Source organism: Macaca thibetana, chromosome 7 (genome assembly GCF_024542745.1).
Source record: "Macaca thibetana thibetana isolate TM-01 chromosome 7, ASM2454274v1, whole genome shotgun sequence".
Classification (NCBI taxonomy): Eukaryota; Metazoa; Chordata; class Mammalia; order Primates; family Cercopithecidae; genus Macaca; species Macaca thibetana.
The window spans coordinates 96,754,778-96,826,866 of record NC_065584.1 but is presented as its reverse complement, the minus strand read 5'-3'; the positions used below and the strand labels follow the sequence as shown (position 1 = coordinate 96,826,866).

Genomic DNA, 72,089 nt, shown 5'->3' with positions numbered 1-72,089 from the left:
AGCTTTTAAATGTTTAACAATATCCTGTAATCCTTTATGAGCTTCAGGCCTTAAGGGATATTGCCTTTGATAAGGAAAAGTATTGGGATCTTTTAACCTGATTTGGACTGGGCGGGCATTTTTTGCCCTTCCAAATTGCCCTTCCAATGCCCAGACTTCAGGGTTGATTCCCTCCTCAAGTAGGGGACAACAAGTGGGTAACTTGTTCCCCATATTCATGCAGATAATAGCTCCAACTCTGGCTAATATGTCCCTCACTAATAAGGGTGTGGGACTTTCAGGCATAACAAGAAAGGCATGTGAAAACAGCAAAGTCTCCCAATTACAACTGAGGAGGTGGGAGAAATACTGGTTACAGGCTGTCCCAGGATTCCTCAGATAGTAACGGATGAGGACAGTTGTCCAGGACAGAGATTAACACTGAGAAGGCTGCACCAGTATCCAGGAGGAAGTCAATTTCCTGGCCCTTGATGGTTAAATGTACCCGGGGCTCAGTGAGGGTGATGACATGAGCTGGCGCTTGCCCTGGGCACCCTCTGCCCTGTTGTTGGATCATCTGGTTGGGGGCTTTTGACCCAGAGAAACTTCATCCTCTGGGGCAGTGCACCTTCCAGTGATTGCCTCAGCATAGTGTACATGGACAAGGGGGCAGCTTCTCATTGGACAATCTTTTTTAAAGTGTCCTAGTAAATCATACTGATAACAAGCCCTACTGGGTGATTGGCCTGCTCCATTTTCTGTCCTCGCTGAACCACCAAGGTTGGTTTGTCTGAGGGCCATGTCTGTGGCCTTTCTCTGATCTCTCTTTTCCTTTCGGGCCTGTTCCTCTTGGTCCCTATTATAGAACACCAAGGTTGCCAGGTTTAATAATGCATCTAAATTTTGTTTAGAGCCCAGGGCTTGCTTTTGGAGCTTTCTCCTGGTATCTGTGGCTGATTGGGTAATAAACATATCTTTTAGAATCAATTGACCCTCGAGTGATTCGGGTGACAGGGGAGTATATTTTTTTAAGACCTCCTGTAGCCACTCAAGGAAGGCAGGAGGATTTTCTTCCTTTCTCTGAGTTATGGTGGACATCATCGAATAATTCATGGTTTTTTTCTAATTCTCCTTAGTCCTTCTAGAACACAGGTCAACAGATGTTTATGACTCCAGTCCCCATGATCTGAGTCAAGGTCCCAGTGGGGATCCATACTGGGGACAGCTTGCTGACCGGTAGGGAATTTGTCCCTTTTTTCGGCTGTCATCCTATCATTTACTTGACTAAGATACCAGGTATCTCCAAACTCTCAGGCTGCAGCCAAAGCCGCATTCTTTTCATTAAAGGCCAGAGTTTGATCTAACAATAGCATGACATCTCTCCAAGTGAGGTCGAAGGTTTGCCCTAGACCTTGTAGGACATCTATGTACCTATCAGGATCATCTGAAAACTTCCCCAGGTCTGCCTTGGTCTGCTTTAAATCAGAGAATGAGAAGGGGACATGTACCTGGGTTGGGCCAAATTTCCCTCCCCCTACAGCTTGAAGGGGACATAACCGATAGCCTGGGAGGTTTTGTGGTCCTTTGGAGATTTCTTTGCTTATTTCCTTCTGGGTAGGGGAGATTAGAGGAGGATTATAATTAATAGGAAGGGGAGTTATAGGGAGGCTAGGATATGGGGGTAAGCTGAGTGTCCTCCTGTGGGATGTAAATTGCAAACTTTGCACAGTTGTGTATTCTTCTTCAATGAAAAGAAAGCTTGGACATAAGGTGTTTCACTCCATTTGCCTTCCCTCTTACAAAAACGGTCAAGCTGCAGGATAGTATTGTAATTTGTACTTCCCTCAGGTGGCCATTTTTCCCCATCAGGGAGAGAATATTGTGGCCAAGACATAGTGCAAAAAAAAAAAAAAGAGCCACCTCTTTTTCAGGGTTTGTGGGTCAAATTGGTCCCAATGGCTTAGGATGTGTTTCAAGGGTGAGCCTGTTGATGCCTGTTTCGTATCTGAAAGATAAAACCACCCGTGGTTTTGGTTTGTTTTGTTTCTCCCCGGCCCAAGAACCTGCAACGGTCCCTAGACCCTGCTGATTGGAATAGTTGTGCTTACCAATGCAGTAGCAGAAACACTAGTTTTCTTTCCAGAGTGCATGGAGGACCAAGGAAGGTCAGATTTAGTGGCCCTTACCTACGCATTCTCGAAAACCTGCACCCTTGCCTGTCCTCCTAGACCACAAGGAGGACCAAGAAAAATCGAATTTAGTAGCCCTTACCGATGCATTCTCAAAAACCTGTTAGAGTCCTAAGCATTCTCCTGTTAGTATTGGGACTTTACCCCTGTCCTATAAAGATGTTATGCCCCAAAAATGAAGTGGAGGGCCATACCCTGAGGGAGGGAAGGGATCTCCAGGGTTGGAATAGTGACACCTTTTGTCCTCGCTTATATGAATAGGAAGGATACAATTTCTGAGGCTCCACATGTCCTAGCTTCAGGAATAGCTCTTGTTAGGCCAGCTAGTCTGAGGAGGGATCCTAAAATTCCAGGTAGTCCCTGCTACGATGGGGCTTTGGGCAAAAATTATTTCTTTCTGATTGGTGAGCCAGGATGTCTAAAGAAGGTAACAGAGTCCTGGAGTTTATACTAGAAGTCATTCTTATAGGAGAAACTAGAAAAGTGCCAGAAGCAGGGAGTGGTTTATACAAGCGGGGCTAGCCTCGGAGAAGAGAGGCCAGAGGAACTTTGTCTGGCAGGCATTGGGACCCAGGGGCAGGGGTCAGGATAAATAGGATAGATGGGCGAGTCTCGCTTGGGTGACATGCCTTTGAGAGTTCTGCTGATGGCCGCAGGGTCAACCAACTTGTCGGGACCCTGGAGCTGCATGGCTTTCTTCTCTGTCGACCCTCAGCTCAGCTCAGAAGTAAAGGAAAAGTGGAAACTGGTTCCAGGCAAACCAACGCTCCCAACTCCAAAGTCGGGGGTTGTTAGAGAGCCCTTTCCCAGAAAGCCTGACACCCGTGTCTTCAGCCTGGCCGCTGTGCTAGTCGCTTTTAACTGGCCAACAGGTGCCCGGTATTTAGCCCTCAAATCTAAGGAAAAACAGGACAGAATAGCAAGCAAAAGGGGTCCATTGGTGCTCACCACTCGGCAATAAGTCGATGTCCCACTGCTTGGCGATAGGCAAAAGTCTCATTGCATGGTGATAGGTGAAAGTCCCATCTGAGTCACCAAAATGTATCTGGAATTGGTGGGTTCTTGGACTTGCTGACCTCAAGAATGAAGCCACGGATGCTTGCGGTGAGTGTTATGGTTCTTAAAGATGGTGTGTCCGGAGTTTGTTCCTTCAGATGTTTCCGCAGTTTCTTCCTTCTGGTGGTTTCGTGGTCTCTCTGACTTCAGAAGTGAAGCTGCAGACCTTTGCAGTGAGTGTTACAGCTCATAAAGGTGGCGTGGATCCAAAGAATGAGCAGAAGCAACATTTATTGTAAAGAGCAAAAGTACAAAGCTTCCAGTGTGGAAGAGGACCCCAGCGGGTTACCACTGCTGGCTCAGGCCGCCTGCTTTTATTCCCTTATCTGACCCCACCCACATCCTGCTGATTAGTCCATTTTACAGAGAGCTGATTGGTCTATTTTAGAGAGAGCTGATTGGTCCATTTTGATGACAGAGTGCTGATTGGTGCATTTACAATCCCTGAGCTAGACACAGAGTACCACACAGAAAAGTTCTCCAAGTCCCCGCTAGTTTAACTAGATAGAGTATTGATTGGTGTATTTACAATCCCTGAGCTAGACAGAGTGCTAGACAGAAAAATTCTCAAAGTCCCCACTAGGTTAGCTGGATACAGAGTACTGATTGGTGTATTTACAAACCTTGAGCTAGACACAGAGTACTGATTGGTGTATTTACAATCCCTTAGCTAGACATAAAGGTTCTCCAAGTCCCCACTAGATCCAGGAGTCCAGCTGGCTTCACCGAGTGGATCCCGCACCAGGGCCGCAGGTGGAGCTGCCCTCCAATCCCGTGCGGTGTGCCTGCACTCCTCAGTCCTTGGGCGGTTGTTGGGACCAGGCACCGGGCACTTGTTGGGGAGGCTTGGGCTATGCAGGAGCAGGGTGGCGGGGGGCAGGGGGAGGCTTGGGCACGGTGGGCTGCAGGTCCCATCCTGCCACGCAGGGAGGCAGCTGAGGCCCGGCGAGAAATCAAGTGCAGCGCCAGCGGGCCGGCACTGCTGGAGGACCTGGGGCACCCTCTGCAGCTGTCGACCTGGGTACTACGCTCCTCACTGCCTGGGGCCGGCAGCACTGGCCAGCCACTCTGGGTGTGGGGCCCTCCGAGCCCACACCCACCCGGAACTCGTGCTGGCCCGCGAGCACCGCGCGCAGCCCCGGTTCCCACCCGCGCCTCTCCCTCCACACCTCCCCGCAAGCAGAGGTTGCTGGCTCCAGCCTTAGCCAGCCCAGAGAAGGGCTCCCACAGTGCAGTGGTGGGCTGAAGCGCCAAGGCCAAAGAGGCGCTGAGAGCGAGCAAGGGTCACCAGCATGCTGTCACCTCTCAAAATGGTTACCTCAGCCTCTGTCCAGGTCTACTTTTGGTCACTTGTAATACTCAATCTTCAAGGGTTTCTTTAGTGTTCCTGCCCTTTCTCCTGGGGTGATCCAAGTTCCTGAGCATCATCAAAGAGAGCTGGTGTGTTTTACCCACTCTTCATTTCTGGCTCTCAACCTTTATCTGGGTTGTCAGATGATGTGGAGTTGGGCATTCTGTAAGCAACCTTGTCTCACAGCAGATGTTCTTGCTACTGCCTTTGGTTGCAAGGTCCCTGTGCTCTATGGTCTTGTTCCAACTCTAGTTCCCTTCCAGTCCACTTAGCCCTTCTGTGTCTTTCTTGGGGTCCCAGTAAAGTTGGATGATTTTTTCTCTATTATAGAGAAACAAGCAGGATATTATGTTGCCATTTCAAGCTGACCAGCCCAAGAAACTTCCTTAGTCATTGTTACATTTCCACTGGGTACCCTGTTGGAGGTAGAACCATGCCTTTCTGGAAGTCTCTCTGCCTCCACTGACAGCCCATGTGCAAGGAAAGAAATAAGGCCCTTCCCTCCTATTCTTGAATTCTAGAGGATAAACCAGCACACTCCATTTAGAACTATTGCCCCCTTTCCTCTCTGACTCTGGGTCTCCCACTGCCTGTCATGAAGGGCTTTCACCAATGCAGAGAAACTTTTCTAAAACATATCATTCCTCTGATTCATTCATTTGGGTATAACAAGTTACTTTGTTCCAGTTTGCTAGGCTTGACTCCTGATACAAAAAGGTCAGCCTTAGCAGCCTGGAGAAAACCCATTTCTCCCTCAACAAAGCTAAGTATTTGCAAACAAGTGCTCATCTCCGATTATTTTCCTTTATCTTGTGTCAATTTATTCTCTTGACAACAAAGTACTGAAAAAGATCCCTGACTGGTTAAACAGGAGAGGATAAATGAATGCATTTGTAAACCATAAATAAAGCCCTCTGGAAGAGGCTCCTGAGGTAAATATTAAGGTCACTAGGTCTGAAGAGCAGCTGTAGGAAGAGGTAAATAAAACTATAAGGACTTCAGAGAGCAAGGTAAACTTCATCCTTGGAAGCAAAGGAACAAAGCAAGGACACCAGCCCTCAAGAGAACACCTAAATTATCCCCCAAATATAATACTGTGTCCAGAATTGGTGGGTTCTTGGTCTTGCTGACTTCAAGAATGAAGCCGTGGACCCTCATGGTGAGTGTTACAGTTCTTAAAGATGGTGTGTCCGGAGTTTGTTCCTTCAGATGTTCAGATGTGTCCGCAATTTCTTTCTTCTGGTGAGTTCGAGGTCTTGCTGACTTCAGGAATGAAGCTGCGGACTTTCGCGGTGAGTGATCACGGTGAGTGTTCGTGGTGAGTATGACAGCTCATAAACGCTGCGTATACCCAAAGAGTGAGCAGCAGCAACATTTATTGTAAACAGCCAAAGAACAAAATTTCCGTGGCCTGGAAGGGCACCCCAGCGCGTTGCCCCTGGCAGAGTCCCGCAGCCTGCTTTTATTCCCTTATCTGACCCCACCCACATCCTGCTGATTGGTCCATTTTGACAGAGTGCTGATTGGTGCGTTTACAATCCCTGAGCTAGACACAGATTGCTAGACAGAAAAGTCCTCCAAGTCCCTACCAGGTTAGCTAGATACAGAGTAGTGATTGGTGTATTCACAAACCTTGAGCTAGACACAGAGTACTGATTGGTGTATTTACAAACCCTGAGCTAGACACAGAGTGCTGATTGGTGCGTTTACAATCCCTGAGCTAGACACAGAGTGCCAGACAGAAAAGTTCTCCAAGTCCCCACTAGGTTAGCTAGATACAGAGTGCTGATTGGTGTATTTACAAACCTTGAGCTAGATACAGAGTACTGATTGGTGTATTTACAATCTCTTAGAGCTAGACATAAAGGTTATCCAAGTCCCCACTGGACTCAGGAGCCCCGCTGGCTTCACCTAGTTGATCCCGGACTGGGGCTGTAGGCAGAGCTGCCCACCAGTCTGGAGCAGCGCGTGCATTCCTCAGCCCTTGGGCAGTGGATGGGACCGGGCACCACGGAACAGGGGGCTGCACCAGTTGGGAAGGCTCGGCCGCGTGCGAACCCACTGCAGGGTGGCGGGGGTGGGGTGGGGCGGGGGGCTTGAAGGGGTCTGGGACATGGCAGACTGTAGGTCCTGAGCCCTGCCCCATGTGGTGGCAGCTGAGGCCCGGTGAGAATTCGAGCACAGCACCGGCCTGCCAGCACTGCTGGGTGACCCAGCGCACCCTCTGCAGCTGCTGACCCTGGTGCTAAACCCCTCACTGCCCGGGCCGGGGGCACTGGCCAGCCACTAAGATTGCGGGGGCCGAGCCCGCGCCCACTGGAACTTGCGCTGACCTGTGATCGCCTCGCACAGCCCCAGTTCTGTGCGTGCCTCTCCCTGCACACTTCCCCGCAAGCAGAGGGAGCCGGCTAGGGCCTCTGCCAGCTCAGAGAGGGGCTCCCACAGTGCCACGGTAGGCTGAATGGCTCCTCTAGCACCACCATAGTGGACTCCGAGGCCGAGGAGGCACCGAGAGTGAGGGCTGCTTGCATGTTGTCACCTCTCAATACTTTTCAGGCCATACAAAATAATAAGGGGTGTTTCATAAATATCTCATTGCAGTGATCACTAACCTTCATATGCTAATTTGAAGCAAAACCTACTACATTCTAAAGAACTTTGAAAATGTTGGCTTTTGGCTGGGATTATGGCGGCAACATGGCCTAAGATCTCTGAAACTTTTGCACTTTTTGAAGAAATAACATGGAATGAGTTGGCAGTCAGAAAAAAAAAAAAAAAAAACAGTTGCAAAATCAGATAAAGGAATCCTCAGAGCTAATGCTAGAATTCCATGCTGTGGGTTCATAGCATTGCTCTTTCTACCTCTCTCGGCCAGCCATTAGCTGAGGAATTTTCAAGAAAACAATTAATTTAGACCCCAAAGCTAATTTGAATCAATACTTAATGTTTCTTCTGAACTCTCCGAATTAATTATAAAATGATGTATATTCACATTGATGCCAGACTATATAGATTTCTATCTAAAATTTACCTCCGGGGCACCTTTTCAACAAGGAGTCAGCTGTGTGTAGTTTGTCATGTCATCTCTTTTGCCATCCAACCTTCTTAGTTTTCTCCCCTTGAAATTTTGTGTCAAGGGCAATGTTAATATCAGGGTGATGAATTAGCGGTACTGGAGATAAAGAGAGCATCTTGGAGACACGGGCCAGCAAGCACCAGGGAGTCACAATGAGGTTGAAGGCAATGAGTGCAGAGGGAAGATACTTGCCTCCACAAGGTGCTGCAGTTCCAAGCTGCATCCTTCTCTGGCAGTATTAGCTGGGGAGCCTCCCTTAAATCAGCAAAAGGCAAGACATCATCAAGTGTGAACTGAAGCCAATGGCTTTGGTTCTGTCCCCTCAGTGAGGCATGTGGCTTCCAAGCCGCAGAAGACCTCTCCTTGTCCTCTGAGTGCCTTCATATGTGTTGCTCCAGAACTTTCATGTGGCGATCATAAATGCTTTTTCGATGTATCGTTAGCAAGACAATGGATACACAAGAGACACTCAACACCCATGCAGTTAAAGGCCTTCGCTTGCTTTTTCAATACAGGTATCTTATAGTAACTTTGGTTGTCTCTAAGTCTGTTCTTATTTTGCACTGCTTGCCCCATGGACAAGTAGTAATGCAGAGAAGAAATAAAGAAGGATAAAATGTCACAGTGGGGTTTTCTTATAGGAGAATAGGAATTTGAAGTTGAGATAAATAAAGTCTTTGCCTTTTCAGACACAGCTAAGTAGCTGGAAGTTTCTGAGACATTGGACTGAAGGGGTTGAGAATAGTGGGAAGCACAAGAAAAAAGACCTCTGACAACAGGGCTCTGTTACTTTGGGCAGACAGTCTCCCTAGCAACCATTCCTCACTACTGAGAATTGAAGACGCATCTTTTCCCCACCTTCAGTTCCATAGTCCATCATCTCTCAGGTTTGCATTCTTTAATGCAACAAAAGTTATTGCTCAAGTACATATGTCAGACCCCAGAGAAGCGCAAATAAGAGATCATCCCCACCCTCAGGACGAGCATAATAAGGAGCCCTCTGGCATTGCCAGAGGAGAGGTGAACTTGGTTAGATGGGCACAATGGAACAGATTCATAGCTGTTATAGAGAGACTGGTACTGGGTGTGAGGCTGGCCCAGTCATCACAAGCAGAGTAATAAACAGGCACAGGAATATGTGACTTGTATCAGGGTGGAGCCTGGGGGCTGGGAATACAGGTAAGACCAGCAACCTGGGATCCCTTGGTGAACAGTAGAGTTCCTGAGCATGAGTGAAGGCAGCCTGGAATTTGGCTTCAAAGAGACCATGTGTAGGAATCCCAGCTCTGCCTCTGACTAGCAAACCAAATTTGAACTAGAATATGCAAGGATTTAGGAGAGGAGAAGAAACTGTGAAGTGTTGGAAGGTTCTGGAAAACAAAAGGTAGAGAGCAGCTGAACTCAAGGTATCTCTCTAATAGGCCCTTGTTTTCACCTCTCAGACCTGCTTTTTCCACAAGGGGGAAAAGGTGGGGACGGCAGTTTCAGTTCGTTTTTCCTGTCTGCCAGCAGTAGCCTGAGATTTGCTTAGCAATATATTGCCTGAGATTTGTTCTTTCTGACCCCAAGTTCAAAATCCCAGGAATTGCTCTGATCTGAGTAAATGCCCATTCTTGGGACAATCAAGAATATCCCATTCATATCAAAAGGCTAGAGTAGAGGAAGGATCATTTCCCAGAAGAAGAGTCTTCTGCACAAACAAAACCATAGTGTTGACAAATAGTCATGGCCAATGGCAATTTGATGGTCCAGGGCCCTGGATGACTCCTCTGCAGGAGCATCTTCAGGGTTCTAGGAAAGCCACAGGGGCAAGAAGTTAAAAATGTTGAGTGACTCCTTTATGCCACATACTTTACACATTATTTCACTGAATTCTTGGAGGTAAGTAGTATTACTCACATTTTATACATGAAGTCATTGAGACACTCAGAGGGGCTCATTGACTTGTAGCAATCACATAGTGGGTAGGTTCACCTGGCTCCAAATTTTAGGCTCTGCATGCCCAGAGGCCAAGGGTCTTCCCTGTGTGTTGTAGTATTCACCTTATTTGATTTTATTAAGGCAGTATTTGTTAGCATAGTTCTGAATTAAAAGAAAAATAAGAGGCTGTAAATGTGGTTCTACCCCTCCCTCTTCTCTGCAGGAGGAGTCAGCCTTTCTCACCATCTGAAAAATAAAAGACCAGTGCTTCCCTTGCTCCATTTCTTACAGGTTTTGGAATTCTAACTTTGCTCATTCACAAAATCAAACACTTGTTATGTTCTGAAATGATGAAACATGTTAAGCCCATGACCTTAGTAATAGGAAGGGGGGGAGTGGAACTGGAGTCAGACTGATGGGGTCTCCTCTGCCACACTGCAGCTCTGGAGCCGTGGACCGTGCATGGAATGTCTCTGAACCTCAGGTTTCTAATTAATAGAATGGGAATAAACTAAACATCATGCATTGTTGTGCATTTTTATTCAGAGACCTATAAATTATTTTTTGTATAATGTTAAGTTTTGCTAAGTTCTATTTACGTAGCATTAAATAGCCCTGGCAGTGTTGCAAATGATATGAAGCACAATTTAAAGTGAAACCAGTCTGTGAGGTGTGATGGTAGGTGGCCTCATTGGTTTTCAGTGGACGTTCTGTATGCAAAATATTTTCATGCACTGTTGCTAGGAAAACCAAAGAGTAAATCTGAAATAAATGGTACAGAACCAGGAATGCAAAGGTCATTGTTGGCTGTTTGGGGAAGGGAAGTTAAAGATTAGAAACGGTCATCCAGAGAGGATTGCCAAATTGACACCTGTGAATGTTTCCGGGAGCTAAACAATTACACTAGGCTAGTGTCCCTTTAAAATGGTACCTGTGATATCCGAGTGGAATAAAGAACAACATGACCAGGCAGACAATTTAATTTTACCAAGACTGACCTTGCTTTGGAAAGACATGGAAATGTTTTATCCAAACAAAATATCATTTAAATTGCCAAGACATTAGAAGAATAACTACATGCCCATTTTAAGGAGACAGGTTGCAGTGGTGAAAATTATTTTCTGAGTATAGCTTTTTGTTGTTGTTGCTTGACTTGCCAACTTGGAAATCCAGGGCCCTGGGGCTAATTTCCAGGAGGGAAAATCAGAGAGAAGGGTGGTATAGAATAAAATGGAGTCCACAGGGTTTGAATTCAGACACGCTGCCTGTGAATTTAGCTGGGCTCCTGGGTTCCTAGTTTGTGACATGGGGTGAGTCCAAGCTTCAATGTTTTTATAGCTAAAAATAAAGATACAAATGGCAACCTTCAGTGCTGACTAAATAGGATAACATAGCAGAAGAGCACATTTATGAAGCATTTATTGTTGCCAGATATGATCTTAAGCACTTGACATGTATCGTTTTTGACCCTTATAAACAACCTTTGCAACTCGTTATAGGTGAGGAAAAAGAAAGATAACTTCCCCAGGTCACAAAGCTAGAGAACACAGGGTGGTTACATAAACCGACACAGCCTGCTGCAATGTCCTCTACACGTCCTTTCTGAGGCACATTCATCAAAGGGATGAATAGGATCCCGAACAGCACCGGGTATGCATTTGATGTTTGTCTTCCTGAAAGATAACCTGTAAATGACCCATATGAAGTGTTTAGCTGTGCCTGGCCCATAGAAGGCACACACACCAAAAAGGAGGCAATGGAAAAAAGCTCCTTTCTCTCACAATAAAAAGGAATAATCTTTAAACATCCACAAGTTCTTTCTCAGTCTTGGAAAAGGCCTTCCAACAGGCCAGCAAGAGGAAACCATAAATCCTCCACGGTGAGCAAGAAACGTCTACTGCATAAACGTAAATTCAATCTCGACTTTGAAGTATAAAAAGTGAAGTATGAGAAGTCAACGTAAGCCAACGACAAGGGATCCCAGAGAGCAGCAAGCAGGCAGCTTGAGCGGCAGGGCAAGGGGCAGGCACAAAGACAGCCACAGCTCAGCTGCAGCCAGGGAGGCCGCTGACCGGAGTCAGATCAGATCCGGCTGTTGGCGATATCGCGTCTCCGAGAGACAAAGTCAGGCGGCCACCGGAACCCACGAGTGGCTGCACATCTGGAAAGCGGAACCCCGGGACGAATTATGCATGGATTACCTCTCACTTGCACAGGAATGTCTGTTTATTCACAGTAGAGGAGCAGAAAGAAGGAAACCTGTTTCACACCTGGCATTTAATTTAGAAGGGATTGCTTCTCCAGCTGAAGGAAAAGCCATCTGAACTGCGCAGCCCTGGCTCTGCACTGGGGTTCCTGCAGCCAGCGCGTTATGTGCCTTATGAAACCTGGAGCCTTATTTTTCAACGCACTACAGACAGTGTGTGTGCGCACAATGGTGGTGGGGGTGGTGAGTGTCCAAATGTGTGTGCATGTAGCCACTCCTATGGGTGTAAGCACCGGACGTGGCCAACATGGTGGAGACCCAAAGCTTATCCGGCCCAATCTCTAAGTGCCCCCCACCCCTTTTCGGCTTAGCGCCATAAAAGTCCCGAGGGACAGGGCGGGTGGCTCACGCCTGTAATCCCAGCAGTTTGGGAGGCCGAGGCGGGCGGATCACGAGGTCGAGAGATCGAGACCATCATGGCCAACATGGTGAAACCCCGTCTCTACTAAAAATACAAAAATTAGCTGGGTGTGGTGGCATGTGCCTGTAGTTCCAGCTACTGGGAAGTCTGAGGCAGGAGAATCGCTTGAACCCGGGAGGCGGAGGTTGCAGTGAGCTGAGATTGCACCACTGCACTCCAGCCTGGAGACAGAGTGAGACTGTGTCTCAAAGAAGAAAAAAAAAAAAAAAAAAAAGTCATGAGGAACCATGGTGCAGTGTTGAGCTACACGTTACACGTCCCCGGGGAGCTCCCCCAACTGCACCTTTCATTGTATGTGGAATTTATCCTACTCTTTGGTTTGTTAAGTGTGAAAAGTCCATGAAGAAACCAATCCATTCTACTGGCTCTGAAGCCACAGATTACTAAGTAAGGCAGTGAATTATCTCACTGAGCACTGCTTTGGGGATTGTGGAATTAAGTTCGTCCTACTACAGAACACTTTTGTCTTCCGATCAAGTCCCACCTCTTTGTAAGCAAAATGGAAATGTCCCTTGGTGTATGTAGTGCTCTGTGTTTTCAAGTTGTTTATTCTTTTGTTTTTCAAAATTATTTGACACATTGTAATTATACATATTTATGGGGTTAAATCTGAGGTTTCCATACATATCTATGTTGTATAATGGTGCAATCAGGATAGTTAGTGTATCTGTGACCTCATACATTTATCATTTCTTTGTGGTCAGGATATTTGGAAGCCTCTCTTCTAGCTATTTTGTAATATAGTAAAGATGCTTTTAATTAAACTGTATAGCTGTTTGCTGCACTGATGTTCTCTGAGGGAGGCAGGACACTTTTATATCATGTGAAAAGGGATTTTCCAGAGAAAGAAAGTGTGGAAAGTAGTTTATTGAATAAAGATTCTACACTGCAAAAGAATTATTAAAGTATTGGTCTCAAATCAGTGCTTTCTCTTATACCTACAGAGAGTATCCCGAACAAAATGAAATAAAACAAAAATAAAAAGGAGAAACTCTTTTTATTTACTCATGGGACAGGCACTGGCTAAATTAACAGTTCAGCTTCCTTGTATGACCCTCTTTAGGGTATATCCCTCAATGGGTAATCGATTTAGCAAATACCGAAATCTGCAATAGTCTTACAGACCTGTTTGCACTCTCCTTTGGTACTCCTTTCCTTGTACTGTTTATAAAATATATAATAATTGTGGGTATAAATATATCCATATTTATATTTATTTATGGGATACCATGTGATGTTTTGATAAATGCATAATTAAATCAAGCTAATTAACATATCACCTCACTTATCTTTTTTTGTGGTAAGAATAAAATCTATTCTTTTAGCAATTTTAAAATGCACATTTTTATTAACCGTAGTCACTATGCAAAGCAGTCGATCACTAAAACTTATTCCTCCTGCCTAACAGATGCTTTCAGCTGACAAAACTTACTTTTGTCACAATGGCTAAGAATGCATTCTTATAAATAAAATACTCTGTAGTAGCTACTATATTCTAAGGTGTGAGGTGTGGTATCATTTTTATCAGTAGGAAACTGCTCTTTTTAAAAAAATCACTCTTCCAGGTATAGAGATGGGTGGAGGCACAAGAAAGGAGAGATTGCATTTCCAAAATATTTGCTTCTGTATTGCTGAATGGTGAGATTCAAATGGAAAATCCCTTGTTTAGCAAAATTCACAGTTGAGACCCTGTGGGTGCACAAAAAGTCCACAGGAGGTATGGAGGTAAAATGCTGTAGTAGATAGCCTAGGGAGATTGAGTTTCCCGAGGAAGCTGAAAGAAGCAGTGCAGTCCTGTGGAAAGAGGTTGGAGAGAGATGGACAAATGCCTGGAGGCTACAGAGAAACATACCTGCACTCTCATCATGCAGAGTGGTCAATGCACTTGTAAATAACAAAGTCAGATGTCTTGTTCTAGGCCATTTGCTTTTTCTGCTACATGAACTCCAAATTGTCATTACAAATCTCTGTACCATGACAGTGTTGTAGGTGGGAACTGAACAATGAGATCACTTGGACTCGGAAAGGGGGACATCACACACCGGGGCCTATCATGGGGAGGGGGGAGGGGGGAGGGATTGCATTGGGAGTTATACCTGATGTAAATGACGAGTTGTTGGGTGCTGACGAGTTGATGGGTGCAGCGCAGTGACATGGCACAAGTATACATATGTAACAAACCTGCACTTTATGCACATGTACCCTAGAACTTAAAGTATAATAATAATAATAATAATAATAATAAAATGTGGTTCAGAGAATTAGAGCTGGAAAGATGCATGGATGCCCACCTGATTATATTATCCATTCTACAGATGAGAATACAGGCCAGTGTACAAACCTTCTCAACAGAATGAAGAGGTGGTTGCATTTTTTTAAAATTTTTTAAATTTTTAAAATTTTAACTTTATTATGTTATTTTATTTTTATTGTATTATGTTATTTTTACTTCATTTCCTTTCTGTGAGCCAGGTCAGAAAGAATAAATTTGTAAAGAACACTCATCACTAAGTTCCAATAAAGAAAGAAAGAAAATGTATTGTCTTGGCAGAATCCTTAAAGACCATCTGGTTGCGATTTGGCATAGGGGGTCTGATAGGAGCTCCAATCTAGTGTTGCTTGACCCTGGAATCATGGACTGTAGTTTTCGTGAGCCAGTCACCTTTCATTATCTATCTGCTCTGCATGGCCAGAGATTAGACTTGGTCCTTTCATATATTTCCTCCAATGTTAATCTCTCAGCATCTTTGTTATTATAATCTCACTTTTCTTTTCTTGGTTCCCCCCGCCCCCCGCAAAGGAGGAAAGTGAGGCTTAGAGAATTTTTGCAAGACTTACCTAAAGGCACTTAGACAGTTAGTAGCAGGGATGGGCCACAACTGCTAGAGCAAGACTAAAATCAATCAATTTTATGTCAAAGAAAATAAATTACTAAAGATTTTCTATTTGTTAGGTCCTACTCCGTGCTAGTCCTGTAGTCATTCTGCCTCAATTTTTTTCAAATCACATCTCCCCATCAGCAGCAAGCTTTGTGAAAAAGAACAATCTTGGGATGAAATGATAATTGCTGCAATTTTTTAGACCTAAGCATATGGAAGGTGACTTGAAAAGGCTGTCATTTGCCTTACTGCAGAATAGACTGGCTCAATCCTAAAGAATAGTTCTCCATTTTCTTAGGCAAATAGAAATCTCCAAATACAAATGCTCATAGTACTAAAAAATGATTTAGAATATTACCTATATTGTTAGAATGTAAAAGAAAAAAATTCATCCTTCTAAATAGATTGATTGCTTTATTGCAAGAGGTACTTTCATTACAAATTACCTGCAGCCTGCCCTACAAGAGTCATTTCTCAGTCTATTTCTAGATGCATTCAGCCACATGATACTTCTTGTATCTGGTTACTTCCATACTCATTTGAATTTGCTTATTCTTGTCTCTGCATGGAATTCTCTCCATTTCCAACTTCAAGAAAAGAACTTCTTTCTTTTAAGTTTCTACTAAAATGCCCCTTCCTCTATGTAGTTCTTCTCAATCCTCCATGTTTCAGGAGAGGAAGGGTAACATTTATAGATCTCCAACTACATACAGGAGCTATGGTAGGAACATGACATGCTGTCAACACATTTAATTCTTCCAAAATCCTAACTGGTACATATTACAAGCATGGAGGGAAAAGGAAGAAATGTTTTAACTAATGTTTAGAACCAAAAATATTTTAATTGCAAAAGTTTGGACTTACTAATGTAAAGACATACTCTTTTCTGGGAGTGATGGGGCATCTGTATAATAGATTTAAACAAGCTGCTGAAGTCTCTTTGTTCCATCTTGCACTGTTTATGGAGTATTCTCTTTAATGCTGGGGGAGCTGAATACTCAGAGGAAATTAAGACAAGCTCTGCTGTGTATATTTCAGGGATGAATTTATCTTCTGTGTTGAAATATACAAATCTCCTAATAGTATGTTCATAAACCTATTTCAAAGCTCTTCATTCTTATAAAATCCAAAGAAATACTAGTTGGCAGGTGAAATTCTAAAACTGAACAGAGTACACTTTGAATGTATCAGAGAGCTATCAAAAACTATTTCACAATGGGATTTTGTGGGGTGGATTAGAAAACGGTGAGTACAGAAGAGACAATTCTTATGTCTCTTAGAAGGCTTAGAAAGGCGAGAAGAGCAGAACAGATTGGTTCATTAACCTGCTAACCTTGGAAATGCATGTTTCTTAATAGGGCTGTCTCTGTTAGAGAAGATCATCTAAAAGAACCAAGTTCAGAGCTTGGAAAAGAGGGAAAACTGTTTCCAGGCTAAGCACTTGTCAGTTCTCCCATGAGTTCATGCAGGGGAGTATATCCCTTTATTCATTTCAGAGCAAGAAGACTCAGCAATGACCGGGAGCATGGGCTGTGCTCCCAAGTCCCACCCAACATGCTAGAACTTTACACAATGTAATGCAGGGTAGTCACTCCTGAGCCAGAGGCAAAATGGGGGAAAAAAGATGTCTTCTTCTCCAAACAGAGACATGAAATATTTGGGGGATTGTGAGCCTCTGCCATAAAGCCTACTCTTAAGGCAGATGATGGAAAGGCAAAGATTTCTTATTTTAAGGGCTTCTATTTGAGTGCAGTTTTTGCTGAGTTCCAAGCAATTCATATGACCACAATCCCTCCGTGTGCACAGAACCCAATCTGCAGAGTACTTGAGATGGTGAGTGGTCTGGATTTACTTAGTCTAGAACAGGGCTTCTCAGACTTTTTACCAGGAGTTAAAACTTATATTAAGGGAAAGAGACAAAGTGATCTGATTCATATATATGTTTAGTATTTTGTAATAAACCAGCATTTGTTCTCAGAGGTCTTATTAAAAAGTATAATTTTCAGAATGGGTGAACCTCAACAATTTGAAAGACTACAAAGCCTCTGAGTTAGCGTTCAAGTTCTGCAAATTCTATAAAACCAATTATTTTCATTAAACATCCCCTGTATGAAGTTTGATCTCATCTGAGAGGGTTGGGAATCAATTGATTTTCACAGTATTCCAGAGTTTTGCTGAAATCCTTTTTGTGATTAATTTAAGGGACCTAAAAAATTTCAAAAATTCAAAATTATTTCTCAAATTTCATCACTAATATCCAATTTTGATTTAAATTAACATTTGGTTCTATTACTTAACCAAAAATTTTTATTGACATGGACACCATGAACTGGAAGGGGATTACTATGGTCTGAATATGTCCTCAAAATACATATATTGAAACATAATCACCAATTTGTTAGTATTAAGTGATGGTAAGTATTGGGAGGCAATTAGCACCCTCATAAAAGAGGCGTGAGGGAGCTGTTGGCCCCTTCCTCACTTTTCCATGTAGAGACACAGCGTTCATCCCCTCCAGAGGATACAGCAACAAAGTGCCCTCTTGAAATCAAAGACCAGGTCCTCATCAGACATAAAACCTTCTGGCACCTTGATCTTGGACTCTCCGGTCTCCAGAACTTGAGAAATAGATTTCTATTCTTTATTAGTTACCCAGTCTATGGTATTTTGCTATAGCAGCACAAACAAAGATAGATATAAACTACAAAGAGCAGAGTTGTTAAGGCATTTTCCTAGAGAGAGGGACCAAGATGGCAGACTGGAAGTAGCTCATGTTCGCAGCTCTTATACTCTTACCAAGAGGAAACAAAAGAGCTAGTGAACAGTGACTCTGCAGGCTGATCATCTGAGAAACCACATCGTGATCCATGAAGGCAACAGGGGGACCCAGAGAACACAGAGAAGAGAAGCTGGGCACCAGCCTATCTGTGTTCAGCGTACTACCAGGAGAACCTCTTCAACACAGGAAATGGTGAGTTAGTGAGAGCCTTCTGGGGGATTCGTGCTCTCCACAGCCACCTGTACAAGACTGGAAATCGGAGAATACCCCTGCCCCTCAACCCCCACAACTCCACTGTGCTTCTAGACTGAGACAGAGAGCTTCCTGGATATTTTGTAGGGACAAATCCTGAGTCCAGCAGGACGTCTACAAGCCTTTGGACCTTGAACAGGCCAGCATGGACACCACAGCCCCAGTAGAGGCTGCAGTCACAATGCCTGGGGGAAGTAAGATTGCTTCATCCCTCTTGCTGGATGGGGTTCAGTGCCAGCTTCTGGCTCAGTGGTCCTGCTTCTTTCTGAACTCAGCTACTAGGTGCAGCCCCCCGTTTTACCAGGAAACACCCAGGCAGCAGGGCAGGTGACACTGCCTACCCCCACTGCTGGAAGCCAGGTGGGCAATGCCTGCTAGAGTTTCCAGCTCAGCAATCCCTCCTCTGTCTAAACTCAACCAGTGGGCACAGCCTCCTTTTGTCCTGGGAAGCACCTGGACAGCAGGGCAGGTGACCCCACCCACACCTGCTGCTGGTAGCCAGAAGGGCAATGCCTGCTAGAGCTTCCAACTTAGTGGTCCCATTTCTATCTGAACTTATCCAGTGGGCACAGCCTCTTGTTATCCTGGGAAACACCCAGACGGCAGGGTGGGTGACTCTACCCACCCCCACCTCTTCTAGCTGGACAAGTCACACCTGCTAAAGATTCCAGCCCAGCAGCCCTGCATTCACCTGAATTTGCTGAAGGGTACGGCCTCCTGTTTCCCCAGGAACACCTGGATGGCAGGGCAGGCAACTTCAGTCAACCCTGCTTCTTGTAGCCAGATGGGACCCACTTGCTACAGCTTCCTGCCCAGTAGTCCCACCACTGCCTGAGCTCCGCGTGCTGGCATAATCTTGTGTTTCTCTGGGAAGCACTTGGAAAGAAGATTAGGGCTAACCCAACAAGGATACAGGTTATCTGCCAACTGCAGCCCTTGCCTGAGAGAGCCACATGGACCAGAAGAACCAACAAAAGAAATGCAGGCACAAAGATAGTAATTGGAGAGGACTCCATAAAGACACAGGAGTGGAGTAGAATCGAAGCCAGTCAACTGAACCTACCCTATACCACAATCTAACCTCAAAGGGCATCAAAAAATATAGAAACAAACAACAAAAAAAGGAAAAGACAGCAGCAACTTCGAAGATTGAAGGAACACCAGCCCACACAGATGAGAGGAAACCAGTACAGGAACCCCGGCAACTAAAAAAGCCAGAGTATCTTCTTACCTCCAAACAACTGCACTGGTTCCCAAGCAACAGTTCTTAACCAGGCTGGAATAACTGAAATGTCAGAAATAGAATTCTGAATATGGATGGGAATGAAATCATCGACAGGAGAAAGTTGAAACCCAATCTGAAGGATCTAAGAAATACAATAAAACAATACTGGAGAAAAAAAGACAAAGTGACCATTTTAAGAAAGAACAAAACTGATTTGTTAGAGCTGAAAAACTCACTTCAAGAATTTCATGATACAATTGGAAGCATTAGCAGCAGAATGGACCAAGCTGAGGAAAGAATCCCGGAACTTAAAGACTGGTTCTCCAAAATAACTGAATCAGAAAAAAAAAATAAATAAATAAAGAAAGAAAAAACAAAGAAGAATGAAGAAAACTTCAAGGAATATGAGATTATGTAAAGAGACCAAATATGTGACTCACTGGCATCCCTCAAAGAGGAGGAGAGAAAGCAAATCACTTGAAAAATGTATTTGAGGATATCCATCCATGAAAATTTAGCTAACCTTACTAGAGAGGCCAACATTCAAATCCAGAAAATGCAGAAAACCCCTGTGAGATACTATACAAGATGGCCATTCACCAGATACCTAGTCATCAGATTCTCCAAGGTTGAAATGAAATAAAAAATCCTAAAGACAGCTAGAGAGAAAGGACAGATCACCTACAAAGAGAACTCTATCAGGTTACCAGTGGAGGACCTTTCAGCAGAAACCCTACAGGCCAGAAGTCTGGGGGGACTATATTCAGCATTATTAACGAAAAGAAATTTCAACCAAGAATTTCATATCCAGCCAAACTAAGCTTCATAAGCAAAGAAGAAATAAGGTGCTTTTTCAGACAAGAAAATGCTAAGGGAATTTGTTTCCACCACACCTGCCTTATAAGTGATCCTTAAGGGAGTGCTGAATATGGAAAGGAAAGATATTTTCTATATTTTCATTTTCATTATTGGCCACCACAAAACACACTTAAGTACCTATACCATTGACACTATAAAGCAGTCAAACCACCAGATCTGCAAAATGACTAGCTAATAACATGATGACAAAATCAAACCCACACATGTCAATATTAACCTTCAATATAAATGGACTAAATGCCCCAATTAAAAGGTACAGAGTGGCAAATGGAATAAAGAAGTAAGACCCAACTGCATGTTGTCTACAGGAGACCCATCTCACACTCAGTAACACCCATAGGCTAAAAGTAAAGGGATGGAGAAAAATCTACCAAGTGAACAGAAAACAAAAAGGCTAAGGTTGCTATCCTAACTTCAGACAGACTTTAAACTGACAAAGATGAAAAAAAGTCAAAGAAGGACATTACATAATGATAAAGTGTTCAATTCAACAAGCAGAACTAACTGTCCTAAATATATATTCACTCACCACAGGAGCACCTAGATTTGTAAAAATATTCTTAGGAACCTATGAAGAGACTAAGATAACCAGACAATAACAGCAGGAGACTTCAATACTGCACATACAGTATTAGATCATTTAGGGCAGAAAATTAACAAAGATATTCAGAATCTGAAATTGACGTTTGACCAAACGGACCTAACAGACATCTACAGAACTCTTCACCCCAAAACAACAGAATATATATTCTTCTCATTTGCAGATGACATATATTGTGTAATTAACCACACAATCGGCCATAAAACAATCCTCAGCAAATTTAAAAAAAATGAAATTATACTAAACACATGCTCAGACCACAGTGCAATGAAAACAGAAATCAATAGTAAGGAAATGGCTCAAAACTAGAGGATTACATGGAAATTAAACATGCTCCTGAATGATTTTTGGGTAAACAATTAAGGCAGAAATCAAGAAATTCTTTGAAATTAATGAGAATAAAGATATACCAGAATTTATAAGACATGGCTAAAACAGTGTTAAGAGGAAAGTTTATAGCACTACACACCAAAATAAAAGTTAGAAGTATCTCAAATTAACAATCTGACATCACACCTAGAGGAACCAGAGAAACAAGAGCAAACCAACCTAAAAACTAGAAGATAATAACCAAAATCAGAGCTGACCTCAGAGATGTGAAAAAGTATACAAAATATTAATAAATTCAGGAGTTTGTTATTGAAAAAATAAGATAGATCACTAGCCAGACTAATGAAGTAAAAAAGAAAGAAAAGCCAAATAAACACAATCAGAAATGCCAATGGGGACGTTACTACTGACCCAAAAGAGATACAAAAACCCTCAAAACTCCTATGAGGACCTCTACACACAAAAGCTAGAAAATCTAGAATAGATAGATAAATTCCCGGAAACATACAACCTCCTAAGATTGAACCAGGAAGAAGTCCTTGAACAGAATAATAGTTTCAAAATTGAATCTGTAATAAAAAGTCTACCAATCAGAAAAGCCCAGGACCAGAGAGATTCACAGCTGAATTCTACCAGAGTTGTAAAGAGCTGGTAACATTCCTACTGAAACTATTCCCCACCCGCACCCCGCACCCACCCACCCCCGCAAAAAAAAAAAAAAAAAAAAAAAAAAAAAAAAGAGGAGGAGGGAGGGACTCCTCTCTTACTGAGGCCAGCATCATCTTGATACCAAAACCTGGCAGAGACATAACAAAAAAAGAAAACTTTGGGCCAATATATTCTATGAACATAGATGCAAAAGTCTTGAATAAAATACTAGTAAACTGAATTCAGCAGCACATCAGAAAGCTAATCCACTATGATCAAGTAGGCTTTATTTCTGGGATGCAAAGTTGGCTTCATATACATATGCAAATCAATAAAATGTTATTTACCACATAAACAGAACTTAAAAACCACAGGATCATATCAATAGACACAGAAAAGGCTTTCAATAAAATGCAACATCCTTTCATGTTAACAACCCTCAACAAACTAAGCACTGAAGTAACATAACTCAAAATAAGAGCTGTCTATGACAAACCCACAGCTAACATCATACTGAATGGACAAAAGTTGGAAGCATTCCCTTTAAGAAATGGAATAAGAAAAGGATGGCCACTCTCTTCACTCTTATTCAACATAGTACTGGAAGTCCTAGCCAGAGAAATCAGGCAAGAGAAAGAAATAAAAAGCATCCAGATAAAAAGAGAGGAAGTCAAACTATCTCTGTTTGCAGACAATATAATTCTATTCTTAGAAAACCCTATTGTCTCTGCCCAAAAGCTCCTAGATCTGATAAACTACTTTAGCAAACGTCAGGATATAAAATCAATGCACAAAAACCAGTAGCATTTTCTATACATCAACTACAGTCAAGTAGAGAGCCCAATCAAGAATGCAATCCCATTTATAATAGAAGAAGAAATACCTACTAATACATCTAATCAGGGAGGTAAAAGACCTCTACAATGAGAAATACAAAACACTATTCAAAGAAAGTGGAGACAACACAAACAAATGGAAAAACATTCCGTGCTCATGAATAAGAAGAAACAATATTTTTTAAAATAACTATACTGCCCAAAGCAATTTACAGATTTAATGCTATTCCTATCCCACTGCCAATGACATTCTTCACAGAACTAGAAAAAAAAAAAAAAAACCATTTAGAAATTCATATGGAATCAAAAAGAGCTCAAATAGCCAAGGCAATCCTAAGCAAAAAGAACAAAGCTGGAGACATCATATTACCTGATTTCAAACTATATTACAGGACTACAGTAACTAAAACAGCATGGTACTGGTACAAAAACAGACATATAGACCAATGGAAAATAATAGAAAGCCCAGAAATAAAGCCACACACCTACAACCATCTGATCTTCAACAAAGTCAACAAAACAAACAGTGGGGAAAGTACTCCCTATTCAACAAATGGTGCTGGGATAACTGGCTAGCCATATGCAGAAGATTGAAATGGGACCACTTCCTTATACCACATAAAAAAAATCAACTCAAGACAAATTAAAGACTTATATGTAAAACCTAAAACTATAAAAACTCAGAGCGTAACCCAGGAAATATCTCTCTGTGCATAGGACTTGGCAAAGAATATATGACAAAGATGCCAAATGCAATTGCAACAAAACAAAACAAAATTTGCCACAAAAACAAAAATTGGTAAATGGGGCCTAATTAAACCAAAAAGCCTCTGCACAGCAAAAGAAACTATCAACAGAGAAAACAGCCCATGGAATGGGACAAAATATTTGTGAACTCTGTATCCAACAAAGGTCTAATATCCAGAATCTACAAGGAATTTAAACAAATGTTCAAGTAAAAACAACCCCATTAAAAATGGGCAAAGGGCATGAATAGATACTTGTAAAAGAAGACATACCTGTAGCCAACAAGCATATGAAAAACTCTCAACATAACTAATCATTAGAGAAATGGAAATCAAAATCACAATGAGACACCATCTCACACCCGTTGGGAATGCTATTATGGAAAAATCAAAAAATAACAGATGCTGGTGAGGTTGTGAAGAAAAGGGATTGCTTAAACTATGCTGGTGGGAATATAAATTAGTTTAACCATTGCATAAGACAGTGTGGTGTTTCCTCAAAGATCTAGAAGCAGAAATAACATTCAACCCAGCAATGGGATTTCTGGGTACATACCAAAAGGAATTTAAATCTTTCCACCATGAAGACACATGCAAGCAAATGTTCGTTGCAGCACTATTCACAGTAGCAAAGCTATGGAGTCAACTTAAATGCCCATTAATGGTAGACTGGATAAAGAAAATGTGGTACATATATACTATGGAATATTATATAGCTATAAAAAATAATGAGATCTTATCCTTGGCAGGAACGTAGATGGAGCTGGAGAGTATAATCCTGAATGAACTAATGCAGGAACAGAAAACCAAATACTGCATGTTCTCACTTATAAGTGGGAGCCAAACAATGAGAACACATGAACACAAAGAGGGGAAAAACAGATACTGAGGCCCACTTGAGGATAGAGGGTAGGAAGAGGGAAAGGACCAAAAGTCCACCTCTCAAGTACTATGCTGGTTACCTAGGTGGTAAAGTAATCTGTATGTCAAATTCCCGTGACACATAATTTTCCTATATGACAACCCTGCACATGTACCCATGAACCTACTTTTTAAGAAAATTTCCTTCATATATGCTAAATATACAGATGGCTATCTTGTAAGACTCACCTGTGCAGATTGTGTTCTGATGTAATTGATCTGGAAATAGTCTTAGCCACCTTTATAGTTTAGCAGTGACTTAGATGATTTTAATGCGCAGTGGTTGAAATCACTGGCCTAATATATTATTTCACAAAAGAAGTAGTTCTTTGTATTTTTATACATTTGCTGAGCATTTACTGTACCTGCCCCATACCTGGTAGAGCTAGGCTTTGGAGATAAAATGATTAATAAGACTTACTTTTTGCCCTAGAGGACCTCATAGTCTTTTAGCAGTAATTTCAAAATTCCAGCTTTTGTTCCTATTGTTCAGTCAGAAGCACGACCTTTATGTTATGGAATCTTAGGCTGTTTGAGTTTGCATTTCGTTAATGGCCTGTGTGTGAAAGTTAAGCGTATTCACCTGTTTTATTGAATGGCCATGGGAAACAGTTTATACTTATGTTTGTGGTGAAAAAAAGAAAAGGCATTCATCTTAGCTTTCTGCTTCCTATGATGACCCGAGGCTTTCATTTTAATAAGGAATTCCTCTCTTGGCAGAGAAAGAAAACAGATGGTATATCTTTAAGTACATAATGTATGCTTCCTCCACATTATTTTTGGAGAGCATAAAGTATGATTAAGGGAAGTGAACTCATGCTGTGAAAAACAGGCACTGCAGTTGAGGTGCCTGGGATAGCTTCCATATGCACCAAGATGATGGGTTTTCCTGATCCCCACTGCTATCTTCATCCTGTAGGATTTGTAAGAAGAACCATTGCTCAAAGAGACCATATGATTCTAGTCAGTGAGTGACCAGTTTGTATGACACGCAAGGGCTCTCCAAGAACACTGTAATTACAGATTAGATATCACTAACATAGTTTTAGGTAATTCTGGCAAACTCATTAGCAAAGTCTTATACAATATAAGCTACTTAGGAAGTAATCCTCACATTCTTTCTCATGCTCACCCTGAACACAAGGTTATTGTTGTTCCATATGTTGACTTAAAAATACCTTTCCACAGAATATAGAGGAGAGCATCTTTAGAGCATATGTGGCAATTATAATCAATCTTTTCCAAAAGGTATCTGAATTTTCAGGAAAATACCATATGTAATTTCAACAAATATTCAGTACAATATGAGGTGAGATTCTTTGGCACTAAGAAGAAAAATACGCAGATTTGCATAAACAATAATGACTGCTTTTGGCTCACAAGATTGGAGAGTCAGAAGAGCGGCCTCTAAGTTAGACCTAATCTAATGGTCTTGGCCTTTTTCTCCGTGCTTCTCTGGACAGCATCTTCCTCCCTGTACTGATGTTAGTCTCAAGCTTAGCACGAAGACTGCGGCATTTCCAGTTTATACTTGTGCATTTGGATGTTCAGGGCATGAGATAAAGACCAAATTCTGGAAAATCTCTCAGACAAGTGAGAAAAAACATTCCCAACAAATGTCTCCTTGCCTCCTGCCTGACCGCTACTCCTTCCCCTTAGACCACATGGAATTCCGTGAACTTTTCTTTTGTTTCAAAGACTGAAAACTGAAGTTCATTCTCAACCCTTTGTCACTGCATTAAGAAAAGATTTATTGCATTTATGGGCTACTTTTTCACAGAGGAAATAGTGTACCTGTCAATTGATGAATGTCTAGCCAACTTTTCAGGCAGGCACACAAGCTCCCTGAAGAATGATCTTCCTGCTTTTTCTGATTGGTGTTCCCAGATCTCACCTCCAGAAGGCAGAAAAGAAATCAGAGTCTAGTTTTGCTGATCAAGAAACAACTAACCTTTATGTCTCTATCCAGTTTCAGTATTTGCATCAGATTTAGAGTTTTTATAGAACAAGGAAGTGTCCATGGGCTGTTGGTTTATCTGAACTCATGACTTTGCCTCTGATCAGGAAGCTGGGGTTTCGGAAAGTTAACTCTTAGCTGAGTTTTAAGAGTAATAAAAGTCTTCCACCTGTTAAGCCTTGATTACCATTATGAGCAAATGTGTACACCTAGGAATGGGCCAGCATCTAGTATTGCATATAAGTGACATGCTTCATCTCAGACAGTAGCCTTTTTCCCATCTGTGCTCTTTGAACTGTCCGCACTGGCCCCATCACACAGGTTCACTGAATAAGGACATGGGGTCTGAAATGCCATGATAGATGTCAGGCCAGAAAGGCTACAGATTCTGTGTGTGTTCAACTGCATCTGCTAAGTGCTTATCACAGGCCGCTCACACTACTACAAAGTGTTATGAAGAATATGGTTTTGTTTTTTGCTTTTTTGAGATGGAGTCTGGCTCTGTCACCTCCACCTCCCAGGTTCAAGAGATTCTCCTGCCTCAGCCTCCTGAGTAGCTAGGATTACAGGCACATGCCACCACGCCCAGCTAATTTTTGTATTTTTAGTAAAGATGGGGTTTCACCATATTGGTCAGGCTGGTCTCAAACTCCTGACCTCATGATCCACCTGCCTCAGAGCTCCCAAATTGCTGGGACTACAGGCATGAGCCAGCGCACCCAGCTTAGAATATGTTTTTAAAATTTAGAGGACATTGTATAACTGAGGAAAAGTTATGATTTTTGAACTATCTTCTTTGAAATTGAGGTATAATTTACTTATAGTGAAATACACAATAAGAGTGCAATATATTTATGTATAGAGTAATATGTACATTGTGATATACTTTGACAAATGCATACATACGTGTCGATGACACCCCAAACAAGATATGAAACAATTCTATCAACCCAGAAAGTTCCCTCAAGCCTCCTTCCAGTCCATCCCTCTTACAGAGGCAACTACTCTTCCGATTTCTATCAATGTAAAGGAGACTTGTCTATTCCTCAATTTCAGAAAGAATGGAATTTTACAGTGTGCACTCTTGTGTCTGACTTCACCCAGCATAATAGTTTTGAGAGTCATCCGTAACATTGCATGCATCAGTACTTTGTTTTGTATTATGGAATAGTATTCTGTGGTATGATTTTACCACGATGTGTTTATACATTCTCCTGCTAGTGGGCATTTGCGTAGGTTTTTGTTAGGGCACATCAGACTATTGCCCCCGGGTATTGAAACTGCCATGTGTCTCTCTTGCCTAACAAGAGCTCGTCCTCCGAAATTTATTAAGACTTCCTTTAATCTCCACTCGTTAATAGCACTATACATAACTGAGATATTTGTTCCTCATCCTGTTGTTTCTTGTTGCTACCATGGAAGTACAGTCTTTTGGATCTTTTCTGTTCTATCTAAGTTAAAGTCCTCCTTAACTATTGTCTTCAGAAGGTGTGTCTGTGCCTGCATAGTTGTGTGTTGTTTCCAGGAATTAGCTAAAGGAACCTATATCTGTGTGTGCATAGTTCTGTATATTTTCCAAAAATTAAAGAGGAAACTGAACAAAGTTCCTGAAAAAAAAAAAAGGCTATATATGTCCACATTACAGTGGTGTAGAAAGCTTAACCCTAGAAGATAAACATTTTCCTGGGAGGTGCTGCTGGACTTGAAGGGCTTATATATTTATCATGGCCAACCCTTTGCACATTTTATTACAACATACTGAATAATTCACAATTGGAGAGATGTATTTTGGGGGCATTTTAGTGTCCCAGATTCCCTGATTGGGAGAGTAAAATGAATCTTTTTAAAAAGCCTCTCTGGATAGGGGCTAAAACTTTTCTAAAGAGGGTAAGGGATCTCACAGGTAAACTTTGAGTATCATGGTTCTCTGGCAGTGGGAGCTTGAGGTAGATTTCAAGACAGAAAAGCAATGCTCATGGTGAGTGGGGATGAATGCAAGCAGGTGTCTAATCAAATGCTTAAGTGCCCTCCCTCAGTCTTTTCAGTTATTCTAGTCTTACAATAAATTATATAAACTGCACATGTTTCGGGTAAGTGGTACATTGGGATCTTTGGGCTAGTGGAAAGGCTCTAAGGAACAAGGATGCTGAGAAACATGAGTGACAGTTCATGGGTGAGACTGAGGTAAAGGTGCAGAGAAGCCCACCATATGGAGCAGGCAGCCAGCAAAGCAGGAAGAAAAAGTGAGACGATCCCCTTCCCCAGATGTACAAGGAAAGTGACACTGGAGAGACGGAAATGCTAATATTGAGGTTAACATATATTAGGGGAGTTTATTTCAAAAACTTTTGATTTTTCTTTTTTTGGAAGAAAAAGTAAACTCACCAGAACACCTGTAGTCTTAGCTATAATTATCCACGCTTTAATCCTCAATGAGTGTGAGGTATATTTTTATACTTTTTTTTAAGACGGAGTCTCACTGTCACCCAGGCTAGAGTGCAGTGGTACGATCTCGGCTCACTGCAACCTCCACCTCCCGGGTTCAAGCGATTCTCCTGCCTCAGCCTCCCGAGTAGCTGGGACTACAGGCCCGTGCCACCATGCCCAGCTAAGTTTTGTATTTTTAGTAGAGACAGGGTTTCACCATGTTGGCCAGAATGGTCTCTCTCTTGATCCACCCGCCTCAGCCTCCCAAAGTATACCTTTTTTAAATATTTTTTTTTAAAACCTGCTTTTGAAATAGAGAAAATAATTATTTGACTCCAGGCCCTAGGTTTTGAAAGAGAAGAGAGATCGAGGGAAGTGGGGACAGCAGGTGGCCTATCTGAAGACAGTTTTCACTGCATTGCCAGTGCCTGCTATGATATCAAGTACAGGGTATCTGTGAGTAAATACATGGAGGACTTGCCCAAAGTCACATAGTGAGAAATGGAGAATTTATTCTCTGCTGATTCTGTTGAAGACGTAGATTGTTTCTGTATAACTGGTCTAACCTTTCTCATGTTCCTCTGAGTCCCAATTGGGGTAGGCTTGGAGCACAGGGAGGGGTGGTGGTGGTGAGAAGCACCAACTTAGTCAATGTATTTCAACTTCTTCTGGTTAAACAGTGGCATTAAGATAACCCAGTCTCCCTTCAGATAATTACTCAGCCTTTTACATTTCCCCGTCTTTCCATTGCTCTACCGAAGATGACCTGAGGGTACATGATGGGGCTCACTTGACCTCCTGGGAGTGATGAGAAGGATGTCCTTGCTCCAGTGCATGGGCCCCCATGCTGTCTTCTGGGCCTGCTAGTTTCCAATATGTTGTCCCTTATCTGCCCCATCAAGATATTCTTCTGTCATCCGCTGCTGTGCACATCCCATGTGGAAGAAGGGCCAGGACTGCTTTACGTTATATTACGTTGTATTTGCCCTGACCCCATGCTCTGGATTTAATATACTGTAGTGGCTATAGAGACTCATATAACATACAGCTCCAATGAACCAATATAATCAGCAATGTGCCTTCTATTACACAACTCAACCACTCACATCAGTCAAAAACGTATGAAGACCAAGATTTTTCATAGTCACTTGGTGCTGTCCCGCTCTGTCATCCACAGTTCACAGGGCTAATTGGACCCTGGAATAGACAGGAACTATGCGACTCTGAAGTACTATGACTAGAATATTCAGATCCTTACTAGTCCCCACCCCTTCCAGGATTTTGGCCCAGAGACACCCATGAGGACATCTCTATTTTTTGAATTGAAAGGTCTACACTTATTACTGAACCCAGCCAACCGTGTTCATAACAGATCCAGAGAGAAAAAGTATACTCCCAATAAAACAGGTCCTACTCTTCAGATAGTGGTATTTTCAGCTTGATATGGTAACGTGATTGTGACCTTCAGACAGAATAAATCATGTCATCTCATGTGCAAATCCTTATAGACCCAGCTTGGTTCTTCTCTAATGTCTCCTTTTGGAGTTGTACCTGATTTTATTACCAGTTTTCCTCTGAATCCACTGGGGAATGGGATGATTTTGCTTGTTTCTTGGCCAGGAATCGCTTAATCCTGAAAGTCTTGTGAGAAGACATGGTGAGAAGCGGAGTCAAGCACACACCACGATGGTGGAGAAAGGAAGAGAGGGTGTCTCTTTTTTACACATTCAGTGATCAGCAGGGTCAGATTTTCTACCTGTTTCTTCCAGTCTATTGAGAGATGCTCTTTTTCCTTACATTGGAGGCCTCATGTTCTCTCCTCTACAAGTGAAAAATTTGAGTGCTTCAGACTAGCTCATATGAAACCAAGGGGCAGCCAGAGACTAGGGATATGCTCCCATTAAATGCAATAGTTGAATAGTTTTCAAAATATTATCTCATTACAAAATAGTCATGCTTTTCCTCTTCATAGAGGAAGACAAACACTGCTATGTTTATTTCCCATTTAAATCTCATTGGTTAAAAAAAAAAACCCTTAAGAAAAACATTTTCAAATACTGTGAATCAGACTCAAGCTCAAATCAGATACACTTGCATTTATAAGGGGCAGAGGTTTTTCTTTAAGGCTGTTGCTAGATAATACAAACAAAAAAGGCTAATAAGGTTGACTTTATGGAAGGTCCCAGGAATATTCATTGGGCTTTAGTACAATGCCTATGTAGCTCTTCTCAAAGCTAACATTATTTCGTGAGTCTGCACTTCAGCTGTAAGCTAATCCCTTTATTTCTTTCATATGTTAGCAAGTGGTTCCATGCATGCTAACCATTCAAATGGATGGGTAATCTTTCCAAATGGTGACAGCATCCCCAGGGACAACACCACAGGGAAGGTTATTGATGGGAATGGTTAGAGATTACTCATGCCAGCTTCAGAGAGGCCTACCAGCTGCTAACAGCAGTAAACCATTGGTTTTAAGTATTACTGGTTGATTTTAAATCTGAGCTCCTTTTCATGTGATGTAAACTCCTGCAAATGGAGACTGCCTTGTTCCATTAATTCTAACCTGCCGAAAAGGAATATGTGCAGAGATAAAAACCAGAGACATATAGGTACTAGAAAAGTGTTTCTATATATAATTTCAGTTTAAACTATTGACTTAATGACTAATTTCCAAAGTATTGACAGACCAATGTACTCATGGCCCTAATATTGAGGCATATGTGTTAAATCTTCAAGGTTAAAAAAGTAACAGTCCCTCCAAATTAGAGTCAACTCAAAGTGATGGCTATTTTACATTAATAATCACTGCTGCTGCTCTTAGCCAATGGTTTCCACCTTGGCTATATATGAGAATCATCTGGGAGGCTTTTAAAAAATATAGATGCCTGGTTCTACTCCAAGAGGATTCTGATTTAATTGTCCTAGGGTATGCCCTAAGCAGCGGGGGTGGGGGTAAAAGTTCTCCAGGTGATTCTCATTTGCAGCCATGGTTGAGAATTGCTGTTCTAAGCAGCAAGAGGACAAGGGCTTGAATAGTTGGGTGAAGGACATGAGAGAAAAGATGCTTGGTTGTCAAATTTCTGTACCCGTTGCAGAACAAAAGGATGTAGTCTCAGTCCTAAGTAGGGTAACCCACCCACCCGGTTTGCCCTGAACTATCCTGGTTTTAACACTCAAAGTCCCATGTCCTGGGCAGAATGAGATGACTGGCCTCCCTAGTCATAAGGCTTGCAAAGAAGAGGAGGGAGACAACTTTGGTCTAGAAGCAGAGAGTTAACTGGTGGAAACAGAAAGAATGGTCTGTTGACAGGAGGGTTCCAAAGCTAATCTGGTATAGACCAGCCAATATCAATGTCAAATGAGTCAAGGCCAAAGGGAAAGCCTTGGCAGCAAGGCATGTTGACAATACCAGCTCTTGTTAGCACATGTCTTAGCCTTAGATCCAACATAGCAGTCCCAACTGGTCTGAGAGATGTCAGAGTGGAATCGGGTCCATCTGCCTCCCCAAGATTATCACTTGTTGCTGTCTCCTTCGAACCTGCCTCTCCAGGCTGACTAATCTTCCTGAAGAATCACACTCCCTCCTAGCCCCAGTGATGCCATTCCATTGCCCTCCTTTAGGCTCGCTCCATGCTATGCTGTTGCTTTTTCTCCCCCCTCCACTGTCTAGGGGATGAGCCCTCTTCTTTAAAGATTTCCCAACCACTTTTATTCATTACTGACACCCCCAGCAGACTTAAGACTTTTTTTTTTTTAAATGCCACCGCCTATGAAATTTTAGTAACACAGGTGTGCTTTATATCTGCTCATGTAATGCAGCACTTTGAAGAGCCACAAGCTATTATAACGCAATTATGATTTTTTGCTGCCATTTTCCAAATAAAGTCACATTTATAAGTTCCACAAACGAGGACTTGGACATACATTTTTTGATGGTTATCATTCAACCCATGACAGGAATCAAAGCCAAGTTTTTAAGAGTAGAAAAAACTGTATCGACAGGACAAAATTTTAGATGCCTGGATAGCCCAACTTCTGCAATATAGTGGAAGGAACCAGTTTTTGTGCCCAGCCTCCATTATTAACCTCAGTAGGGAAGGCAACAGGTTCAAGAGGTAGAAGAAAAGACCCAGAGACCCCCCACCCCGAGATGGGGGAAGAGAGAGGGGGTGAGAAAGAGAGGGAGAAAAGAGAGAGAAAATGTTACATGGGGTTTTACTAGGGGCTTACATACAGGGGAGAGGGTCCAGGGTGGCAGGCTGGAACGAAGAACCACCTTACTTACAGAAATGGCAGTAGTCCGGACAACATATCCACAGTCCTATAGTCCAGTGACAGGAGCTGAAGAAGAGAAACACACAATCCTGCGGTCTTGGGTTGGGGAAGAAAACTGCAACTGCTTGCAAGTAGCCCCTTTCATGGGCCACATTCCCAGGAGGAGTTCAGGATCAGGGCTACTAGCTGACTGAGCTGAGTTTCAGGGCTTGGTTTCAGCCCTAAGGTGGGGGCAGGGATTCAGGGGCCTGTGTGTAAAAGGCTGGTCAAGTGGAGACCAGAAAGGAATTAGAAGTCTTTGCTCGTAACAGTCTCCCCTTAACGACCTCCACCGGGCAACATTCATTTAATCCAAAACTCAGGGCCTTAATCCCTTGTATGGCCCGTGTTCCATTGGTTGGGCCTGGGGCTTAATGTTACTCATAGACAAGAATCTCTGGGTTAGCCACTCCCAGATCCCCTAACTCAGAAAACACATTCAGGTGTGTCTGCCATGGGGTTCAGTCTAAGATTACGCTGGAGTTATTGCTATCAGGTGTGTTTACCCTACACCAGCATGAATGTCAAGGACACTGTGCACAATGTGAGTCACCTGAAAGGAGGGAGAAGCATGGTACATATGTCAATCAAGGTCTCAGCAGGAAACTGATGGTGCATTCAAAAGCATGATGAGAGAGTGTCCAGTGAAGAGACTTTTTGCAGAGGTGTAGGCAGGAATAAAGTCTAGCACAGGGTTTGACTGTAGACTGTCAGTGAATAAGCCACAGTTTTACACTCCCCAGTCTCATCTTATTGGCAGATGATCTCGCTGGGTGTGGGGAAGAAAACCAAGTTAGGCAAGAGCAGAACAAGCTCTATCAACGAGGCCTAACTTGAGATGCCTGGATAGCCCAGCTATCAGCCAGTCAACAAGGAATAGTGAGGAACCCCAGGGCTATCAACAGGAGAAAGCTGTTACTAAACTAGGGCTACAAGTCCAAGGGGAAGGAGCTGCCATCCCTAAGGCTAAACAGAATCAGATGAGCATAATTAGAGGAACAGAGGAAGCATGACTCAGGAAAAGCCTAAGGAGATTAAGAACCTTCACAGACACACACACACACACCCCTCTCTCTCCCTTCTCCCTCTGTCTCCTCCTCTTTCTTCTCTCTCTCTCCACTCCGTTCTCTCCTCTCTTCACTCTCTTCTTTCTCTCTCCTCTCTCCCTCTCTTTCTCACCCCCTCTCTCTTCCGCCTCTCTCTTCCCCCCTCTCTCTTCCGCCTCTCTCTTCCCCCCTCTCTCTTCCGCCTCTCTCTTCCCCCCTCTCTGCTCTTTCTCCCTGCCTTCTCTTTTTCTCTCCCCTCTCTTCTCTCTCCTTTTTCTCTTTCCTCTTTCTTGTTCCTCTCTTTCTTACCCCCTCTCTCACACCCCCTCCTTGCTGTCTCTTTCTCTCTCTCCCCACCCACCCAATCTCTCTCTCCTCCTATCCTCCAATACCCCATAGGCACTTCCTTCTGGCTGCTGTTAGCTAAAATCTAGAGAGAGCAAGTAGCCCTCCTGGGGCACAGAGCAGGGCAGAGAACAGATCGTGAGGGAACATGGAGAACAACAAACCTGAGGGCAAGGTGTGATTCTAGGAAATCTGTCCAAGTAGACTGCTCCAGATTGCTTTGGTTTGAATACTAAAGGTTACATGACATATTTGCAGTCACAGTTGGTGAGATCTGGAGGTTGAAGTTAAATTGTTTTAATGGATTCCAATCCAGACTCCAGGATCCGGGAGGTGAGAGATCACACCTGCTTTGCTCACTGCAATACCCCATTCCTGGGCACAGTTCCAGAATACAGTCAGCACTGAAAACAACATTGACTGAATGAATCAAGTCCATCCTTGCAGTTTTGTGCTTTGGGAAAAGATGAGAGGCTCTTTGTGCCTGAATCTTTCTTCCATTGAGAAGAGTTTGCTCACCCTCTAATATAAATTTACCTTGGGCTGTTCCTACTCCTTGGGTTTCCTGACATATGAAGACAAGCCTGTAGCCTAGGCTCAAGCTGAGATACACAAAGACAATAAATTATTTCATGGGCCACATTCCCAGGAGGAGTTCAGGATCAGGGCTACTAGCTGACTGAGCTGAGTTTCAGGGCTTGGTTTCAGCCCTAAGGTGGGGGCAGGGATTCAGGGGCCTGTGTGTAAAAGGCTGGTCAAGTGGAGACCAGAAAGGAATTAGAAGTCTTTGCTCGCACAGATGCCCTTATTCACTTAACATTACTTTATTGAGCATCAGTCTTGCACCAGACACCATGTCAAATGCCTGGGATGTAAAACCAAGTAAAACACATTCTTTCCCTTTCATTGCTTACATTGTTGTTAGGGAGGCAGGGAAAAGTTTATGAATACATTTTGCAATGAGCTTTTTTTGTAGAGGCCAAAGTTGCCATAGACAGGAGGGAATGCTAATCACTGCCAGGGTCGAAGTGTGAAAGGACAGGAAAGCTTAACAAATTCAGTGATCCCTGAGGTCTGTCTCAGAGCATGAGGGCATGTTTTCCAAGACAGGGGTGGGGAAGTCAGCTGGACAGAGAAAATGGTACATGGAAAGACAGTGATGAAGAAGAGGATGTTGCTTTCAGAAAACTGCATGTCTTAGTCTGAGCTACTGCAGACTGTGTGGCTTAAACACAAACATTCATTTCTCACAGTTCTGGAGACTGGAAATCTGAGATCAGGGTACCAGTGTGGTTGGGTTTCAGTGAGCTCCCTCTTCCTAGTTTACAGATGGCCATCTTCTTACTGTGTCCTCCCATGATAAAGAGTGTCTCTTCTTATAAGGGCACTAATGCCACTCATGAGAAATTTATTTTTATGACTCAATCACCTCCCAAATGTGACCATTACACTGAGGATAAGATTTTCAACATATGAATTTGGGGGGATGCAGACATTTCATTCATAGGACTGTAAGAACTTCTCTATGGGCCAAAGGGGCTAATCAGGGTTCTTGAATGCCACACACAGGAGCCTGGACTTTGTTGCACATGTAGAGTTTGGCTGAAGCAAGGAGAAGATGAGGCCATGGTATTCTGCAGGCTCAGGTTGGAAGTGCCTACAGGCCTTGGCTAATGCCAGCTTCTCCACATGCTATATAATAATAGCCTAGTATTTCTCATAGTGGGCATATAGCCCAAGAGTCCAGTCTCTTGTGGGGACATTAGCCATGACCAGAGCTGATCTTTTTATATCCCACTAATCAAAATCACCTATATGGTTTGCAAGGTGATAAGAGTCTCTCCCACTATTTAGCTGTTTAGATTCACGCCATTCAGAGGCATGCTCTAGGAGAGCTATAGGCTAATAAGGAGGATATCAGGCTAAGCTGCTAGGGAAAATCTCCTTTCTCATTTCAAATGCTTGTAAAAGCTGAATTTAAAAAGAAATTTCAGGGTTTAGAGATGTTTAACCCTCTGCCTCCCACCAAGAAGGCAATACCCAAAAGCAAAATAAGGACAAGTAATTCAAAGTCAATGGTGCATGGGACTTGAAGCCACTTGGCAGGCTCATGGGGGAACCAGGGAATGGCATAGGCCCCAACGGCTGGGGGCTAGGGTCACACTGCTGCCTACAGAAGGGACTCCTGTCCTTGGCAAAGGAAGCTACTGTCTTCCAAGGCCCAGTGTGGAAAAAAAGTTGGCCTGACCACTTTCATAAGTAGGTGTGAGTTCTGAATCCAGGCTTCTAATGTGATATGGTGACATCAAGCCAAAAAGAAAATAGTCTGGGTGTGGTGGCTCATGCCTATAATCCCAGCACTTTGGGAGGCCAAGGCAGGTGGATGAAGTTAGGAGATAGAGACCAGCCTGGCCAACATGGTAAAACCCCGTCTCTACTAAAAATACAAAAATTAGCTGGACATGGTGGCCCAAATCTGTAATCCCAGCTACTCAGGAGGCTGAGGTAGGAGAATCGCTTGAACCTGGGATACAGAGGTTGCAGTGGGCCAACATAACACCACTGCACTCCAGCCTGGGCAACAAGAGCAAAACTCCATCTAAAAAAAAAAAAGAAAAAAAAATTAAAACAAAAGCTCCTGATTTAATGAAACCCATAGGTCCTCCAGTTCAGGCAAATTCAAAACTGCCTGCCAGTAATTCTGACACAACTCCCGTTCAATAGTCTAATATGACAGGTGAGATTTGAAGATCAATAACTGTCAACTTAGAATCACAAAAACCTGCAGCAAAATGAGAAAAATAAGATGCAATTTCTGAAAGAAGAAAATTTAACATAGAAGACTGGCATACAAAAATAAAAAGAAAAAATTGTTGTTAACTGTATACTAGCATTGATTGACTATAAAAACTAAAATGACTTTTGAGAGAGGTAAACAGGTGGGGCTAAAATAATGGTGAGCAATAACATGGAAAATGTGTAAGATCTGAATCTTACATGTTGCTGCAAGAGATATACTTGATGCAAAATAACAGACAGTTGAAAATACAGTTGTAGGAAAGTATATATTATACAAACACTAATAAAAATCTGATACAGCAATAATATTAGAGAAAATCTATTCAAGAGAAAGAGCATCAAGAGATATAAATAGGAATACTCTATAAAAGTGATGCTTATCCCCAGAGATACATAGAAAATGTGAAATTGCATGCCCAAAAATACAGAAATGGGTACCGAAATAAAAGCCTTACAGAATTAAAAGGTGAAGTTGACAGATCTGCAGTCCCAAAAGAACATTTCAGTTCACACCTCTCAGAAGCTGAAAGATGAAAAACACAAAAATGAGTAGGATAGTAAGAAATCTGAACGACACTTTTACCAACTGTGTTCTGTATGTCTGTGTGTGTGTGTTTGTGCACATGTATATAATTGCAGTATACATGAACACATATGTATATATGTAATATGTTATACATATTATATATACCACACACATATATTAATATGCAAACATATTTTACCTAAATATACATAACCATTACACAGGCACAATTCATATACATACATATACATCTTAATCAACAACTAGAAACCATTATATTCAAGTCCATATGTAACTTTTAAAATAAATATTGACCACATATTAGACCATAAAAAATTTTTGATAAACTGAAAGTGCTAATATACACATTATACGCTCTGATCACAATTCTGTTAAATTAAAAATGAATAATAGAGTCATAGTTAAAATGCCTTACAAAAAGAAAGACACATCCATCCACACACAAATCCCAAGGGAAATACTCTAGAAAGGTGTAAGAAAATATGAAAGTCTAAATAGTTTTAAAATAGAAAATTTCTTAAGACAAAAAGAACCCAAGATACAAATGAAAAGGTAAATAAGTTGAATAAATCAAACGAAAGGCATCTCTATCAAAACAAAAACAAAGGAAAGAAGAGAAAGAAAGAAATACATTATAATCAAATTTAAAAGACCAGTCTGGGAGAATGTACTTACAACACATGTAGCAGATCCAAGATTTGTATCCAAGCTATAGAAAGAACTTTTATACATCCATCAGAAAAGGAGAAGGAGACTGGGCATGGTGGCTCATGCCTGTAATCCCAGCACTTTGGGAGGTTGATGCTGGTGGATTAACTGCAGTCAGGAGTTCGAGACCAGCCTGGCCAAGATGGTGAAACCCCGTCTCTACTGAAAATACAAAAATTAGCTGGACATGATGGTGCATGCCTGTAATCCCAGCAACTTGGAGGCTGAGGCAGGAGAATTGTTTGAACTTGGGAGGTGGAGGTTGTAGTGAGCTGAGATCTTGCCACTGCACTCCAGCCTGAGTGACAGAGTGAGACTCTGTCTAAAAAAATTAAAACTAAAATTAAAAAAAAGAAGAGAAATAAAGTGATATTATAATTTGTTTATTGGGGTAAATTTGTATATTAAAACATTTTTTAAAAACTTCATGATACTTTTAGGAAAGAAAATAGAAAAATGAGTTATGGGAGGAATAAACTTCAACTTTATACTTAATCTTCTATTTTTTTAATAGAAAGTGTTTGAAATAAAAATTGGCAAAATGTTAATATTTGTTAATTTTGGTACACAAGTAAATTTTACATTTTTTGTGCTTTTTGTATTTTATTAAGTAATTCAGAATTTTAAGATTGTCAAGGAAACTATAAATGCACTAATTAGGTGGTTAATATTTGTGTATGTGTGTGTATGTTTCTTTATTGCTAGATTGCATGCCAGTATTTTTTCCAAAGCAAGATTGACACATGATCCCTCAAATAAATGAACATTTTCATTTTAATTGACTAAATCAGTCCTAATAAGTTAACATGTTAATGTGTGCTTTATTTTTCTTCAGTTACAGGCAATAAATTACTGTTATGTTTTTACCGTGTGCAATGCACAACCATAAGAAAATCAGGAAGTGGAATTTCATAACGGGCATATGCAAAATTGAAGAAAAAGGACAAATACAAAAAACTAGGGCACAAATCATCGAGAGAGAGTAACCAATACCCCACGTTTTTCAAAAGAAAATATTACTAGTGTGACAGGATTGCAAAATAAGTTCATTCCTTAGGTAAAATTGTGAAGAAGAGGAAGTGTACATTGCCATTTGTGCAAATAAGGCACATTGGGTAGTAAGTAACAGAACACGCATCTCAAATTGGCTTCAAATAGTGATGACAATCATTATTTACATCACAGAGGAGCAGACAGTAGAGTGGCTGGTCAGAGCTTTCCTGATACCATCATGCTTTTTAGAGGCCTCTGCTCTGTCAGCCTAGGAGTCATCCTCACCCTCAGGCTGGTAGACTCCAGTCTCTTAGGTCAGAATTGGATTAGAGACCCATTCCTGAACCAGTCACACACAGGGGGAGAAACTGCTATGATTGGTTTAGACATAGAGACTGGAATGGGTGCTGGTGAATCCCATCATTTCTGTCATGCTCTTCCTGGGGTTGTTTTCTCCCCTATTTTTCCTTGTATTTATGCTCTTTCATTTGCTCAAGGCCTTGTTTTTCTTCTTGCTATTAAAATTGAGGGGCAAATTCCCATGCCAGTTTATATTCACATTTTAATTTGTGTCTCGTCAACAAAAGCGTATTTGGAAAATACATTAATGGATGTCTAGCTCCAGTTACTGAGGTAGAACTGAGCAGTACTAGATAGTGAGGTTTGAAGTTATCTGATCTTCCTTCCTCTGTCATTCTCTTGTAAGTAATATCATTGCAGAAAATTTGAGAAATACATATGCAAAGGAAAAGTAGAATTGTCCATAATGTCACCACTCAGAGAGAGGAGCTTTATATTTCAATCTGTGTTCTTACAGTGAATTAAAACTTGGGAAATTCTGTATAAAACTTATTTAGAGAATTGTGTTTGATGTTGATGAAAAAAGCCAAACTCTGTAAAATATTTAAAGAAGTTTTTCTGAGCCAATACGACTGACCATGGCTTGGGGTACCATCTCAAGAGATCCTGAGAAAATGTGCCTGCAATGGTTAGGTTACAGCTTGGTTTTATACATTTTAGGGAAACTGAAGTTAAAGTCAAAGACATAAATTAATACATGTAAGGTATACATTGGCTCAACCTGGAAAGTGCAGGTTGGCAATTGGCAGGGGTGGGGCTTACAGGTCATAGGTAATTTCAAAGATTTTCTGATTGGTAATTGCTTGAAAGAGTTAAGCTTTGTCAAAATCGTTGAATTCAGTAGAAAGAAATGCTTGAGTTAAGATGGGGAAGGTTGTAGAAGCCAAAGTTCTTGTTATGTAGATGAAACCTCTAAGTAGCAGGCTTCAGAGAGAAAGGATGGTAAATGCCTTTCTTTGGACATTAAAAGGTTTTGGAATCTCAGTTAAATCTCTTCCGGATCCAGTAGAGACCTAGAAAGGGGAGATTCTGTACATCGGCTAATTTCTGCCACAAGAGAGGGCTTTGCAGGGCCATTTAAAAATATATTAGAGAGGCCGGGCAAGGTGGCTCATCCCTGTAATCCCAGCACTTTGGGAGGCCCAGTGGGTGAATCACGAGGTCAAGATGTCGAGACCAGCCTGGCCAACATGGTGAAACCCCGTCTCTATTAAAAATACAAAAAATTAATTGGGCATGGTGGCAGGTGCCTGTAATCCCAGCTACTTGGAGGCTGAGCCAGGAGACTTGCTTGAACCTGGGAGGCAGAGGTTGCAGTGAGCCAAGATTGTGCTGCTGTACTCCAGCCTGGGCAACAGCGCAAGACTCTTGTCTCCAAAAAAAAAAAAAAAGAAAAAGAAAGAAAGAAAGAAAAAAAGAAAAATAAATATACATCAGAGAACTGTATTTTGGGGTAAAATATTTTGATTTCCTTCAGGGCATGGTATGTCTTATGTGATGCTATACCAGATTCAGGTTAGAATTTGGTATCTTGTTGCCACAAAGAGTCTGTTTTAGCAGTTATATGATGTCTATTTTAATGTTAAAGCTGGTCAGCTGTGCCTAAATTCCAAAAGCGAGGGGGTGTAATGAGGTATGTCTGAGCTCTTTTCCCATCATGGTCAGTAATTCAGTTTTTCAGATTCCCCTTGGCCTAGAGGGGTCCATTCAGTCTTTTGAGGGATGTAGGATTTTATTTTTGGTTTACAATGTATATTGGTTTTCTACACACTCTTGTAGAACTAGAGAAGGGAATTGAAGCTTCTCCTAAATGCTCAATTTGATATTTTCTTCCTGCCTCCCATGCCTTCTACATCTGCTTTAAGAAACATGTTTGTGCCTATCTGGTGAGACAGCACTAAATTCTGCATGAACAAACATCCAGACTCCAAGGGATTAGGGTTTGCTCCATAGTCTGGCTTTATTTCAACCCTGAGGTCTTAAATTGGAAGAGCAACCAGGGCTCACAGGCACTGACTCACCTTAGAGACTCACGCAGAACTTTTGCTCCTGAAACCCAGAGACAAAGAGAGGTGTGACTGGGAAAGAATGCTTCCCCTGACAAGAGTCATGATGGAAACTCTTCAGTCATGAGCTTCATTCTTTGGGCTAATAGCACCCCAATTCTGCCAAAGCCGAATCTTTCTTCAAAGCAGAAGATCCAGAATCTGTGAGCTGTGAAAGTGACACTGAAAAATTACTTATTGTGAGTTGAACATTTGGCTGCCACATAGATTTTAATCCTTTCACACTGTTCTCCCCCACCACCATCTTTGCCATCATTTACCAAGGGAGGAAGCCAGTGTTGCTATGCTTGGCCTTGCCAACATCTCTCCTTGCAACCATTGTTCTGAATGTGTAGATTGAAGTTAAAGGCAGTCAGCTCCAACTGCTAGTGGTTCCCAGGAAGACTGGCCCCTTCATTACACATCCCTGCAATTGTCATCTGTAGAATGATTTAAACTCCCCTTCTCACTTCTTCACACTTTGGATTGTTTTCCCAGAAAGCTACTTCTTGATATTGAATGAATCGTAAATAATCTCTAGTCAGTGGAAAAGATTAAACAGATTTCTTCATGGTCAGAGTTGCCAATGCTTGGGTAGATATGCCCCGAATTCCCTGCCTTGTTCCAGACAGATGCCATGATGCTTATGCCAGCAACGGCATCTAATGGGTAGAAATTGTAGTTACATAAAGTCACTTAGCTGTGGACTTGATTTCTTGTTCACTGACTTTGTAGATAATGGATATCTTTCTTAGTCTCTTTTAGCTGTTGTATTAGGGTTCTCTAGAGGGACAAGACTAATAGCATAGATGTATATTTGAAAGCGTGCTTATTAAGGAGTATTGACTCACATGATCACAAGGTGAAGTCCCACAATAGGCCATCTGCAAGCTGAGGAGCAAGGAAGCCAGTCTGAATCCCAAAACCTCAAAAGTAGGGAAGCCAACAGTGCAGCGTTTAGTCTGTGACTGAAGGTCCATGAGCCCGTGGCAAACCACTGGTATAAATATAAGAGTCCACAAGCTGAAGAACTTAGAGTCCAATGTTTGAGGGCAGGAAGCATCCAGCATGGGTGAAAGATGAAGTCTGGAAGACTCAACCAATATAGTCCTTCCACGTTCTTCTGCTTCCTTTATTCTTGCTGTGCTGGCAGCTGATTAGATGGTGCCCACCGAGCTTGAGAGTGGGTCTGCCTCTCCCAGTCCACTGACTCAAATGTTAATCTCCTTTGTCAGCACCCTTACAGACACACCTAGGAGCAATATTTTGCATCCTTCAATCCAATCAAGTTGACACTCCATATTAACTATCACAACCATTATTCTTTGATCTGTAGAATGGCAGTCAGAATACTTAGCAAATAGATTTGCATGAAGTTTAAATAAAATGACAAAATTAAATACCCACAATTGTAGAGCCTAGTATGAGGTTAGTAAATATTAGTTTCCCCACCACCTATCTCTCTGTGACTCAATGTCCATAGCTGATATCCAAAAAGAAAGGGCAAAAGCCTGTAATGTTAACATAGTTCACAAACTAATGGGTTAGGGGGCTAAGATAAGACAAATCTTAAATTTTTTCTTGCTCCAAGATTTAAAAGTTGTTCATTCAATAGACTTAAAATACAGCAGAAATACACCAGTAACACTCAAAGATAGAAACAGTGGGTGGATGCTGCCTCTGTGGCCATTGAAAGAGAAGCCAGGTTTTCTAGAATATACAGTTCTGTGAGGTGTCACAACAGGGGGTTCTTAATTTTACAGCCCATGAAAGCATAAAAAGTGACCAGAAACATCAGCAAAATTCTGAAAACAACATCTCATTGCTGTTTCTGTTTGGAGATGTGTAGATGTTGACAACAAAAATATCCATGAAAGTAGAAGCCTCTCAGCTCCATCACATGACCAAGACTCACTGGAAGTGAGGGGAACCTTTGAGGTTGGCCTTAAAGTCACACAGGGTTGGGTATAATACTAAGTAAGAGTAGGTCAACACTGGTTTAATAAAACTTCAGAGAAGGGTAGAAATCCACATGTCAAGTCTCCTCCATGCTGCCTTCAGACTGTTGCTAAGTGAAGATCAATAAGACTAATATTAAATAAGAATAGGTTTAGGGTAAAGCTCTGAACATTAAGCATAAGCAAGATTGGTCTTTTCTAGAACCAGCTTTTGGGTTTATCGATTTGCCCCTATTGTTTTTCTGTTTCAGTTTCACATATTTTTTGCTCCAAATTTATTATTTCTTTTATTCTACTTCTTTTAGGTTCAAATTGCTCTCTAGTTTTTTTGGGTGGAAGCTTGGATTATTGATTTAAGATTCTTCTTTTCTAATATATGCATTTAATGTTTTAAATTTCCCTTTTTTGCTGCATCCCACAGATTTTAATAGGTTGTGTTTCCATTTTCATTAAGTCAAAACATCTTGAAATTTCTCTTCAGACTTCTTTGACTATATTATTTAGGCATGTTTTCAAATATTTGGATATTTTACAGCTATATTTCTAGTATTGATTTTTAGTTTAATTCCATTGTGGTCTGAAAACATGCTTTGTATGACTTCTGCTATTTAAAATGTGCTAAGGTGTGGTCTATCTTGTAGAATGTTCCATATGAGCTTGAGAACAATGTGTATTCTGCTGTTTTTGGATTCAGATTAAGTTGATTGATAGTGATGTTCAGCTCAACTATATTCTGACTAATGTTTTATGTGCTTGATCTATTAATTACTGAATTAGGGATGCTAAAGGCTCTGACTATAATAGTGGATTTTTGTATTTCACCTTGCATTTCTGTCAATTTTGCCTCACATATTTTGATGCTCTGTTGTTAGAAACATACATATTAAGGGCCATTATTATATTTTCTTGGAGAATTGGCCTATTATTGATGGCTTTGTTATTTAATGTGCCTCTTCATCCCTGAAATTTTTTTTTCTCTGAACTCTGCTTTGTTTGAAATTAATATAGCTACCCCAACCTTCTTTTGATTGTTGTTAGAATGGTATATATTTTTCCATCTCTCTCTCTCTCTCTCTCTCTCTCTCTCTCTCTCTCTCTCTGTCTACCCTATCTGTGTCTTTATATTTAAAGTGGGTTTCTTTCTTTTCTCTTTTAAGACAGGGTCTCGCTCGTTGCCCAGGCTGGAGTGCAGTGGTGTGATCTCGACTCACTGTAACCTCTGCCTCCTGGGTTCAAGTGATCCTCCTTCCTCAGTCTCCTGAGTAGCTGGGACTATAAGCATGCACCACCATGCTAGGCTAATTTTTGTATTTTTAAGTAGACACAGGGTTTTGCCATGTTGGCCAGCCTTAAAGTGGGTTTGTCATAGATAAGGTATAGTTGGGTCTTGTATTTTTATATCTGGATTAATATCTACTATGTTTGTAACTGTTTTCTATTCATTGCATTTTCCTTTATTCTCTGCCTTTTATGATTTTATTTATTTAGTTATGTATTTTTAGGTCTTTTTTTTTTTTTTTTTAAAGGCAGGGTCTCACTCTGTCGCTCAAACTGGAATACAGTGCTGTGATCATAGCTCATTGTAACCTCAAATTCCTGGGCTCAAATGATCCTCCAACCTCAGCCTCCTGAGTAGTTTGGACTACAGGTGTGCACCACTGTACCCAGCTAATTTTTAAACTTTTTGTAGATAATGGGGTTTTGCTATGTTGCCCAAGCTGGTTTCAAATTCCTGGTCTCAAGTGATTCTCCAGCCTTGGCTTCTCAAAGTGCTGGAATTACAGGTGTGAGCCACCATGCCTAGGCTCTGGTTTTAATTAAACATTTTATATGATTCCATTTTATCTCCTCTTTTAACATATACATTCTAGTTCTTTCAAAAAATTTACTTGTTGTCCTAGAGCTTGAAATATATTTTTTAAATTAATCTAAGCCCATTTAAAAATAACATTATATTGCTTCATTTAAAGTATAGTCACCTTTTAACAAAGTATTCCCAATTCCATCTCTTATAACCTCATTATCATTCATTTTCCTTATCTCTATGTTGTAATATCCTAATAAATTGCTACTACTATACTTTACGCAAAGCATTATATTTTATATATATTAAGAACAAGAAAAATAAAGGACTTGATTCTATAACAGATTCATTTATTCCTCCTCCAATATTCTTTCTTTCTTTATATACATATGAGTTCCTTATGTATGTCATTTTTCTTCTTCCTGAAAAACATCTTTTAATATTTCTTTCAGCTTTGTTGTCAATAAATTTTCTCAGTTTTTGTTTTCCTATTTATCCCTCACTTATGAAGGATAATTTTCCTGGATACGAAATTCTAAGTTGGTAAATTTTGTGATTGAACATTAAATATTTCACCCCATTCTCTTCTTTTGTACCTGATTTCTGATGAGAATTCTGCTGTAACTCTTATCCTTTTTTTTTCTATAGATAAGGCTTTTGTTTTCCTTGTCTTCTTTCAATATGTCCTCTTTGTCTTTGGTTTGCTGCTGTTTAAATATGATATGGCTAACTGTAGGTGTTTTGTTGTTTTGTCTTATTTTGTTTGTTTGTTTGTCTGGTATTTATCAGACTTTGTGTTTGAGCTCCCTGCATCTGTGGTTTAGTATTTGTCATTAATTTTGCAAAGTTCCTAGCCATTATTACTTCAAACAATTACTTATTGTTTTGCTCTGTTCTCACTTTCCTATCTTCTAGTATGTGGAATTTGCATATGTCATACCCACAATTCTTGAATGTTTTTTTCATCTTTAAAATATTGTTATTCATTTTTCTCCCCATGTTTTTGTTTGGGGAGCTTGTATTGACTGCGGTCAAGCTCACAGATTCTTTCTTTACTTTGCCCAGTTTACTGGTAAGTCCATTAAAGGTATTGCTCATTTCTGTTGTACACATTTTTATTTCTAGCATTTAAAAAATTCTTGCTTAGAGTTTCTATCACTCAGTTTATATTATTTACTTTTTTTTTCACTTTATCTACTTTTTTATTGGAAAACTTATCATGTAAATCACAATTTAAATTTTTCTTCTCTGATAATACTAGCATTTTTGTCATATTGAATGTAGTAATGTTGATTGATTCTTTTCCTCTTCAAATTGTGTTATCTCTTACATTTCAACATGATTTGTAAGTTCTTGTTAAAAGCTGAACACCACATACTGCATAATGGAAACTGAGATAAGTACGATTTTAATGTATGGTTTTAGGTTAGTTGGGTCGGCATTGGGCAACGTTTAGTGTTCGATATAGGTATGGTGCCGGAGATTTCAAATCCCTCTAATGTCCTTATTTTTGTCTCCCTTATTGACTATGAGTGCCTTGAGGACTGCTACTCAGAGAGGGCCTATCTGAATCTTGCAGCTCTTTTTGGTTTAATCCACTATTACACTGGAACCCCGTGGATATGGTAGTAAGATGCTGGGGAGGGAAAGTATTCTATAATTTTATTATTAAATCTCATTATTTTAACAGGAAGAGCTCTACATGTTAGTATGGAGTAAATACAAATAAAATTAATTATGGAATAAAGTAAAATAAAAACAAGATGTGTAAGAGTATATAGGGCAGGCTAACTTTCGTTTAAAAAATATAGGTACATTTTAGAAATATGCTTATATTTTCAGAACGAATTAATGAAAGGATAAACATAAACCTAAGTAAAATGATCTCCTCCCTGGGGAGACAGAGAACAAAATAGAAAAGGAGAGTGGTAATGAAACTTTAGTGAATATATTTTATTACATAATTTGGTATTAGATAAATATATACTTTGAAAAAGTTATTTTGATAAAAAAGGGAAAAAGTAATCTCTACACGTAAGAGCAAGCATAAATAAATGAACAAAATATCTATATCAAATGATTGCATAATCACACAGAGAAAATAATTATTTCAAGTGACTTTAAACACCATATTTCAACTGAGCACCTCTAGTAAGATGTATTCTAAAGGAAAAGTACTCACAATAATTTTTAAGCTTTTTTAGTATTATTATTATTAGTAAGATTTGCATTCTTATTTTGAAACTATTATAGTTATGCTATAAGTTGATACAAATAAGTAATTTTGAATATATTAGAAACAGAATTTTTGTGTAGGAAAAATAAAAGTTTAAAATCATAGTCATTTAGTAATCATAATTTTGAAGTGGAATCATCAATATAAATTATGACTATTTTTTCTCTTAAAATATATATATATTTTTCTCTTCACTGAAAAGGCCTAGAAGTGAAGACACACAGAAGCAATACCTAGCCAGCTTGTGGTCCTAAATGCCATTTCCTACCAGGAAAGAACCAGTCTTTGGAGAAATTTATCATTTCACATCTGGGTAAGGAAATGTCTGAGAAGGAGCAGACATTTTGTGGGTCAGAAAGCAAAGGAGCTGTCAAAGAGAAATCATGCAATGGTATCAAAAGGACACAGAAGAATACAGTTGATAAAAGATGGTACAGACCCATTTCTTCCCACTCTTCCCTGCTAAGTATAACTGTAACCTCTGAAAATTACTCAAGAGACAATCAAACGAGAACTCTAAACACTAGTGGAAAAAGATGAACTGATGTGGGACTCTAAGAACAACATAGTGGCAGGGTGACACTCTTGCCTCCTTTCAAAAGAACAAGGACACCTAGACCCAGTATTTTCCTACCTCAACAGAGCAACAGATGGAAGCCCAGGTAGGCTCAGTCCTCTCCTGGATCCATCAGTAGCCCCTCTGCATCAGGTGAGCCCAACACTACATTTGAGAAGGAACCAATTTGGAGATCTATCAATAAGCAGTCAGGAATCACTCTCCTTCCTCAAGCACCACCAGCAGGAACCAGTGGGAGCCCAAGAAACACCAGACATGTCAAGTAGTCCAATGCAACACCACAAAGTCTCTGAAAATTAAACTGCCATTGGAACCATAGCCCAAAAAAGTTGGCCAAGACTTATGTATGTGATAAATCTGAACAGGGTGACTGCCATTTAAAATAAAAGATTCAAAGAGGACCCCAGAATCTCTTAACATACTAGACAAAATGTTGAGGATACAGTAGAAAATTACCCATCACACCAAGAACCAAGGAAATGACAACTCGAATGAGAAAGAAAATCATCTGACACTGCACTGAGTTCAATGTTGTAATTATCTGACAAGGAATTTAATATATATTTGATAATTGAAACAAAAATTATAACATAATACTTAAGGTAATGATATTTAAGAGTGAAGAAGATGGCTTCCTAAACACAATGAAGTTTCCATACTATATTTGAAGTCATAAAATGTTGACACTGGTAGATTATTACATATATATTTTGTAATGCCCAGAGCAACCACTACAGAAACTATACACAAAAATACACCCCTAATGCTATACATAAGTCAAGATGGAATTCTAGAAAAAAAAAGTTCAAGCAACCAACAGAATGGCAATAACAAGAAATAGAAAAAAAAAAACAGAAAATGAGCTATAAAATGGCAGATTTGAATACTAACATATGATTAAGTTCTTTAGATATAAGTGGTCTAAATACACCAATCAAAAGACAGAGTTTAACAAAATGGATTTAGAAAATCCTGACTCAATTATATGAAAGAGGCATAACAATCAAATGCAATATGTAGAACTGTTGATTTTGATCTGAACAAGCTAGTTGTAAACAGATATCTTTGGCATTAATTAGAAGAATGTGAATGTGGATGGTTAATCAGATAATATGAACTTTTTAAAAATTTTTTATAGTTGTGCTTATGACTCATAGTCATGTTTTTAAAAATGTTATTAATGTCCGGGCATGGTGGCTCATGCCTGTACTCCCAGCACTTTGGAAGGCCGAGGCAGATGGATCACTTGAGGTCAGGAGTTTGAGACCAGCCTGGCCAACTTGGTGAAATCCCGTCTCTACCAAAAATATATATAAAAAATTAGCCAGGTGCGGTGGCTTGCTCCTGTAATCCCAGCTACTCGGGAGACTGAGGCAGGAGAATCGCTTGAACCTGGGAGGCAGAGGTTGCAGTGAGCTGAGATCGTGCCATTGCACTCCAGCCTGGATGACAGAGTAAGACTCCACATTAAAAAAAAAAAAAAAAAAAAAAGTTATTATTTGTTTATTGAATTATGGAAGGACAAAATTATAGGCTGTCTGGCATTTTAAAAAATGCTCCAGGAAAACAAAAAATGTGAGAATGCTTGGCAAGACGGCTGACTAGAAACAGCTGTGGTCAGAAGCGCCCACCGAGAAGAATAAAAAGGAGTGAATCCTGCACCAGCAATGGAGGCAACTGCCGGAGTGGGAGAGACTGAGCAATGTGGACCCAGGAGGAATTCCCCACAGTGAACCACAGCCACAGTGGAAGATCATGGCCAGACTGCCTCTTTAGGCTGGACCCCCGATCCATCCCTCCTCGTGGGGTAGGGCCTCCTTGTGGGAATTTCAAGGTCCCGAATCTACAAGGAACTTAAATGAGTTTACAGGAATAAAACAAACAACCCCATTAAAAAGTGGGCAAAGGACATGAACAGTCACTTCTCAAAAGAAGACCTACATGCGGCCAACAAACATTTGAAAAAAAGCTCAACATCACTGATCATTAGAGAAATGCAAATCAAAACCACATTGAGATACCATCTCATGCCAGTCAGAATCAACTATTAAAAAGTCAAGAAACAACAGATGCTGGCGAGGTTGCAGAGAAAAAGGAAGGTTTTTACACTGTTGATGCAAGAGTATATTAGTTTAACCCATTGTGGAAGACAGTGTGGCAATTCCTCAAAAATCTAGAGGTGAAAATACCACTTGACCTAACAATCCCATTATTGGGTATATACCCAACGGAATATAAATCATTCTATTATAAAGATACATGAATGCATATGCTCATTGCAGAACTATTTACAATAGCAAAGACAGGGAATCAACCTAAATGCCCATCAGTGATAGACTGGATAAAGAAAATGTGGTACATATACAGTATGGAATATGATGCAGCCATAAAAAGGAATGAAATCATGTCCTTTGCACAGACATGGATGGAGCTCAAAGCCATTATCCTCAGCAAACTAATGCAGGATCAGAAAACCAAACACTGCATGTTCTCACTTATAAGTGGAAACTGAACAATTAGAACACATGGACACGGAGTGGGTAACAAGACACACTGGGGCCTGTTGGTGAGGTTGGAGGAGGGAGAGCATCAAGAAAAATAGCAATGCATGTGGGACTTACTACCTAGGTGATGGGCTGATAGGTGCAGCAAACCACCATGTCGCACGTTTACCTATGCAACAAACCTGCATATCCTGCACATGTACCCCAGAATTGGGCATGATGGCACACACTTGTGGTCCCAGCTACTCAGGGGGCTGAGGCAGGAGAATCGCTTGAACCCGGGAGGCGGAGGTTGCAGTGAGCTGAGATTGCACCGTTGCACTCCAGGCTGGGTGACAGAGGGAGACTCTATCTTAAAAAAAGAAAGAAAGAAAAAGAGAGAAGAAAGAAAGAAGGAAAGAAAAGAGAGAAAGAGAGAAAGAGAGAAAGAGAGAAAGAAAGAAAGAAAGAAAGAAAGAAAGAAAGAAAGAAAGAAAGAAAGAAAGAAAGAAAGAGGAAGGAAGGAAGGAAGGAAGGAAGGAAGGAAGGAAGGAAGGAAGGAAGGAAGGAAGGAAGGAAAGAAAGAAAGAAAGAAAGAAAGAAAGAAAGAAAGAAAGAAGAAAGAAAGAAAGAAAGAAAGAAAAGGAAAGAAGAAAGAGAGGGAGGGAGGGAGGAAGGGAGGAGAAAAAAGTATGTAAACAAAGGGATAAATTGATGGAGATACAGGACACATGAAAATAATGTTTTTAGTTGAAATAAATACTAGAGACTCATAACAGGTATTGCTCTTAAACATCATATGTTTAAGTATGTTAAGTAACATTGTTACTTTTCTTTTTTGAATGACAGCAATTATTATTTGGGTCTTAAATGTTTGACTTTAAAAATTTTTGTTTTTATATTTCCTTTTTTTATAAACTCAGTGAAAACTTTTTAAACTTTAAAAGAAACCATCTATACTCTCAAACCTGCTCTCTTGGTCACAAAGCTTCATCTGTTGTTTTGTTTCTGTTTTGGGCTCATTTGAATGAACTGATGAACTTGACCAAACACAGCAGAGAATTGCTCAATCCCCTTTTACTTTCTTGCTAATTAAATTTTGTATGTTTGCTGTGGAAAAGGGAGGTGGGAAGATTTTAGAACTCCAATTAATTGCAGATGCTGAATCACACCAGCTGAAAGCTGGCAAGCCACCCCATAATTTACATAGTGCATTGGCTGAACAGCTGTGGCTGGGAATGGGCGGGGATGGGTGGGGTGCAAGCCCCTTCACCCCAGTGCTGGCGTCGTAGTGCTTGCCATAACAGACATTTGTGAAAACCTTTCACCCTCCCTGTTGCTGTCTTCACTTTTCCTGGCCTCTGTATATTCCTCTGATGCATTTCTTATGGTCCTTAAGCCTCCTTGGTTATTTTGCAATTCAATAACTTTGTTGTAGGTGTGGCTCAAAATTAAAGAGTAGAGACAGAAAGACAAGGATGGATCAAGTTGTTTTTCGTTGTTGTTGTTGTTGTTGTTCTTTGTAATCCTTTAAATACTATTTTTTTTTTAACCTAAATAATTGTCAGAATCTTCAGAAAGGCAAAGTCTCCTGGTTGCTCCCAAGGTTGGCAATCAGAATGGCTTGTCTTATTCATTCTCCAAACACTGGGGCCACCCAGAATTTATTATTTTCTCCTTGTTTTGGATATGTGTATGTGTGTGTGTTGGGGTGTGAGTATTCAAGCACATGTGCTGGATGCTAAAACACACACATGGCCTTGGCCTTAAACGTTCAGCTGTGTCTGCTCCACACCCTGACATTAAAATAAACTGTCTTTTGGAATAAGATTCTATCCCCTAGACTCCTGGTTGAAGAGGATTTTAAGCTTGTGAACTCTGCTTACTGTAAACACTGAAAAAAATTAGGAACAATCAAATCAACCAGGTATTCATCGTTCTCAGTGTCATGTTAAATTTTTAAATCTAGAAAGTGAATGTTGCTGAAGTCTGGGTGTTGGAGACCAGTCTGCAGAGGTGAGCGTGCAGTTGTGCATGAACAGTGCTTGCTTGGAGCTTTGTCAAGTATAATTCAGAGAGGGAGGTATGTGAGACCCGCCATGAGCAGTATGTCAATTTCAGTTAAATGATGCCTATAATGTGCCTTTACATGTGTTTTCTCATTTAATCTTCATAATAATTCTGTAGATAGGTGAATAAGACACAGAGATGCGAGGCAGTTTGTCTAGGGTCCCCTAGCTATTGCATTGATTCATTCATTTATTCACTCATTAATGCGTTTATCCTTTACTATGATCTTATTTAATACTAGCCACTGTATGACATGTCTGGGATATAGGTTAGAAAAATAAGCATGACTCTTCCTCTCACGCAGTCATACACTAGAGGAGAAGAGTGGTTTAAATCAAATATATAAATAATCACATCAATAATTGAGTAACAACAGATTGAGGTAAATGCCATGAAGGAAAGGAATGTTGATCTTGAAGGGCACATCACATAGGGAACATGACTCGGACTCCTGGGGTCTTTAAGGAGGTGATGGTGAACCTGAGATGTGAAAGATGACAAGAGTCAGCCAGTGGACTGAGTAGGGGAAGAGCATTCCAGACAGAAAGGTCAGTACACAGAAAAAACCTGAGAGGCTGCATTTTTGAAAACTACAAGGTTAGGGATGCTGAAGTTAGAGACCAACTTGGAGCGTGACTCAAGAAGAGAATGGAGAAAGAGACGTTTCAGATTATTCAGGGGAGAAATGGGAAATTGCTATGAAGATCTTGCTATTGTCAATCAAACAGACAATGGCTTGGAGATCATATGAGTTAATATTATTTGCAGTTTGTGTAAGAGTAGACGATAGCATTAACTGGGTTATTGGCAGGACAGATGGAGATGTCTGGATAGATTTCAAGATTGCTTAGGAGACAAAATCAATACACTTGGTGATAATTTGAGTATCAGAGTTGAAGGAAATGAAAATAACTAGGATGATTTCTGGCCTGCTTAACTATGCAGTTGAATAAATTTAAGAGGGCTGGCTTGGGGTGCAGAGAGATTCAGAGTTTGGTCCTGGATTGATTGTGGCAGGATCGATGTGGTTAATATGGCTTGCAGGCCTCCAAAAAGAGATTTTGAAAGGCCAACTGGGTACAACTTCTCTGAAGTTCAAAGAAGAGCCTTTGCATGAAAGATTGAGAGTCATCAGCATTTAGGTAGTAGCTATGGGTGGAGATTATCTTGTTTGAGACAGTGGTAATGACAAAAGACAAGACCTGGGACATCATGTTGAGAAATTCTATCAGGTGGGTTGGGGCAGGAGGGTGAGCTTGCCAAAGCTACTGAGAAAAAGAAACCCAAGGATGAAAGGAGATAAAAAAGAATGTAGGATCCTGGAAGCCAAGGAAGATATTTCCAGAAGGAGCATGAACAGTGTCATATGCCTTGGGTCAGGTAAGCTGAGGACTGAAAGGGTTCCATTATGTCTGTAATACGGTTCTTAGACTGTCAACTGGAACCTTCTACCTGACTTTTAAACATTAAGACTCTTCTTTTGAGAGAAAATGTTTGCACCCCACGTCTCCCTCTATGGCCCACTCTAATTTTCTCTCTCTGTCTTTGCACAAACTTCTTGAAAATATTTTTTGTGTGCTCACCCTCTCTCTCCATTTCCCCTCTTTCTTCTGAGTCTTCCGCCTGCTCAAACCTATTTCTTCTCCATTCCCATGCCTACACACTTCTCCTGTTTCCAGTGTGCCCTTTGCATTTTGTATCACGGTGATGTGATATGGTTTGGCTGTGTACCCACTCAAAATCTCATGTCAAATTGTAATCCCCAGCCAGTCATGGTGGCTCAAGCCTGTAATCCCAACATTTTGGGAGGCCGAGGTGGGCGAATCACCTGAAGTCAGGAGTTCGAGACCAGCCTGCCAACATGGTGAAACCCTGTCTCTACTAAAAATACAAAAATTAGCCAGGCACGATGGTGCATGCCTGTAGTCCCATGTACTCGGGAGGCTGAGGCAGGAGAATTGCTTGAACTGGGGAGGCGGAGGTTGCAGTTAACTATCGTGCCACTGCACTCCAGCCTGGACAACAGAGCAAGACTCCATCTCAAAAAGAAAAATAATAATAATCCCCATAATTCCCATTATCCCCACGTGTCAAGGGAGAGACCAGGTGGCGATGGTTGAGTCATGGGGGCTGTTTCTGCATTCTGTTCTCATGATAGTGAGTTCTCCCAAGATCTAATGGTTTTATACGTGTTTGGTAGTCCCTTTTGTATTCATTCTCTTTCTTGCTGCCTTGTGAAGAAGGTGCCTTGCTTCCCCTTTGCTTTCTGCTGTGACTGAGGCCTCCCCAGCATACTGAACTGTGAGTCAATTAAACCTCTTTTCTTTATAAATTACTGAGTTTCAGGGAGTTGGGGTTTTTAAAATTTTATTTCTATAGGTATTTGGGGAACAGGTGCTATTTGGTTACATGAGTAAGTTCTTTAGTGGTGATTTGTGAAACATTTGTGTACCCATCTCCTGAGGAGTATATATACTGAACCCAATTGGTGGTCTTTTATCCCTCACCTGCTTCCCACCCTTTCCTTCTGAGTCCCCAAAGTCCATTGTATCATTCTTATGCCTTTGCATCCTCATAGCTTAGCTCCCACATATCAGTGAGAACATACGATGTTTGGTTTTCCATTCCTGAGTTACTTCACTTAGAGTAATAGTCTCTAATCCTATCCAGGTTGCTATGAATGCTGTTAATTCATTCCCTTTTATGACTGAGTAGTGTTCCATTGCGCATATATATACATATATATATATCTCACAGGTTCTTTATCCATTCATTGATTGATGGGTATTTGGGTTGGTTCCACATTTTTGCAATTGTGAATTATGCTCCTATAAACACGCATAAGCAAGTTTTGTTTTTGTTTTTGTTTTGTTTTGTTTTGTTTTTGTATAATGATGTCTTTTCCTCTGGGTAGATCCAGAGGGATTGCTGGATCAAATGGTAGTTGTACTTTTAGTTCTTTGAGGACTCTCCACACTGTTTTCCATAGTGGTTGTACTAATTTACACTCCCACCAGCAGTGTAGAAGTGTTCCCTTTTCATCGCATCCACAGCAACATCTATTTTTTCTTTATTTTTAAATTATGGCCATTCTTGCAGGAGTAAGGTGGTATCACATTGTGGTTTTGATTTACATTTCCCTGAAAATGGACTAATGCACGATGTTTGCATAGTAACATTTCGATTCACATATTTAAATTTATAAATATTTTTATTTTTACATCTGCTTTGGATGTCCTATTTAAAAAGCTTCTTATGCCCAAAATTTATAAAAATTTCACTAATATTTTTATTATTTTATGCTTGTATATTTTATATTTAATTCATCAGTAATTACTTTTAGTATCAAGTATGAGGTAAAGATTTAACTTTCTTTGCCTCTAGATTGCTAGATAGTTGTTTCAGAAGCACATACTGAATGCCTTCCTCATCAATTGGAAATGGGATCTTTATTGCTCTTCCTTTAGAATTCTTGGAATGAACTATTCAAAGTTCTTCTTTTCATCCACAGTCTCATAGACTGGCAAATCAATAAGAATTGGGAAGACAAAACTCTAGAATAGTGAAAAAAATCAACAATCTTGAACACAATCTTCAGAATACACAAAGTATTGCACTCCTGGTGTTTTATTGTATCAACAAAAATGATAATAAGAGGGAAAAATTGCCTAAAAATAAATCATTTCCTATAGCAATAACAAGAGCAAGGCACACATACACACACACACACACACCCCAATGTAGTAATATTATTATTAACCCTGGTAGACAATACTTTTTGTGAAGTAGATGTTTTTTCATTGGTTTTTTGATTTGCTTGAAACCTGATTCCATCACATGGGATACTCAATATCCCAAAGAGCTTATCAAGTTGTTACTTTCAACTTACCTGAAATAAATTCCAAATCACTGACTTTAATGTTGCTAGACCAAAATTTCTGGCCTTGTCTTTATTAGATTGAGAATAACTTAAGGTCAGTCAGCTCCCTATCTGCTTGCAGTGTGATCTCTGGTGCACAGAGCTCAATGCCAGGAAATACTGTCCTGCAATGATTCATTCCCTTTTATTGACTACATAGTCATAGATTGGACTCTATATTAGGAAGATGAACAACAGGTATTTTGTGCCATTAAGGCAAGTACAGTTTATAGTGGAAATAAGGCAAATAAACATACAATTAAAATAAATAAGATAATTTCTACATAAATTTAGAAATTAGGGCTGGGCACAGTGGCTCGTGCCTGTAATCTCAGCACTTTGGGAGGCTGAAATGGGCAGATTACTTGAGGTCAGGAGTTCGAGACCAGCCTGGCCAATATGGTGAAACCCTCTCTCTACTCAAAATACACAAATTAACCAGGTATGTTGGTACGTGTCTGTAGTCCCAGCTACTCCTGGGGCAGGAGAATCACTTATACCTGGGAGGTAGAGGTTGCAGTGAGCTGAGATTGCACCATTGCACTCCAGCCTGGGTGTCGCAGTGAGACTCTGTCTTAAAAATAAAATTAGAAATTAGTATATGTATGTAAAGTACTCTGTGAACAAAAGAGAGGCAGTCTCTCTCTTTCGGCAAATGTAAACTGTATATGGCAGAGAAGCAAGAATCTTCTGGCTAGAAAAGGAAGAAATGTGCACATGGTACAGAGACAACAACATGAAGAGAGACATGGAAGCCCCATAGGGTGCTGGCTGCTTGAGGAAGGAGCTGTGGCTTATGGTGGCTGAAAGAGCCTGAGAGGAGCAGGGCAACTGCACATGGAGAGATGCAGGTGGCATCACCTTGTAGGACTCTCTGTACTAGTCTAAAGAGTTTAGTCTTCGTCTTAGAGAGCTGTAGGAATGCTCAGGCAGAGGGAAGGTGTTATCAGAACTATGGTTTGGATAGATCATGCAGACGGTATCAAGAAGGGTATGTAGGAAAAGGAATTGGTGGGGGACTGGAAAGAAGAATTGGTGGGGGACATTCTGCAATAATACAAGGGTGGAAGCTTCAATTTAAATAGAATCCAAATACTTCTTACCTACTCTATGTCTGATCGTAGGCACCTTGACTGTTGCCTTCAGTATTGCACCAGACTCTTAATTTGGATTCCTACTTAGGTCCTTGTGTCCCTACAAGCTATTCTTAAGGCAGCAGCCCCAGTGGTCCTCTTGAAATCTAAGCCAGAGTCAGTTCATGTCACTGCCCATCTCAAAACTTTCCAGTGTTCCCATTTTGATTACAGCAAAAGATATGGTCCATACAATGGCCCACAAATCCCTACATGGTCTGGCCCATTGACCTCTCTGTTTTATCTCCCAGGATTCTCTCCAATTGTCACTTGGCTCCAGACAGGGTGGCACCCCCTCCCTCCCTCCAACATGCAAGGACATTCTTGCCTTAGGCCTTTGAAATAGCTGTTGCTTTAGCCTGGGGTGTTTTTCCCCTACATATCTCTATAGTGAACTCTTACCTTCTGTTAGTCTTTGTTCAAATGTCACATTGGCCACCATATTTGAATTGCCACCTACTTCAGCACTCCCATTCTTCCTTATCCAGCTCCACTTTTTCTTTAGTCCCTCACAGCACTTACCACCTTCTCCCATAGTAAAATAATTTACCGATTATTAAGTATATTGTCCCATTGTCACTGCTGAAATGTAGACTCCATGAAAGCAGGTGTTTGGGTTTCGTTTCCTGATGGATTCCAACTATCTTAGAGAGTGGCTGAACATGGTATAGATTCAATAAATATTCATCAATGAAAGAATAAGTTGCCAAATTGATAGCAAAAATGGGTTAAATTCTATAAATACATTGAAGATATAAGGGGCTGTAGTAGGTACCTGCTGAGATAGAGAGGGTGATAAAGACAGGGAGAGGAGGAGAAAGTAACTCCTGTTACATGGCTGAAGGTATTACTCTTCAAAGCATGGAATACGAGGAAAAATACATTCTAGCTAGAAAAGAAAAAGACCACTATTTACATGATCAATGTGTTTACTTTGAGAATAGGAGGGATTTGGTGGGAGTTTGCTGAGAATCTTCAAATTATGTTATTGATAAGGCTCTAGGCTTATTAATCACAAATGGACCTCTGCCATGACTTCCACCTTCTGAATTATTTATGTATGTGTCCTTGGATGTCAAATAAACCCATGGTAGTAACCTTTGTTTTAATATTTCCTAAGGCAAAACATTACTAAGCATTTTTTTAAATCAAGCCCTGAGGTTGATTGAAGTTAGAAAAAAAGTCTAAATATAGATATTTAAAAAGAATTGCATTTTTGTAATGACATTTTGAAGCACAGAAAAGCTGTGAATACTTTGTTTCAGTCAGACCAAATTCACTTTTATAACAAATAAACTGAAAATTCATTAGGTAAATTCTTTCCAGGCATCCAGGCCTTGCAGTGTTTCTCTCCCTTAGTTTCATTTCACTGGAAGGAATTCTGGTAGGCTCAGAAGTCAGATGAACTAACCAGGGGAGGGATGGAATCAACCTTCATTGCCTGGTGGTTACTCTCTGTGTATTGTGACATGCAAATACATGCAAATAGAGAAAACCTCCATTTAATTCCTTAAGCAATTGTAACAGGCAGGCATCATTTTCATTTAAGATCGAAGATTGGGACTCAAAGATTTGCATAACTTGGGGAAGGTCACACCATATGAAGGAAACATATTCAAGCCCAGGCCAAACTTGAGTTCTCCCACAGCCAGCTGCCTCTCACATGAGGTCAAACTACCTGACATACATAGAGTGAGTTTGGAAACTTAATAAAAACTCTCCTTCTCTCTACCTAAGTCCCTGGCATTCAGCTCTGAACAAGTCCTTTGAGGGTAAAAGGTACTGATATTAGGAATACTTTCTAAGATACCACACCAATGCTTCCATTGTCAGCTCACAGTGCACACACATTCACGGAGTTTATCAGACTCCATCCAGCCTGGGATACTCTGAGCCTCTAAGACCCCAGGGAAATCAGATGGCAAAGTTGGAGTAGGAGACCAAATCACTCATCCTCATTCGTCATACTGATTACCTTGCCTGTAGCTAAACCTGTCTTTAATCTTAAAATTAAATATTTTTAAAAAGCGTTTCTTCTTGTGGAATCGTGTTTTAGAAATTCTGATTTTCTTTTCCAATTTCTCTTGGAGATCAAATTTGAAGAAAATATTATTGAATACTTACATGTTAATTTGCTACAGGTAATTTACAAAAGAGAAGATGATGACATAAATATAGTTGTGTTTCCACTGTCATAAAACTCACCTTTCAGTTCTATTTAGTAAAAGCTTACCCTGTATATGGACCCATGCAGGTATAGGACATGGTATCTGCTTTCTCAAGAGCAACAGATGAACAGGTAACTTTGAGGCAGGGAGGATGTGGTTATGCAAAGAAAGATGATAAAGAAGAAATAGGAGAGCTAGAAGACAAACAGCCATGCATGGTATGTGATAAAAAAGCTAAGTGAGCACATGGACAGAGTGCTAAAGCTCTAAGAGAGAGGAAATCCTTTTATTTCATGGTAGTGAAGCATTTACCACCTCAGAATAGTTTTGTGACCTTATGAAAAGAGCTCGGGCTCTCTCAGCTCTGGTTTCCCCATCTGTAAAATTGCAATGACAACAGCTTACCTCTGAGGCTACTTGTGAAGGTGAGGTGGTGAGCTAAAGAGCTAAGGAATCAATTAGTGGCATTTATTATCATCATTATTGTTATTCAATGAGGAGATGAGCCTATAAGGAGATGAGGCTTATTTTTGAGATAAGCCTTCCTAGACAGAATATTTGAGGAAGTTTAGGAGAATAGGGAACATCTATGTGGGTATGGGATGGTGGGGAGTGGAAAAAAGTGGTGAACAGGTGGCATGTGCATTGTACGATCAGGAAAGGAGAGATGGGAAAGGAGCTGTCAGATTATGTCCTGGTTGCTGATGCCGGGTAGTGTGTGGTTAGGAGGGGATAAGAGGCCAGGGCTAGTTTGGGGGCAATAGTTATATTATTTCTCACATGGCTTCTCAATTAACTTAGGATATTTTTCCTGAAGTGTTATCTCTGTCAGGAAAAATTGTGGGAAGAGTTTGAAACGGATAAAATTACTAGGTGTCCTGTTTAGCTGCCTTTCCATGTTGCCTAATTCTATAGGGGTCTGTACTTCTTTTGAGCCATTTTATAAATCTGTAATGTGTAGAAGGCTTATGAGAATGCAAATGACTTTTTCCTAGGAATGCAAATAAACTTTGTCCAGTAGAATCAAATGTATTATTGCCCAGTAACTATTGACATCTTCTGTGTTTATTTATTTCAGCATTTCTGATTGCACAGACGCATGTGTTGTTTGAATTCTCCCTCATACTGATCGTAACATCTTAGTGGTTCCCTCATTACTTAAAGTAAATCTTTACATACATCCATTTTATATTTGTTAAGAGTCATATTTTATTGGGAGATCAAGGCAGGAGGACCATGAGGTCAGGAGATCGAGACAATCCTGGCCAACATGGTGAAACCCTGTCTCTACTAAAAATACAAAAATTAGCTGGGCGTGGTGGCATGTGCCTGTAATTTCAGTTACTTGGGAGGATGAGGCAGGAGAATTGCTTGAACCAGGGAGTCGGAGGTTGTAGTGAACCAAGATCATGGCACTGCACTCCAGCCTGGTGCCAGTGCACTCCAGCCTGGCGACAGAGCCAGACTCTGTCTCAAAAAAAAAAAAAAAAAAAAAGAGTCATATTAACACCTCAAGGGCATTTTGCTGAGCATAATTCCTTTCTGGAAGGTCACATGCATTCTGGCAGGGTGTGTCAAGAGGGGTGAAGAGGGGAATAGATGAGAAATAGTCTGTTATGCTAGTAGTCCCTATTGCCAAATCTTGCCAAATTGTCTTATCACCATTCCCACCCCCAAGTTGAATTAAGATCTAGAGCTTTTTAATTTTTTTTTCTCAAAGTATGCTCTGCAGAAGAACAACACCATATATGCTGGGAACTTGTTGAAAGGCAGAATCTTAAGATTCATTCCAGACCTACTATACTTTAATCTTTATTTTAATGACATCCTCATGTGATATGCACCCATTAAAGTTTAAAAAGTGCTGATCTAGAACAAAACAGTGAGACCCTACAACTCTCAGTTCACCACCTCTCTGCCTGGCTAAGACAGAGGTTCAGAGTCCATGCAGTGGCAATAAGAAAAGCCACAAGCCATGAGAGCTTCATTTTTTCTTTTATTAAATAAGGAATCAGCATAATTGTAAGTCTTCAAAGGTTGAAACAGTTCAAGTTGAATGAGCATAGAGACAGAAGATAATGGGACATATATATAGTATTCTAGCTTAATGATGGGGATACATTCTGAGAAATGCGTCAGGCAATTTCATAGTGGTGTGAACGTCATAGAGTGTACTCACACAGATCTAGACGGCATAGCCTACTCCATACCTAGGCTGCATGGAATAGCCAATTACTCCTAGGCTACAAACCTGTTCAGCCTGTTACTGTATTGAAGACTGTAGGCAATTGTAACACAATGGTACTTGTGTATCTAAACATAGAAAGGTACAGTAAAAATACCGTATAACATATAAAAAATGGCATACTTGTATAGGGTGCTTATCATAAATGGAGCTTGCAGGACTGGAAGTTGCCCTGGGTGAGTCAGTGAGTGAGTCGTGAGTGAATGTGAAGGCCTAGGACATTACCTTGCATTACTGTACACTTTGGAAACACTGTTCACTTAGGCCACACTACCTTTATAACTTTTTTCTTTATTTAATAATAAGTTAGCCTTAGCTTACTGTAACATTTTTACTTTATAAACTTTCTAATTTTAAAAAACTTTTTGATTCTTCTGTAATAGCACTTAAAACATAAACACATTGTACAGCTGTACAAAATTAGATTCTTTTGTATATCCTTATTCTAAAGCTTTTTTTCTATTTTTAAATGTCTTTTTTTACTGTTTAAAGTTTTTGTTAAAAATGAAGACATAGACACACAATAGCCTAGGCCTACACAGGGTCAGGATCATCAGTATCACTCTCTCGTCCTACCTCTTGTCCCATTGGAAAGTCTTCAGGGCAAAAATACACACGGAGCTGTCATCTCCTGTGGTAACAGTGCCTTCTTCTGGAATATCTCCTGAAAGACCTGTCTGAGGCTGCTTAAAAATAATTTTTTTATAAGTATACTCTAAAATAACGATGAAAAATATAGTATAGTATGTATTCATAAATTAGTAACATAGTCATTTACTCTCATTATTAAGTATTATGTACTGAACATAATTGTGTGCACTATAATTTTTTATAATTGGTAACGCAGTAGATTTGTTTACATCAGCATGACCACAAACACGTGAGTAATGCACTGTGTTGTGACACGACAATGACTATGATGTCACTATGTGATAGGAATTTTGTGGCTTTGTTTTAATCTTATGGGACCTCCATTGTATGTGCAGTCCATTGTTGACTACAACATTGTTATGCAGAACATGATTTTGTGTGTGTGTTTGTGTGTGTGAATCCAAAGAGGATATTCTGCAGCTACCCTGCTATATCCTAGCAGAACCCTTTCCTGCAGGAGCATGCCCATTTATTGCTGCAGACTGTTCTCATTGGTTTGATTGTTCTCGACACCCTCAGCTTTGCCACTCATCTTTGGACTCTCCCACTCTTTTGAATTTGAGATATTGACTACTTCTCCTCGATGCTCTCTAAGAACTTTTTTTTGCCATGAACTCTTTGACACTTTTGTTGCTGGAGGACTTGAATAGGCTGCCTTTACCCTGGCAGACTCATACTCTGGCACTAATCAGTTCTACCCTTCCAAGTGGGGAAGATAATCACGGTCTCTGGGGCTACAGCTCATATGCAAGGGCATTGGTGGAAATTGGCTATGGTTCCCATAGATGAGCACACAGTTTATATTTCATTTACATGAATGAGTGGTCTTTTCAAATAAAACTCTTTTTTTTTTTTTTTTTGGCTGGGGTGCAGTGGCACAATCTTGGCTCAGTGCAACCTCTGCCTCCTGGGTTCAAGCGATTCTCCTGCCTCAGCCTCCCAAGTAGCTGAGACTACAGGCGCGTGCCACCACACTCAGTTAATTTTTGTATTTTTAGTAGAGACGGGGTTTCACCATGTTGGCCAGGATGGCCTCTATCTCTTGACCTTGTGATCCACCCACTTCAGCCTCCCAAAGTGCTGGGATTATAGGTGTGAGCCACTGTGCCTGGCCTAAAACTCTTTGACTTTTCACACACAAGGGTACAATCAATGTGTTACCACGGGTGAGTTTAACCAAGTGTCCTTTAACATTACCTTAGACTCCAGGGTTTCTCAACCTTGGTAATATTAATACCTAGGGCAGAACATTTCCTTTTGTGGAAGGGCTGTGCTCTACATTGTATAATATTTATCAGCAGTCCTGGCCTGCACTCACTACATACAAGTACCCTCCTCCCTGATGTGACAACTAAAAATGCCACCAGACATTTGCCAAATGTCCCTGGGGAGTGAGGTAGAGGGGGGACAAAATCACCCTTGGTTGAGACACTTATCTATGTGTGCCAGGTTGCTATTATTTGCAATCCTAACCCTGGAGACAAGAAAAGTCTCCCAACATCTGACCTGGAGGCTCATAGAAAAAAAGTGCTTGTCAGTAACCATTACACTTCTATTTGGGATTCCTGGGTGCATGGCAAAATAGAAAGTCATCAGTTTTGTTTTGCTTTACTGATGTGTGCTTTAGGGGAAAAGCAAAGTGATCTGGTTGTGCTTGAATGAGATAGTGGTATTCTCATAACACAATTAGAATGGGGAAAATTGCACGCAATTAGGTTGAAGGATGCCTTCTTTAACATGCACTTGGCATAACAGAGCGAGCAGGTTGCAAATTATGGAATGTAGATTTTCATTATCGGGTCTGCATAATGTATAGCTTGCACTTAACAACCCAGGTCTGAGGGTGGGTACGAAGTATGTCAATTGTTTGGTGTGGTAACTAAGGTTTAACACTTTCTACCTCTAGTTTTTTATTGCTGTTTCCTTAATTTAAGCACATCTGCCGCTGTATTTGCATTTTCTTCAGTAGCTCTTTTTTTCTGGTATGTTACCATCATGGTCGCTGCCATGGACTATCAGCATCCTATGGAAAATCATTTTAGAATCCTCCCAATGCTGGAGAGAGCAGAGATGTGAAGCCTGGCCATCCCCAATCCGGGCATGCCCAATGAGATGACTGGGAAGACCGTGGCGTCAGTTTTTTCATTGGACAAAATGGGAGGAGGGGCAGTCAATGCTCATTTTCCAGTTCCTGCCTGACCCTTTTCCAGTCTCTGACCCTTTACTTTTTAAATCATTCATCAAATGACCATTTTAAAGTTTTAAAAAATTTTCAGTTCATCATTTCTATCATTTTTCATCGTATTTCACTGCGGCCTTATTCTTGCCAGGAAACTCTCTGCCCTAGTTCAAATCCTAGCTTACCACTTACGACAGTAGTCCCCCCGTTATCTGTGGTTTCACTTTCTGTGGTTTCAGTTACTCAGTCAACACAGTCTGAAAATATCAAAAGAAAAATTTCAGAAAGAAATAATTCATACGTTTTCAATTACGCACTGTTCTGAGTAGTGTGATGAAATCTATCTCTGTCCCTCTCTATCCCGCCTGAGAGGTGATGTATCCGTGTGTCCAGCGTATCTGCGCTGTAGACACTACCTGCCCGTTAGTCACTTAGCAGCTGTCTCAGTTATCAGACCGGCGGCCATTGTATTGCAGCAGTGCTTGTATTCAATTATTTAACTCAACTCTTCTATTTTATTATTAATTGTTGTTAATCTTTTCCTGTGGCTAATTTATAAATTACACTTTATGATGAGGTATCCATATACAGGAAAAAACACAATATACATAGGATTCAGTACTAGTTGTGGTTTCTGGCAAACACAATATACATAGGATTCAGTACTAGTGGAGGTGCTTGGAATGTATCCTCATGGACTACTGTAGCTGCAAAATTTACTAAACTTCTAATCACGGGTCATAGTCAAAATGGATAAAATTGTTGAGGCTCAACCAGTTCAAGCAGAGGTTCAACCAGTTCAAGCAGATGGCAACACAGCCCAGGAGCAGGTACTGGGAGTTCCTGCTGTACCAGGCGCTCAGCTTTGAGTCACTGGATCACGTGAAAGCAGGGAGGGGAAAAGGCGAAGTGGGGAGCAGTCGAAGGAGGTGACCCAGAGGAGGATTTGGAGTAGCCAGAGCACAGGAGAGTGCTTGGGAGAATCAGGGTAGCAGATTTATCACAGGTGCGGAAGCCACAGCCTGATTAAGTTCCAAGCCTGATTAAGTCTCACCTGCCTCGTACAAAATGGAAATTCAAATAGTGTTTACTTGATAGGGTTATTATGGTGCTTACCTGAGATTTTGCAAGTAAAGCACATAGCACAGGGCCTGACGCAGCATAAGTGCTCCATAAATATTAGCCGATATTATTATCATTACCTGATTGTGTCTCCCATATTTCTTTTGGTGCTTCTTCATTGCTTTATCCTACCCACATGTCTATTCTGTGTATTTCTGGTTCTATTTCCCCATTTCTCTATTGTTTTTGTTTAAAGTTTTCTCATGTCCCTAATGTTGTTTCCGCCCTTTTATGTTTCTCTATTTTATTTCTTCTTTCCTGTTGGTATTTTTCATGCAAATTTGTGTGGGAATGAATATGTGAATGGAATGGGAATATGAGGCAAAAAGCAATTTTCAAAATAATGGATGCCTGCAAGTGAAAACGTAAGGGAGGGGTATATTTCACTGGCACCATAACTAGGATTCACAGACTTTCTGCTGAATTTTGAGGTTATGGAAAACCCATGTGCCTGTATGATAGAGTTCTGTCCATGGGAAGAGGGGACCTAGAGGAGAGTATTTGGGGTGTTGTGTCAGGGCCAGAGACTGAGCTATGGGCAAATAATACAGTCTGTTCCCAGACTTGAGTCAGACCCCAAGAGGAAGGAAGAGCGAGGTGAAAGCTGAGAAAGTCATTTGTGCAACGGACTCTGTAAGTAAGATCAGAGACAAGGAGTAAAATGCCTGAGCTCAAATGACGACAAGCAACCCCAAACTAGAGACAGGATCCTTCTCCCCACTTCGAGCAGATCCCAGCATGAATCCTGCAGTGTGGTGATGGCAAAAGTCAGTGCTGGACCCCTGGGACTCCTGGAGCTTCTCACATCTCTGAGAGCACCAGCAGCAGGTATTCTGATCAAAGCAGAGGTGTTCTCATGGGGGGAAGGTTTGGCCAAATGTATCTACAGTGGCCTGTGGGAGTGGGCATAGCATGTGAAGACCAGAATAAAGACCTCGTAAGAGAAGTGGTTGTTAGCTGTCAATGATGCTCAAAATAACTGAAATTCATGGCAAGTTAGAGCCATGTGGGGTGATGCAAAGATTCTGAGGGTACCCGTGGAAGCTGCAGTCTAGCAGAGTGGGTTTTAAACACTGAAGTTACCTCATTTGTGTCTACAGGCTGGGCTATAGTTTGGCGGTTTGACCCCCTCAAACCTCATGTTGAAATTTGATTCCATTGTTGGAGGGGGCCTAATTCAAGGTGTCTGGGTCCTAGGAGCAGATCCCCATTAACAGATGAATGCCCTTTCTGAGGGGGAGGGAGTGATTGAGTTCTCACCATGTTAGCTGCCATGAGAGACAACTGTGAAAAAGAGCCTGGCACTATTTTTCCCTCTCTTGCTTCCTCTCTCACCTTGTGATCTCTGCACAGCCAGCTCCCCTCTGCCGTTTGCCATGAGGGGAAGCAGCCTGAGGCCTCACCTGATGCAGATGCCAGTGCCATGCTTCTAGTACAGCCCACAGAACCATGAGCCAAACAAACCTTTCTTCTTATTGTTTTTCTTCCCAACTTTTGTTTTAGTTGGGAAATAAAGGCCCAGTGGAGTGTTTTCTCCACTATGTCGTGACAATGAGCCATGAACTTGCCTCATCTTCCTAATAGTTATCTGCTACTTAATGTCTGAAGAAACATACGTATTAGCTTGACTAATGTTACACTTATGTTGTTAAGAAACATGTACTCAGGGGCTACACATGCAGGTTTGTTACATGGGTAAATTGTATACCATAGGAGTTTGGTATACAGATTATTTTGTCATCCAGGAAATAAGCATAGCATTCATAGGTAGTTTTTTGATCCACACCCTCCTCCTATCCTCCACCCTCAAGCAGGCTTTGATGTCTGTTGTTCCCTTCTTTGTGTACATGTGTACTCCGTGTTTAGCTTCCGCTTACAAGTGAGAACATGAAGTATTTGTTTTTTTGTTCCTGCATGAATTTTCTTAGGATAATGGCATTCAGCTCCATCCACGTTGCTCCAAGAGACATGATCTCATTCTTTCTTAATGGCGGCAAAGTATACCATGGTGTATATGTACCATGTTTTCTTTATTCAGTCCACTGTTGATGGGCATGTAGGTCGATTCCATGTTTTTGCTGTTGTGAATAGTGCTGAGATAAACATACATGTCCATGTGTCTTTATGGTAGAACAATTAATATTACTTTGGGTCTATACCCACTAACAGAATTGCTGGGTCAAAAGGCAGTTCTATTTTAAGTTCTTTGAGAAATCTCCTAACTGCTTTCCACAAGGGCTGAACTAATTTACATTCCCACTAGCAGTGTATAAGCATTTCCTTTTCTCTGCAATAAACCCCTTGTCTTTATAAATTACCCAGCCTCAGACATTCCTTCATGGCAATTCAAAACAGACTAAGACATGGTGGTTATCTGAAGTTACAGAGGCAGATACAAAAAGGAAAATCATGCTGATTACTACTTCTAACCTCACCCCTGACTCCACCTTTCAGAAATTAGGATTAAGTATGTCTGGGGCAAGGCCCAGGAATCTGAACTTTTGACAAGTACCTCATCCTCCCCTTCTGTTCCTATTCTAGATCCTTAGAATATACACAAAGTTTTCATGGACCACACTTTATTAAACACTGGATTAGAGCAAGGTGAAGTGCTTCCAGAGGAGGAACCACTATTCTGAGGAAGCTTGCAAGTAAAAGTATCAAGATTTATTACTATATTTTGGGGGGATAGAGACAGAACTTACAATTGATTGAATTCCACATATGGCCACTTTTTTTGGAAAATTTAATATTTCCCTAAAGTTCTTTGTTTACCCATAAATCGTGAACTTTCCTTGACTTTGACCTTTGACTGGGTATGGAGTAGATTGATGGAATTGACTGATATTTTTGAGTGTGTATTTTGTGGTTTTATGAAGTATTTTAATATTGTCTATACACTTTTGCAAAGTATATGCAATTGCTAAAACTTCAACATTATCTTTTTCTTTTGATGAAACAGAAAACATCACTCATTTGCATCTGTTTCTTCAGTCATCAGATAGTAGATGACTGGTAGGAAGATGAGGCAAGTTTGTGGTCCAGTGTCATGGATAGTGGAGACAACGCTGGGCCAGAAGCAGTAAGACCTGAATCCAAGACTCAGCTCTGCCACTTGCTAAATGGGACTTTGAATAAACCATTTCTCTGCACTTAAGTTCCTTACTAACAAATGAGGGAAGTGGCCTACATGCCTAGATATCAACATTTCATGTCACGTAGAGATCTAGTGTCACAAGACTCCAAGTCATCCTTTATTACCTTTAAGGTAAGGGCTATTGAAAAATAATCAGCTATTAGAGTGCTTAATCCCAATCTTCAATTACATAAAGAAAACCAATACCATACACCTCTTGGCCTGCCCATTTCAGGACAGGGTGGAGGAGGCAGAAGGAAGTGGGAGTTGCCCTGGGGAGGGAGAGAGACTATCTCTTCCAGCTGCTCTTATGATGAGGAAATAATTACTTAATGGCTAGGCAATTTGTGAAGCAGCTGCTGGTGGTTTAGGGACCCAGCTGTTCCAAAAAATAAAAAGAATTGGATTTTCTCTGTCCATATCCTTCCCATAGCAGACGAATTAAATATGTAGTTTCAAAATAAATGATTAATTCCCACTGAGAAATTTTCTTTAGAGTAAGAGTCTAAAGGATTGGTTAAGTTTCAACGCTCACATTTGAAAATATATCTTAAAAGTCTGAGAATTTGAGAGAAATCTAAGCTTACTGGAAATGTATACCAAACCCTCTACCCAATGTTGCTATAATTGATAGTCATTATTTTTAATCCCTGAGGTAAAATAAAATCCAACAATAACATGCCAGAACAACTCTCTCTTTTTTTCTGGCCATGGAGTATGGAACAAAAGCAGGTTCCATTCTTTGATGGCATTGGCCAGGCAAGCAGGGTATCTGGACAGCTAGGGAGAAGGTGACAATGAGACGGAAATTAGATGCTCACTCAGTAAGTATATGTGAGCAGGTAAGTGGACTAGGGATTTTGTGGGTTTTTTATGTCATCCTCAGAGGCATGAGAGAAGAAGGTCTCAGTCTATCCATCGTGCAGATGAAAAACCCAAAGCCCACATAACTTACTCACCTAAGCTTTCCCAGTGGTGATGTGTGGAATCACGTTGAAAAGTTAGAAAATTGGTTAAAGGAAACACATTTGGAGTCTGGCTGTTTGAATCCTGGATCTGCCATTGTCTGATGTTGGACAAGTGACTTAGCCATCGGAGGCTTCCTTTCCACTCAGCACAGTTGTCCAGCAGACCATAAGCTCAAATTCAGTGACAGATGAATTATTGATTCTGTCTGACTTGAAAGTCTTTGCTCATGTACTACAGTTTGCTACACTGAAAGTAACACAGATTTGCAGATAAAAAAAAATAAAACAATCAACGCCACATCTGGCTATAGAAAACCCATTATATATCACAAAACAGCATGTATTAGCTTGGCTAACATTACATTTATGTTGTTCAGAAAGAAACAGGAATCAAGAGGGATGTAATTCTGACTCTTTTCATGGGGTGGTCATCAAACAGCCTTTACTCACCTTTCCACCCTGAGTATTAACTTCTAAGTTGTCAGTGGTCTGAGCAGGACCTGGGCAGCATGTTGCATTTTCAGCAGTTGCAGGACATCTTTCCATAAATTTCCCCTGGAAGGAAGGAAATAATAACCTAATCTCATCATCTGCTGATTGAACAAGATCTGCTATATTACAGATCTGCTTAGCTGAGGAGCAGCTCTCCTGGCCTGCTTTCCTCCAGCTGTCTAAATATTACTTAGTTCCAAAACCTATCTTACTCCTACTTCCTCCAACAAATCCCATCTCAAGGCCTGCAGGCCACACTGACCTTTTTCTCCTTTCCAGAGTCCCAAAGTTCCTTGCATCTGTACCACACATTTCAGAACCTGTTTTGATGATTTTATATCATCCTCTGGCTCATTTTAAATTAACATTTGTTCCTTGAGAATGAAGATCATACTAGCAATCTTTTTGTCCCCCGTAGATTTCAGCATGGTGAAGGAAAAGTAGTAGAAGACTGAATGCATACTCAGTTTTCAAGCTCTGTATTTAATCTTTCCATAGCTGGAATTGCCTCTTCCTCAAAAGCCTTATTTGTTCGTTTAATTGGGGCAACACGAAGTCATGATGGTATCATTGACAGAGAACTAGGGGGTTAGGTTCTCATCTTGGTCCTAGCGATTACTCTATGCTTAACCTCAACTTCTTTGTCTGTATATTGGGAACAATAATTCTTGCTCCACTGGTTGTCTTGAAACTGAATTATATAATTCATAAATTAAAACACCAAATTCTGGTAAGTGCTAAATGCCATTTTCTTATGTTGTTCTTTCCTATAATGCCCAGTTTGATATAAACCAAGTTCCCTTGTCAGTCTTGCAGAAGGTATTCTCAAGAAGAATTTAAATCTTTGGTTTATCAGCATGTTTGCAAAGGTGTGTTGATAATCTAGAGCTGAGTCTTTTAGCAAGTTTTAACAATATCTCAATTGCTATGACATAGGTTTCATAATAAAATGTGAATGTAAATGTGACAGAAGTCAACGTTAGGACTTTTAGGAAGGGATGTAGACACTCAACATTCCTCTTTGTTCAGGAGGATGACATAGCACAGCTTGCC

The 72,089-nt window shown here is 40.8% G+C and overlaps 1 long non-coding RNA gene across 1 annotated transcript; it reads left to right on the top strand.

Annotated features, from left to right (window-relative positions):
• Nucleotides 1-67,160: 67,160 nt before the first annotated feature.
• LOC126958217 (uncharacterized) lies at nucleotides 67,161-71,770 on the top strand. The gene is made up of 4 exons (XR_007727152.1): nucleotides 67,161-67,268; nucleotides 67,794-68,207; nucleotides 69,442-69,708; nucleotides 71,455-71,770. It is a non-coding gene; the product is annotated as an uncharacterized LOC126958217 (long non-coding RNA).
• The last annotated feature ends 319 nt before the right edge of the window (nucleotides 71,771-72,089 follow it).